This window comes from Erithacus rubecula (assembly GCF_903797595.1).
Source record: "Erithacus rubecula genome assembly, chromosome: 3".
Classification (NCBI taxonomy): Eukaryota; Metazoa; Chordata; class Aves; order Passeriformes; family Muscicapidae; genus Erithacus; species Erithacus rubecula.
Genome location: NC_136689.1, coordinates 9,958,365 through 10,015,374, shown reverse-complemented (window position 1 = coordinate 10,015,374; position 57,010 = coordinate 9,958,365). Strand labels below are relative to the sequence as shown.

Genomic DNA, 57,010 nt, shown 5'->3' with positions numbered 1-57,010 from the left:
AGAGCTGGAAATATTACATTTTCTTTTAATGTGCTTCCCAACTACAAGTCTGCTGGCAGTTCTCGTTTGTCTTTTTGTCCTTTCTACTCACTTCTGTGCAGTCATGTCTTAAAGCTGTATTAAACAGCAGCAAATATAGTGGTTTGCCTATTTACTAGCATATTTCTCATTACCTGAGGTCAAAACCACAGGCCTAACTGGTTGAGAACATCCCATAATTTTAGCCTATTCCCTTCTTCAAAACCACTAAATAGGTAAATGGCTTTAAGGAGTGGAAAAGAGGGGAAAGTGCACAGGCCAAAGGAGAGGGACAAGAGATGGAACATAGGTGCCCAGGAGGAAGGCTGAACACAACCTGACCAAATGCCCCAGTTCAATGCTTTGAATTCTCTTTAGAGCTGGTGCAGTTGTGGGTGGCTCAGCCATCTTAGCCAAGTGACAATTGGAGTTCTCAGCTGTTCAGTTTCTAAATAGACATTTTAAAGCTTCATAATCCCTACCAGAATTACTTTACCCTAATATAACACTACTGTACTGTAACAATTTTAGCAACATGTATGAAGGGAAAAAATGTCCAGGAGGTGTACAGAGATCCACATTTGAGATTTCCTGGGGAGAACACCTGGCAGCTTGCTTCTCTTCTGGAGAGGCACACTCCTGAGGAGCAGGATGCATTACAGAGATGAGCAATTTTTTTACCTGAAAAAAATGCAAAATACTGAAATGAGGAAAGATGGGCTTAAACAACATTTTTCTTGATTCAGGGTGCCCACCTGAAAATTAACAGGCCCTGTATGGATGCATTTGCTTTTTCATGAGAAGAGAATGCCAAGTGGCCTGTTGTCACTCTAGCTCTGCTATTGGTTTGTTTTTTTCATGGCACTGCAAGAGCAGCAGGCAGTGTGTAATGTATAGGAGCAAGCACAGAACAAAAGACTGACCTGCTTTTCACAAACTACCTGATACAAAACAAGAGACACAGAAAGCAATGCAGGAGCCTAGGGAAACGGGTCAACACTAGTCAGCATCTTTTCAACAGCTAAGAAGCTTTTTTAATGAACATACAGTAAACAAAGTGGTAAAATTTAGGTTGTTCTGGACAAATTTACTTCTGCATCCATGACTTGAAAAGACAGTATAGAAGGCTTGGAAAATCAGCAACAGAACAGAATAATAGGAACAGAATAATAGCTGAACCGCCCAAATTAACATCTTTCAAACCTATAAATGTAGCAGGAAAAGGCAAAGCTTTCTGTCCAGAGCTTAAAACAAAAGAAATAAAAGCAAAATCAAACCAACTAACAAAAAGATCTAGGGAGAAAAGGACCCAGGGGTTATTTTGCAATTCATATAGGAAACCTCTTAATAACTCCTTCCTAGAAAAGTGGTTTCCTGTACCATTATTCATTGACCTTATGCTGTATAAAACATTTGGAAGCCATCCATCATAGCACTCTATCAGCTTGAGATAGCAGAACAAAATACAAATACAACATCCTACTTATATATTTAGCATATATATATTACATTCTTACTACAAAGACATCTGTCTTCTCTGAAGTGAGCTGAAGCCAACCCACTTCCCTGAAAGAGGCCTTTCAAGAGTCACCAAGGGAACAGCAGATTAGTTAAGACTGGGAAGTATTTACCTCTCATTTCAGATAAAACCCAGGTTGTTTTTCCCTCAGCACATGAGTGGATCATTTAGACAAATATTTTCTGAAGAGCTGTGGCTCCAGGCAGGAAAGGACTCACAAGAGGAATTTTCTAGGGAGACCAGGAACAAGGATAGCTCTGTAGCTGAGAAAGATGAAGTAGAAGTCTTAAACATCAGAGCAAGTTAACAGGAGGCTGAAAAAGAAGAAGTTTGGATGTGAAGGAGCTAAAGAAACCCGTTAATTTTCCTTAGCAAATCTGAAAACTGAGGCCATGCATTTTTCAGGAGTTTATTCTAGGCTGGGGTCAGATCCCAGGTTTGTTCAGCAGTTATTTCATCTTGTAGCTTGTCATCATCTTGTTTAACTTGCTGGAGAACTAAAAATTGCATTTCCCTTTCTCTTAGTAGACACCAGAACTCTGTCAGTGATTTGCAGTTGACTGGATTTTCAGGTGAATGAAAGACTTCCCAGTTGTTACAATAAACTGCTTTTCCCTTGTTAGGTGAATGTTAGAAAACAGTCAGCAGACTTCAGGAGATGCAAAAATTGAGTTTCAAAAGCATCTATATGTCACCTCAGGCATTCTGTTTATGCAGGGTGGAGTAGAAGTTCTGAGGTTCCAAGGAAGTGCATACCATCACAAAAATTAGGATGCTTTTATTTTCAACACGAAGAACTTTGAAGGTGCAGAGCAAGTCTGGAGAGGAGCAAAAAAAAAAAAAAGATACAGGTGACATAAAATACCTGATCCTGAAAGTATCTGGTTAAAGGCTTTGGAAGTCTCTTCCTTGTTTGTTTTGTGAACATAGTTTGTTTTGTCATCCTTTGTCCCTGCTTCTTTGCCTCTCATTATCCACCAGGACTTGACACTTCTTGCTGCTCGAAAGTGTTTACTGAGGTGAAGTGCTTTATTTATCTGTGCAAGACAGGAACTGGAATTCTGACTCTCAGGTTCTAAAGTGCCTGCTTCCAGTAGTTATTACTAGGAAGAAAAGCCTCTTTTCTCTATCATCTTTGAGGACATTTTTCCAGATTTCCCTCTGCTCTGTCCCTGAAGGTCACTGTGTGCACCTGCTCATGTCCCATGCCAGCTGTGCCCCAGGCACAGACACAGCTCTGCCTCCCAGGGGAGTAGTTTCTATTCTAAAAGAGCTTCATTTGCAGGAGAGCTGCTTGTTAACTCTGTTATCACCATATGAAATGATAGTTTGCATTTCCATCTCAGTAGTTATTTTTTTGATAGGTCTCTGTAGCTTGTTTTGTTACTTTAGGAAAATGATAGTAGAAAAAATGAGACTTTTAGGGGGGTTTTTATCTGGAACAATGAAACAAGCAAGTGATCAATGTGGTGAAGAATGTTCTCAGTAGTTCTTCAAAGCTCAGTCTCCAGTTACTCTACTTTTATGCCGGTGACTCAGCAATAAGTAATCTGTAAAGTAATGAAAAGTAAACTCAATGAAAATAAATCTGTGTACATTTCCATCCTTTCTGAGAGTACATATTTATTGTCAACATTCTTGTGATAACAATAAATTTATAGCTTATAAATGAATAACACAATATTAACATTAATTCTAATATTTTTATGTTGTGTTTTATGTAGTTAAAAGGGTATGTAGCAGTCAACACATTGTTACAACCTTTTTTTTTTTTTTAATTTTGATGCTCTGCTGGTTTCAAGTGGTTTTCACTCAAATCACCTTCACTCTCAGCAAGCTCTGCACAGGGGATGCTGTAAGATAACCCCCTCCTCTTGTAAAATATTAACTGTTCATTTGAACATTTGTGCTGTTAGTGATATCACAAAGCAACAGCCATCTGTCCTGTTCACAGGAAAAATCAAGCAAACCACACTGAAATGCTGGAACTTGAGCTGAGAGGGAATCAAAGTGAGCCATGCCCCCAAGACATGTTAAATGTCATTTCCAGGCTTTTTATGGCATCCAGTCATAAACCCAAATGCAGAAGTCTTGCTGTGAAATATTTAGCTACGGTGGTGAGAAGTTTCTAGGGACCGGTATTGAAGTTTTTCTGGACTGTTATCCGTGCATATCTAAACTCCCCTATCTCACCTTGCCATTCTGCCCGTGTTCCATTCCTACCCAGAAGTGTTTCTTTCTCCGCCCTCGGGAGCTCTCTGGGTGAGGCAGTGTCAGAGCCCGGGGCACAGGAGCCGCTTCCCCGCAGCTGCAGCGGTCAGTGCGGGAGGGAGCCAGCGCTGCCCCGGGCCCGGCGCCGCAGCCTGGGATCTGTGCGGCACACGCCGAACCTCTCCAGCCCCAGGGATGCGGCTCCAAGGAAAATAGCCGGGATGAAATGTGCCCAAAGCCTTGTTATTCTGCAGTCCCGGGCTTATGGCCGCCACCAGAAACACTCCCAGAACCGAGCAAAAATTCGTGCTGGAACTGTTTGCCTCAAACACCAGCACGTTTGTAGGAGCCGGTACACTAAGCAGCGCTGAATGTTAGAAATGTTTCATCTTTAGACATTGGAATGTTCTGCCCAGGGATGTGATGGAGTCACGGTCCCTGGAGGTGTTTAAGCCAAGACTGGATGTGGCTGGCACTCAGTGCCATGGTCTGGTTGACATGGTCCGGTTATAGGTTGGACCTTTTACAGTCTCATTGGTTCTGTGATTCCCGGTCACCCTCAGAAGCAAAAGGCTTTTTCCTGCTCAGCGACCCCGGCCGCGATCCCGAGCCTCTCCCGCGCCTGCTGAGGGCACCGCCGCTCGCCCCGCCCGCATCGCGGCCCCGCTCCCATTGGCCAGCTCGCCGCCGCTCCCTGTTCCTATTGGCCAGCGCCGCGCCGGGGCTGTGTCGCGATTGGCCGCGCGCTCCGCCTGTCCCAGCTGTCAGTGCTGGCACCGCCCCCCGCGCCGCAGTGGGGCGATCGGGCGATGCGGTGACGTCAGCGCCGGGCGGCGGTGCCATTGGCGGGCGGGCTGTGACGAGCGATGTGGCGCGCGCTGCTCCGGGCCGGGAGCGCGGCCCCCCGGAGCGGCCCCGGCGTGAGGGGAGAGCGGCGGGTGCGGAGCGCGCGGACAGCGAGGTGAGCGGGGAGCGGGATCAGCCGGGAGCGGGATCAGCCGGGAGCGGGAACAGCCGGGAGCGGGATCAGCCGGGCGGGCCGAGGGACCGCGGGGAGCGGGATCAGCCGGGCGGGCCGAGGGACCGCCGGGAGCGGGATCAGCCGGGAGCGGGAACAGCCGGGCGGGCCGAGGGACCGCGGGGAGCGGGATCAGCAGGGAGCGGGATCAGCAGGGAGCGGGATCAGCAGGGAGCGGGATCAGCCGGGCGGGCCGAGCGCGGCCACCCTGCCCCTCAGCCCTGCCCGGAGCTCTGGGTCCAGTTCTGGGCTCCTCCGTACCGGAGAGACGGGAGCTCCTGGAGCGGGCCTGTCGGAAGGCAACAAAGGTCGTTAGAGGCAAAGGCTGAGGGACCTGGGTCTGTTCAGCCTCGAGGAGAGACAGCTGAGGGGAGGCATCATTAGTGTCTATAAATATCTGTGGGAGGGGGCGGTCCCCATTGCTGAGCGGTAAGACAGGAGGCCACGGCAGAAGGTGGTGCACAGAATTTGCAGCTGAGCTCCTTCACAGTGCGGGTGGCCGTGCACTGGAACAGGCTGTGGAGTCGGAGCGGAGCCTCCCGTGCCCGGGATACTCCAGAGCTGTCTGAATGCATCCTGTGCCACAGCTCTGGGATGAGCCAGTGGAGCGGGGAGGGCCCCCAGGTGACCCCTGAGGTCCCTTCCAGCCTGGCCCATCCAGGGATTCTTTGGAGCACGGGCTGGGGCAGGGCAGGTGTTGCTTTGGAGGTGCCTCGGGTTGAAACCCTGTTAGCGAGCCTTTAAAGAGGTGTGGAGAGGAGAAATCCTCGGGCACAGGATGCCCGGCGTTATAAATGTAGCCAGAGTTAGTGGTGCACAGCTTGAAATTTGGAACTGGAATTCCTGCCACTGACAGCCCATAAAATTCTAGGCTCAGCACGGCTGTCCTTCAGCAGCTGCTGCAAGGGCTTCCTGAGATGTAAAAATGTTTCAAGCACCTGCCAAGTGGTGCTATGTGATTTGCATTGTGTATAAGAAATGCATGTAAACCCTCTCAAAATAAAATTGGTGTGCGATTTATACCATGTCAGAGAAAACAAGCCATTAGGTGATTTCTCACAGTGCTCAGAACCTTATGGATGTTGTTTTTAGTGAATGACTCTTCATTGTCTGCCTTCAGTGGAACGTGTGCTACCATCACGATGCCTGAAGTAAACACGGATCACCTGGATGAGCAGCAGGTGCAGCTCTTGGCAGAGATGTGCATCCTTATCGATGAAAATGACAATAGGATTGGGGCAGAGACCAAGAAAAACTGTCACTTGAATGAAAACATTGACAAAGGTATGCCTTGCTTATCTTCTGATTGAACCATTAAGTTGATTAAATATTTTCAGAAGCATAGTCTTGATTAAACTAGAGCTTTGATCTCGGGTGAGTGTTGGATCTAACCAGAGCAAGTACCTTCCCACAGGCCCCTCCTCCTCAGCATAAAGTATTTACTGTTAAAATTCTGTAGAATGGAGGAACACTCAATTGGAGGCAATTGGAGAGAAATGTGTGATTGCACATGTAAGCTTGATAAATATTTTTAATCATTTGAAGTTAAAGTAGTATTTTTCCTATTATGGATACGTGATTCTATGTAGCTTTTCCTAAAGAATGCTGTTTGCTTCTTTGCTGAGTTCTTTTCATTTAGAAAAGGATTTAATTTTAAAGTATTTCTCCCCAGAGTTCTACTTCAAACACTGCTAATAGGAAAGGGTTAAACTGATTTTGGGTTTACTTGAGGTTGGTCACATTCAACAGTGTCTGTTGGTAGTGTGTGACCTCTTTTTATGTACTTGGGGAAAGCATCTTCTTGAAGAGCAAGGAATAACAGACTCTAAAGGTGAAGGAAACAGCAATTATACTGTTTTTAATGGAGCCTATTTTCCTTCTACTTTTGCAATTCTTGAAGGATCTTGAAATTCCATACAGTTTCTAAGGAATTTTTGAGTCATCTCTTTTTCATTGTAAGTTTGAGTGCCAAGCTGTCCTAGGAAGCTTGCCCAAATGTGCACATTCAGAATGGTGAACTGACTGAGTTTAGAACTCTGCTGTTGCATTTTTGTTCTAGGAACTCTTCTAATTTCATGGTTTGCATAAGCTGATCTAGAAACCTGAATGATAGCTCTTGAGCTATTTATCAAATCCCTGGTTTTTAACATATATTAATTTTAAATTGGATTATGTAAAAATGAGGCCATTATAAGCCTTTAACTGTCTTCATGGTTTTCTTTTCTATTAAATATCTCAGTTTTGTTGTTTGTTTGGGTTTTTTTATTTTTAGGTTTACTGCACCGAGCTTTCAGTGTTTTCTTATTTAATACGGAAAATAAACTGTTGCTGCAGCAGAGGTCAAATGCAAAAATTACATTTCCAGGTTAGTACTGCAACACTGTATTCATATAAATGTTTTGTTTAGGTCAACATTTAAAAAAATATGTCAATCCAATCCTGCAGTGAAGCTCATTCTGAGGTTTTAGAATTCAGTACTTTGGAGAGGACACATTTCCAATACTTTGGAGAGTTCAAGATAATGGCAATGCTTGTGTATTTCTATATCTATTATTGGGAAATGGTTGTTCCCTGGCATGTCTGATCCTGTTCATGCAAGGGCAGAGGGTGTGGTGTTTACACCCTCTGCTGCAAGACATTTATTGGAGTTGAAGAAATGGCTCTGTGGCTGTGGAGAGTGTCCCATTCCACTGGTAAAAGCTGGTGTGCAGTAGAGCCCTGGTGCCTGGCAGGTCTGTGGACTTTTGTCTGTGCTATCTTAACAAACACTTCTTTAACTCTGCCAGAAGTGAGACTGTGTGGCCAAACCGTGCAGTGCATGACGTTTGAACACTGCTGAATTACTGCCAAATGCAAATGGAGAGGCATAAAAATAAGGAGTGGAATAAAATAGAAATATCTTACATGAGGCGCTGGAGGAGCGTGGAGTTGTCTGTTGCAGAATTTTTAATGGAAAAGAAAATCAAGTGTTTCCAACTTGAGGAAGGAGATATTTTTTCTTTTTTCCAAGGGAATCTTTACTTTAGAGACTGTTCTTAGTTCTTTCCTTCTCTGCTAACCAGTCAAAATACTCAAGTGTGGTTTGTAGACATTCTCACTCTATTTTAGATGCTTTTGAGCTCAACTCTTATAGATGAAAGGTTGAAACAGAGTACGGATTGGTTGTTTGTTAAACATATCTATAAACATTGTATCTAATTCTACTTACTGCCAGCTGTTCTTGCAGCTCTGGGAATATTTTCATTATTCTGTTACATATAAACTCCCAAAAGTAATTTTAATTAGCATTTGAGAGATAAACAACGTCTTTATAGACTGGCTCTCTAAGTAATGTGTTGGGGATAAGAATGGCTGTCCTCATGTGTATCAAACAGTAGCCTGCAAAGTAGTGCTTGTCATAAGCAAATCCTGGTGCAAAATATGTAAAGGAAAATAAGGGATGTCAATGTCCTCTCTCTGTGACCCTTCTCTGCAAAAGAGAAATGAAGCTGTGATGTGTTAAATAACTGGCCTTTGTCTCTGGGGGATTTTGGTGTTGTGGTTTTTTTGGGGTTTTTTTCCCCCAGATCTTTGTGTCAAAAATGGACTGATCCAAACTTCTTGCAGATTGTTTCACCAACACTTGTTGCAGCCATCCTCTAAGCCATCCACAAGAACTGGAAGAAAATGATGCCATTGGTGTTCGGAGAGCAGCACAGAGACGCCTGAAAGCAGAGCTGGGAATTCCCATGGAGCAGGTAAAGGAAGGAAGGGGAAACAAGGAATTCTTGCCAGCATTTGCCAGTTTACAGACTGTATCTGACAGAGTCAGCCTCAGTCCTAAAAATGAACTTTGGACAAGCAGAGAGCTGAGTGAACTTCAGAGATCCCTGGAGAGCAGGGTTACACTTGGCCTGTCAGTACGTGGTCCTGCCCTTGGCTTCAAGTAGTTGTCTTTCCCTTGGGAGGTGAGGGGTAGGTGCAGGTGTTTCTGTTCACCAGTGCTCAGTGACTGTGCAATAAAGTCTGGTAAACAATATTTAAAACATAACATATAGGAGAAATATAGAAATACACTCCAGGTATCACAGGGTGAGTCTGGCTAGAGAAATGCTGTGCAATTCATCCCATCAAACTGCTTTAATATTTTTTTTCCCCTAGTAATTCTTTGTGAAAAAATGTATTGCAGTTGTACACTTGGGAACAAGTAATTTCTAAGGAAGAGGATAATAGCTGATAAATTGTACTGCAATGTCCAGCAGTGCAATTCTCCTGGTCTGGCAGCACTTCTTACAAGTGTTTTGGTTGTAGGTAACTCCAGAAGAAATCTCCTACCTGACACGAATTCACTACAAGGCCAAGTCTGATGGGATCTGGGGAGAGCATGAGATAGACTATATCTTATTTGTGCAGAAGGATGTGACACTGAATCCCGACCCCAACGAGATCCAAAGCTACTGCTACGTGACACAGAAAGAACTGAAACAGCTCTTGGACAGAGCTGCCAGGAATGAAGTGAAGATTACTCCATGGTTCAAACTGATAGCAGAGACCTTTCTTTTTAAGTGGTGGGATAACTTGAATAACTTGAACAAATTTGTTGAGCATGAAAAAATACACAGAATGTAAAAGCCTGGGATAAAAGGTGCTGAAGGCTAGCAATGATGTGTTGCCTCATTAACACTGCTAAATCATGACTTAAGTGCAGAAGATTGATCAACATGGAGCATGTTTAGTTTATACAGATGTTGTCATAGTCAATGTTTTTTCTTCTTTGTCACCTCTTCCCCCTCATCCTTGGTTCTCTTGGGCCTGTTATGATCTCATGTAAAATGGGTAACAGGAACAAGAAACCCCTGAGTTCCTCTTCTTCCAATGCCTGGTTAAAGATCCTCAGCCTGTGTGTACCCTGCACACCTGGGAGGGAGCCCAGGCATTTTCAGCTCAGAGGGACTGGGCATGACTGTGGGCTCTGCTGTGATATTGAGACCAATTGCCAGAAGAAAAGAACAATTCAAAGTAATCAGGATTATTTTTAATTGCAGAAAACAAATCTTTTCAGCTACTGTACTCTATAATTAACCAAACCCATAAAAACTTAAGTAATTGGATTGCCTGTGTGGAGTAAGTTTGACTTAGAAGTGCTGACATATGTGTTAAGGCTTTAGGTAATAAACAGTGTTTGGGGATTTTCTCCCCACCAGGCTTTTCTGATTAGTTGATGGCTGAGTACTGGACACCTCAAATTTTAAAAAAGGGTTAATTACAGCAAATGTAATTGGTATCTGTCTAATCTCAGTAGTCTGTCTTTGGAGACAGGATATGCACTAAATGGCTCTTTTCCATTTTCCACAGAACAAAAGGACCTTGATCCAAGGGCTTTTCTTTTTCTGTAATAGTCATTCCCAGACAGCTCAAACCCACTGAACACCAAAATTCAAGACTGGCAATCTGTGGGTTTACACAGGGTCTTGATGTCAGTTAATGAGAAATTGTACCAGAGCTAATCCATTTTGATCTTGCAGTCAATCAGTTGATAGTAACTTAGGAGGCTTTTTTCAGTAAGACAAATACTCAAGGGTGCTTCAATTTTATAAGTTCTCCCAGAGTCTGATGAAAAAGTGTTTGTCATACCACTTATCATTACAAGTAAACATGGTTATAATGATTCTGTGGCTGGATTTGGGGTAAAATTAACTTTTTCCAGTGGTCAGGGTTTCTCTTTCTCATCCCTGTTGTGACTGCAGCACTGAAGCTTCCATGTACCAGCACCTGCAGTGGTTCAACACTTGAAGGTTTTAGAGCCAAGTTTGTTTTGTATTGGCCAGAACTGATGTATTGTTTCAAAGCAAATAATATCAGGTGAGGGAACAGTGATGTGATGTAGCAGCTCTCCTGAATTCAGTGCAATTGGCCATGTTACCCAGTGAAGGCAATGGAGAAGTTCTCAAATATTTTTTAAATCTGACTTTACAATAAAAACACCTTGCCTAAACCCTTGGACTGTTGTTTTCTTTCCAGACATGAAGCCATAAGAATAATCTCTGTCATTACCACACTCTGAGCACCACCCTGCCCATAAAACACTACTGAAGCAGCATGATGAGGGCAGGGCAGCAGGGCACAGATCTACTGGAGAAAAAGTTCTGTTTTTCTAGTTCAGCTTGGAGCAAAAACTGGCAAAGCAGATCCTGAAGCTGAAAGAAGTTTTGCTTAACAGTTCCTCAAAGTCCCTCAAAAGTTTTTTTCTTGACATTGGTCTTTTCTGCAGCATTACAGTATGCTTCAATTCTGAATTTATTTCACAAAGCAGATGAAACTAGATTTGCACATGATGCAAAAACTGACATCTGAACAATTACTAGTTGTATTTCAAAAAGTAGTGACTTGAGGATTCTTTCTTTCCCCTTATTTTTTGGGGGGGTGTGTGTTTTTAAGGTGGATTTGAAGAACCACATTTACAATGCATAATTTTACAAACCTCTATGTAACCATTGACCAAATAGGGACAGAAAGGAAATATTTCACATTTGACAATATATTTTGCCTTGAGCAGATACAGAGTTTTGTCTATCGGGTCCTGAAGAGAAAATGTCTTGCTAAGCCAAGGATTACAGTAGCATGTGCTTGGCAGGAAATTTCAGTCTGATCCTCATTCTCTATGTATCTGAAATATTAATATTAATCTGAAATATTCAAAGTTGTAAGGTGTAACCTTTGCTGCCCCTGCTGTTTTAGGTTATTACAGGTGGCAGGTCAGTAGTGGAACAGTTTCTCCTCCAGTCACCCTGTATCTTAGTGAAGTGACAGCATTGCTCCTGTGCTTCAGTGCACAAACACAAACTTTGTGTAGTCCTTGATGCTCTCCTGTTACTTCCCCGCCCATTTCAGCCTTCACCAGGAACATAAACTCATCACAAAGGATTACTTGTATGCAGCAATCCAACCCTAACTGAACTCAGGCATTTTTAATTAATGGTAGTTTAACAAAGTGTTCACATTTCTAGATTTAACCTCATTTTAATTTAGTTTTGTATAGAAATATAAACACTTTACTGATACATGAAAGGCAGGAATAAGAATTTAGAATAAAGTTTCTTATAGCTGTTTATAAATGGTTTCTGCCACTAGAATTGAGAAATTTCTCAAGGTATTATTTGGAACTGCAACATCAAGGTACTGAAATACTGAACTTGAAGTATCTTTACCAGTAACATAAAATACACGTTTAAACACCAAGTATTACCAAAAATGATGACAGGGCTAAAAATTAGTTTTGATAAATTTGATTTTAAATTTAATTTTTTTGATTGTTGATTAGTTTTTAATTTTAATTCAGAAGACTGCTTATCTTCTCTGTGTTTTACCAGATTTTCTCTTCCCAGCCAGCAGATGTCTTGGCTTCAAGTTAAATATGTGCCTGTCTGCCTCTCCTTTCCTGCCCAGGCGATTCATTTTCTTTTGAGCTTTCTTTGCCATGATCTTGACCTTCTTCACCATCTATTTAAAAACAAACAAACAAAAAGCCATGCAGAGTAACTTCCTCAGTAACTCAGGTAACAAGCTTTACCTTCAAAAAAACCCACTAAGCTGGATGGTTTTATCAAGGACATTAACACAACTCTAGAGCAGCATCACTGTGACACTATCAAAGTGATACTAACCCCTCCTTAGCAAAACTTTCCAGAACACTAACACAGGATCATGCTATCCCTGGAATTCCTCACTTCTAAAGGTGGAACTCCATAGTTTACAGAATCCTTCCTTCAGACTTGCCTTTAGAGACAAGAATTATAATGACTTCCTCGGTCTGTGTTATTACATGTTGCTTGTAAGAAGGAAGTAGAAAAACAGAGTCCAAATGAAAAGGTGAAGCTGCAGGGACACCAAACACAAACTCTGGACAAACATAACCAGCCTACTCTCAAGTTTCCCAGGAGCTGGTCTAGGTACACTCATGCTGGTTGAGCTGCCAAACAGGTTAACTAGAGATAAGTAACAAACCTTTTCATCCCGAAGGCCGGACACGTCCCGCGGCGTGCGAGAGCAGCTGCGGCTGCGCGACACCGAGCGCGGCGTCTCCGACTGGTCGCGCTTGCGCTTCCTGGTGCTGCTGCGCGACCTTCTCACGTAATGCGCCTGAAATTGGCAACAGCGACAACCAGCTCAATTCCAGACAGCAGCAAGCACAGGAGGTGGGTTGCTGTGATCAATTGTATTAGCTGTTTCACAGTAACATAAAGATCTTGACAGCTGTTGGTCACTGCCTCTCAGTCCTACAGGAACACTCAAATTCACTGAATATCAGCTTTTTTTCCTCCACAATTAGTAATTATATTTTTCTTTTTTCTTTGGGTGGAGTAGACTCACAAGTAATCAATAAAAAATACAAATTAATGCGTTAACAAGCAATTTTGCATTGATGAAACCTACCCTGATTAGTATCCTGTGTACCAGGCAAAGCCCAAAAGAATTTCAGACATGAAGACTGATCATGTTATAACATAAGAATTACATTCTTATATTGCTCCTACATCAGCATGGAATGGCAGCTCTGAGAACCATAAATGCTTGTTTCAGATGTGCAATGTTGACAGTTCTTGTTTCCTAACTCCTTGTTTAGCTAAAGAATTAGAGATCTCAAGATCCAGGGAGCTGTAATACTGCTGGATTTGCTGTAGAGATGTTTTGGGGTTTTTAATTTCTGTTAAAAAAAAAATGTCTCCTAAAGGTCAGTCTCTGATGAAGTACTTTAGCTGCCTTTCATTTAAAGATGCCAGCTGCCCTCAAAAACTTCAATTACAGCTCATGGAATTAACGAATTATAAAAAGATAGACCTGATCTCTCACTATTACTATTTCTGACACAGTAGAGTCTCATCCAACAAAGCAGACTTGAAAATTAAGAAGTATGCTTAGCCTGTTCTTAAATCCTACAAAAATTCCAAGAAAGCAGTTCACATGTATATATGATTCTTGATAAATGTTAGTTTTTCAGCTTATCTAACCTGTTTTGATTTTATTACTCAAAAAATTCCACAACCAACTGCCTGATTTGCAGTTCCTAATTCATCCTTAATAGATCCCACCTGCCTCTTGTGCCAACTATAATAAGCATTTCAATTGTGCTCAAAGAAACTTAAGTCTCTTTTAGATAAATATTATGTTTAATTAGGAAAAACTTACATCATCTTTGTTAGTCATGTCAAGTCCAAGATCAGTCATTTCTTTCTCTAACACCTTCCTCTGGACCTGTAAAAAGACAGTTAAGAAAACATGTTTCTTTCAAAAAAAATCCTTCCACCTTACTTTTTGTCTCAATATACCACCACAAGTCCACTATATATTATATATATGTATTACATATATTATACTTACTATATATATTATATTCACTATATATTTCTGGCTTTATCACATCCACAAGCAGGTCATTGACATCCTACCCCCACATTCCATTTTTTGCAACTTTTTTTTTTTGCACCCATAAATTCTGCTTCAATGGACTGCAGTGGCCCAGAATTTCTTAAAGATCTTATAATTCATTTGCCTTTTTTGGGGGAAACTGACAAGGAGAGGTAGTTAGGTCAAAAATGTTTCCTTTTCTCCAAAAAGGCACACACTCTGGAGAAGGTAAGAGATCTTGGGGGCAATAGCTGCTGGATTCATTTTCTCCAAATGTTTAGTTATCAGTTTATTACTTTGCAATTGCTCTGGACTGGTCACAAGAGACTGCTATCAGAAAGAGTCATTCCTAGCTTCCAAAAAGACCCATCACCTTTTCCAGAACCCAGAACAGATTTAGCATTATCATGATTTTAAACTGAGTATTGTTAAAAACCTTTTCTGCAATAGACATGGAGTTTTACACAATACACACTTATGTGACCAAAAAAAAAAACCAAAAAAAAAAAACCACACAATTAAAGAAGGGGCTACTACCTCTCCTCAGCTAAGCACTGACCAGAACTGCTAGGAGAACAGAAGGAAGCAAGCAGTGAAGGGGCCAAGTATGAGCAAAAGCCATCACTACCTAACAATGATACAAGCTTTCAAGATGCTGTGATGTTGTTATATAGCAGCAAGATTTTTTTACAGAACTTGTTTTACAGAACATGTTCTACACTCACCTTTTTAGCTGTTCTAGGCATCCTTGGGCCATGAACATCTTTTTCCTTTGACTGCAGGATTTTCAGTTTCTTCTTTTCTCGGATCCGTCTTGCCAATTTTCTGATTTCCATCATTTCTTCATCTTCACTTTCTGATTCACTGTCATATTCTCCAGCAGCTTCTCTCAGCTCTTCTTCTTTCTCCAATTCTTCCAGTTTCTTAGATTTTGAAGAGGTAAAATGGAGATCAGATCCTTGAATTATGACCCTCAACATTACATTTGTACATAGTCCTGGACCATGACAGCACACAGGCCCTTCGAAGGAGGAACTAAATTACCTGATAATCACACTGAGCCAGACCTGTGGACACACTGCTAACTAACTCCATCACTCCACATTATCACCTGGCTAAATTTGTGTGGCTGCCCAAAGCTCCCAGTGTGTGAAAGCAGCTGTAGTCCTGTGAGCTGTGCTTGATGTGCCATTTCTGGAAACAGACTCTGAAAAATCCTTCTGACATTCAGCATGAGTCCAGAACCCAACTGCATAACTGGCAGGCTCCTAGAGCTGCACTCACCACTCCTCTTTGACAGCCAGCAGGAAATCCAAACAGTGATTATTAAATAAAACTGTTACAAATTGAGCATTCAGTCCATTTCCTCCATAGACATAAATCTGATGGATGACCTTCATATTATTAAAAATACATAAAGTTTGATTGCTACATTCCTGTAGCTGTAGTCAAAGAACAAAGAAATATAATTTCCAGTGCAAACCTCATATTTTAAAATGGAACAGATAAGATCACCATCATTCTGACAAGGTAAAGCAATTTTCCATTCTTCTGAAATTCCATCCTTGATCATTCAAAAATAGTATCTTTTCCCATGAACAGTGCAGACATTGCAAAAAAAGAACAAGTTTTCATGATACACTGTTTTTAATCTACAAATAGTAACTGACATTAAACAAATAAGAGATAAGGAGGAAAGAAAAGTGTAAAGTAAAAAATGGAAAACTCACTTTCATTATATCAGGATCAATGTAATCAAGTATATTATGGCCTTCCCATATCTCTGGAATCTTATCATATTTCTCAGATGAATTCATTAAGTCCCAGTTTTCTTGAAAATACAATAAAAGTTGGAGAGACAAAAATTAATTTCAAATAATGTTCCCTGACAAAAAACAACACTTAGAACACACACACAAAAGAAGTGCCCTATCCCTAAGAATTTGCAGCACCTCTTCTATATTCACAAATATTTTTGATCCCCATCCTACTGCCAAAGATTGCTCAGTTATGGTATGACCACTGCCCCAGACATGCCAGGTAGCAAATACCCAGCTGAAACACAATATATGCTGCTCTCTCTCATGCTGCTACTTTCTTAACAAAGAGCACATCAGAAATTAATGAAGTACTACAATACAGAATGGAAAGAAAAAAAATCACTTGAATCACCAGGCCAGCTGTTTTATCTCTGTGACTCCAAAATGGGGAACAACTGAGTGGCACCACAAAACACATCACTAAAGATCACCAGTTCTGGAACAGTAGGATAGTGTGCAATGAAATAGTGGCACTGGCAATTAGTTAAAAGGAGTCAGGTTCAGGTATTCCTCCTTAAGGCTGAAATAGCCACACTTTACTGTTTAGTAATAATAATGATAATACCAATTCTTATCCAATACTTACTCTGCAGATCCAAAATATAATCATCTCCCATTTCAAGTTCAATATCTCTCTCCTGCAAAGACATACATGGCTTTAGATACTATCTAATTTAGAAGCTATGGACTAACACAGCTCAAATTTAGGATCCAGGTGCTGATTTCCTGATTTAGAGATGCCACTTACCAATTTCCTCTTGGGAGTATCTACTTCCATGCGTTTCTTACGAGCTACTACTCCATCAGGTATGAAAGGCAGTCGCTCCTAGAATAAATCCACCCCAATAAAAAAGGGAAAAGAAGTTCACATCAATTTTTTCACACTGCTATAAATCACCAGCTTCAACATAATGTATTTCTGAAGAATACAAAATCCCAAGCTCCCACCAGGAAAGGCACTGACAGATAAATTAGAAAACTTCATCATACGAATCTGTTCACAGATTAACAATGACAGAATTCTTATCCTATTTAACAGTACTGGGAATATATTAAATAGTGTAAACATGTAGCCTACCTTGTTATCTCTTTTGGTTGGCATGGCCAAGTGTAATCTGTTCAGTACTTCATTCACTTTGTTTCCTTTCATTTTAGTATCAACACGATGGGCCAACAGTCTGTCACAGGCCTGAAAGTGCACAAGGCAAGGTAAGGTGAGGAACAAAGCCTTTCAGATACAGCAAATGACACTGCAGGCATTCAATCCCAAATATCTGGCTTCACATTTTATTCTCTTGCCTTATACCTCTAACTCTCAAGAAAGCATCAAATTACTTTATATTAAAAGCACCATGGGAAGATGCATACACAGATATGTATTTCTTTAACAGGACTCAGAAGAAAAATCACTATTAAAACCAAAAATCGTTACGACACTATTTTCTATTTCACCCAAGCTCACTGAGGTGCAACAAGGAAAACACGTTTAAAATTTCTCACTAAAATGCAGTTTAACTGAGATTAAACTCATCCCAGTGAAGCAAAATGTTATCTGTTCATTTGAGATGAAACTAAGAGAACACACCTACCTCTGTTTTAACTTGGATTACACCTTCTTCAGTTAGAGTACTTGTCTCTATTACGGAAAATCCCTCGGCTTCAAAAGCTTCAAATATTTTCTAAAATTGAAAAATTATTCCAAATAATGACATTTCTTAATATACTAATACATTAAGACCACTAATCTTAATCCAATATCAATACACACAATGTGTTACTATTTTATTAGAAGGTGTTTCTAAAGATGACAGAAAGTTTACAATTATAGTTCTATTTAATCTATTTCTTCTTTTATAAGCAAATAACTACTTTCAAAAAGACACCTACAAATGACCCATAAAGGGGAAAAAAGAGTGAGAGAAACACAAATTCTGTGTGCTTTACCCTGTAGATACAATTGAATTAAGCCTGCAGGATCTTTTATTGCAACTGTTCAGAGATGCCTCTAGTCTAGTGCTCATGGTGTCTAACTGTCACTGAAAGGATTATTGAGTAAAGCTATTGTGTAACTTCAATTACAGCAGTAATTGAAAGTTCTCAGTCCATCAGAGATTTCTGAAACCACTAAGAACCTACACTAGACAGTACTAAAGAAAGATAGGGTCAAGACCTGAAAAGCTACCTTCCACTGCACTATTAGAGCAGTTCAATAAAAAAAACTATCTTGTAAAAGTTTTTGCCCAATAAAAATTGTAACCATCCACAATATTTTTGTAAACACCAGAAAACAAAGAGGTGAGAGAAGTATCCCAACCTGACTCTCTTCAGGAAGTTCTGAAATCCTCTTCACATCACATTTGTTTGCAACGATTATAAGTGGCTGATAAAAAGGCAAAAAAAAAAATCTTAATTCAAGGTACCATATTATAAACCCTTGGGGTTTGTTAATAATATGAACAAAACTCACCTTGTTAGCAAACAATGGCTTAATATTTCTGAAGAGCTCCACCTGCTCCTCCAGGCTATGGCCACACTGCTCAGACACATCCATCACGTAGAGCACAGCAGCACGCAGATGTGCCAGGGCAGTGATAGCCTGCATCTCAATGGTGTTCCTGTCCTCCAGGGGATGATCCAAAATGCCAGGAGTGTCCACTACCTAAAATTAGCATCATTGAGCCAGGTGTTACTGATCAGCTATAGCAGAACATGTGTTTGATTGTTCATCAATATTGTCTATTTTAAAAAAGACAGCAACAGTTTTTCAGCTTTTTTCGTGTTTCAGTCACAAATAGGACTGTGAGCTCTGCCAAAAAGAGAATATAAAAATATGTAAATGGAAGAAGAATGAGGTTTTATAACCAACACTCAAAGTATTGCAGAGGAAGGGAAAATGCTGCCCCTACCCAGCCCAGAATGAGAAAGTGATAAAAAGTGATCTGGCTTTTAGTCAATAATTCCATTTCCCATCTTTCCTCCAACCAAAAACAGACCCATGCATGTACATTTTTAGAACAGGTTTTGACTGCTGTCCTCACTTGGCACACTGCACCCTGCACAGCAGCTGTCAGACACAGAATGTCTCATGAAGACACAAAAATGCAACTCCCATGGCAAAAAGGAAAATCAGGCTATAACCAGCTCACTCTTTCAAGAAAATGCAAAAGAAAAAGTTCTTACCTGCCAGCGTAGATACTTATAATCCATATGTCCCACAAAGAGAGATTTCGTGGTAAAGGCATAAGGCTGCACTTCTACATCTGCTCTTGTAACCTAAACAAAATTTAGTCACACACATTATTTAAAATCTCCTGAAAGTGCATGCAATATATTCTAATTATAATACACCTCCCTTGCTACAGGGGAAAAAAAAACCCCACACTAAAAATTGGTTATTCTAGCTTCTCTGCAAGCATTTGTCTGTCAAAAAATATGCTATTGGGATGCTATTTTGGAAAAGATAAGGATTTTTAAGTGTTAAATCTATTATAATTTTCCATTTATTCCTCCAAGAATTTCATTCAACCTCTACTCACACATTTGAACCTGCTACTGCTCACATCAGACCCTGCCACAACTATACCAAATAATTTAGAAGTTACCTTATTGTAATTAAATTGTACCTCAGTATTATTTATGGAAAAACCACTTACATACCTTATTTATAAAGCTGGATTTCCCAACATTTGGGTAGCCACACAGCAGAAGAGTTCGTGTATTGGGATCAATGGTTGGCAAACGAGACAAATGTTGTCGCACTGAAGTATTAAAAAGATTTTTTTAAGCTTCTCTGATAATTTAAGTTTTACTGAGATGGAATAACAATATATATTCTGAATTGTTTACATATAAATTAGTATATATTACATATATTGGTATATATTTCTGATATAATATGATAATTTATGAAAATATGTAATGGTTTGCGGACTCCACAAGTACCTATGACTTCTGAAACTGATGCACTGGATTTTGGCTTTTATATTTTTCATATTCTCTGCTGCCTGGTATGTAACTCTGAAACTTCACATTAGGTGTTAGTAATTTCTCATCCCAGGGTAGTTAGACAAAACAGCAACAGAATCAAGGACACCAGTACAAAATTTCATAAATATTTAAGAAATGAAGACCATTGTCTTACAGCTAGAACGACTCCACCAATGAAACTGAAGGACTAATAAGTCTGAAGCAATGAGTAATGTCTGCAAAATTTTTAGCAACATTTTTCACGTTACTGAAAAGAGCAGTAAGTAAAAGCATGCCTGCGACTTTTAAAAAAAGAAAAAAAGTTTTATCACTGTTAGCAATACAGTAAAATTTAAAAAATAATCAAAAAGAAAACTATTTTGTTGAAAAATAAACACTAGGTATTTGGGGATTGTATAACTGCTGCTGTGTTTCCTGGCTCTGTAACCTGTCCTAAAGGCATTCTTCTAACTGCCGCTGTGCACAATAAACCTTGTATCCAACTCCCGTGCCTTTTTCAGCCCAGGTGTGAGACCAACCTTGCTCCAGGTACTCGAGGCTCTGTTTCTGTCTCTTGATGATGGTGCACATGCGGCCCAGGGCGGCGCGTTTGAGCTGCTTGCAGCGGTACAGCGAGTCCCCGTACTTCATCAGCCGCACGTAGTCCTTGGCCACGCTGCGGGCACAGGACAGCAGAGCTCAGCCAACAGCCACCAGCCCCAGCAACAACACACAAATCAACCTCCCTTACTTGTCAATCAGGTTCTTGGCAATATTGATCTGACCCAAAGCCAGCTTGTAGTGATCTTTGTCGTACAGGACATTCATCAGATCCGCGTAAAAAGGATGAATATCCTAAAACAAAAGCACAACGTTAAGTCTCATATTTGCTCACTCTAAGATGACTACTTCTTGCACTCAGTGCAAGTTCTTTTCTTTCCTCCAGTAGAGCAACACTAATAGCCAAACAATTTTCACTACTATCTTATGTAGGAAAAATAATCTGTTTGGTCATTAAATGCATGAATCTTAATGCTCTGAATTTTTTCTGCAAGCACATCTTTGACTTATTCATAGAGAGTTTCCATTTGATCTTTTGCTTTCTAGAATACTACATATTACAACTTTGAAGCCTCTTTTCTTCAAGTAAAACACTGCAAGAAGTCAACAGAAATTGCCTCTAAAAGGAAATTCATATTATAGCAAAAACACCGCAACACCATAATTCTTTTCTTTTCTTTTCTTTTTTTTTTTTTTTTTTTTTTTTAGTGCTGCATTAAATTCTATACAAGACTGGACAAAAAGAGTTTTTAATACCCAAATAAATCCTAACCTTTTCAAAAAAGTGGCATTGCTAGTACAAATCTTTTAAGCAGAGTATTACAAATTTCCTCATGTGATATTAAAAAACCTTCAGAAGATATTTCTGGGAATACCCACTAGATATGAAATTATCAAGAAAAACAATTTAACAGGTGAATCATTTCAGTCTGAGCTGAAAACTGCCCACAAAAAAGTCCCACTGGGCACATGGGTCCAGTTGCATTTCTTGGAAGTTAATACTGTATTTTGAAACAACCCCTTATGGGGCTGAGGACAACATTTATGTTTTCAAATTAACTCCTGAAGATGGAAAGCAATATGATATATTTTATATGTATCATATTTATTTTATATATATATATATATATATAAAAATTGTATTTCTTGGTATCTCCTAGGGAAGACTAAACATAAGTACAACTTCCATATGCACACACAAAGAAGAAATAGGCAGACATATTTAAAAATCCCCACATTTTGTCTTCATTTAAAAGCAACTTCTGGCAAACATATATGATCAGCTAAAAGCTTGTAAAATCCAGCCTTTAATGACCATCCACAGGCACAACTTAGACTTCTGTTCTTCACAGGAACACACTACTGCAGTACAGGTTTTGCCAACTACTCACAGTAAAATCTACTTGAAATCAACCAAATTGTCTACATAGAGAAAACTGCAAATGAGAAAACACTTACATCTAATTTCGGGAAATCTGTTAAGATCTGAGTGAGTCTGTCATGGTAATTTTGTTGAGTATATTTGACTTTTCGCATATAAAAATGTCGAATCCGATGGATTTGATAATGTTTATGAATGACAGTTGGGGTCTTTCGCTGAGTCTTTGACAATGTCAGATCTATGAAGTCCTGCAATCGAGGAAACATGATTAATTACACCAAATGTCAAGTTCCTATAAAAGCAACAATTTTATTTTGGTGGCAGAGCACGCTGATGAGTTTAGTGCATGCACAGTTTGACACGTTTGTTTTAAGGCAGGCAGGAATGAGCAGTTTGCACATTGCCCAGTTTCTGTATCAATGAACGGCGGGCGCTCCAGGCCCAGCTGCCCGAGCCCTGCGGGGAGTTCCCCGCACCCTGCTTGATTTAAAACCCCTTCCTCCGACTGGCACAGGACTTTATCTTGAAGCACGACGCTGAGTTTCGGTATGAGCAGGTTTGGAAAACAGGAGGGACTTTTGTGGAGGCCACCCCGACACCGCCGCAGGGAGAAGCGCAGCCTCAAGATCCCTGCTGAGCTCCCTGTGACAGGAACCCCCCGACACTGTACATGGTACGGGCCGCGGGGCACAGCAGCACCAGCCCGGGCGAGTCCACGGCTCCCGCGGGAGGGGGCGGAGGCGAAGACCGACACCACGCCGGCACCGCGGAAGGGGCAGGAGGGCAGCGCGGTCCTTGGAAGCCGCCGAGCGGGAGGAACGGGAGAACGACCCGGTGCGGAGGCACTGAGGGCAGGAGCAGGGGCCGGCGAAGGAACGGAGGAGCGCGGCCGTACCTTGGCAGACGGAACCACCGTGATCTTCTTGAAGTTGTAGAGCGCCATGGCCACCGCCGCCACCGCCGCGCCACGCGCCGGAAAGGGAGCGCGCCCGGAGCTCTCGCGAGAGCTGCGCGCGTCCGGCCCGGGGACGGGAGAGGGCGGGAGAGAGGGCGGGGGAGAGGGAGGGAGGGAGAGAAGGAGAGAGAGGGATGGAGGGAGGGATGGAGGGAGGCAAGGGCTTGGGGTTGAGTGTGGGTCTGTTTCTTGCCAGAGAAGCACATGGAGAAGCGATGGCTCCCTGCTGTGATAGTTCGGGGCACACATGGCTTGTGCCCCGTAGGGCCGAGAAGGCTGATGAATTCCTAACCCCGAACACACACTCTTCCCTCTCTAATTTTTTTCCTTAATTTCTTTTTTTCATAGTCTCATACTTAATTATAAATCTTTTTAGATAAAGCATGAGTGAATTCTGGAGCAGTTTATGAGCTCGGCTTTGTGCTCTAGGTTTGTGTATCTTCAGCAAACAGATCCTGATATCTTGAGATAACCTGCATGTAGGCACGTCCTGCAGTCTGCATGTCTATCCCTGTTTTCCACTTCACAGTATTAGTAAAGTGGCATGCACATCAGTTTTAAATAAATTATAAATTACTTGATACACTTTAGGAGACAAATTAGATAAAAAATTAGGCATTCCCTTGGCTTCCACATTGGTTTGGGCTTTTTCTCTCCACACGAAAGATGACATTTTTCATTTGAGAGAATTTAGTTGTGTGTTAATTTGTGACTGCACATTTTTCTGCAGTACTGGAAATTTAAATGCATGACTCCTTTTACATTTCCTTTAATTAACCGTGCTCCTGGTTTTGCTGAAATGCTCCAAACAGCTGTCCAATGCAATGGAAATTTGTCAGGTATGTGAAAAGTAAGAATTCATTTTATCAGCCAGACTGCAGTTAATCCTTTCCAGTAATTAACTTCAGTAATGACTATATGAGCACTGTTGGACATGCTGTTAGAGCCATTCCTGTCTCTGCTCTCACAGTGGGGCTGCAGCTGCCCCATTCTGAAGCTTCCTAAACACTTTGATATGACCACTTCTCTCTGCCTCCTTGAAGTGTTCTTGACTTCACACTTCACACTTCATTTATATTGCATTTTGCCTGCAAATACATCATTTTATGGAGTAGGAGGAGCTTTTTTTTGTAAGTCTATCCCCACATTTCCCCAGTTTCTGAAATACCCTTCCAGAGGTAGCCTGCACACTCAGGCTGCCCAGCAGCTGGGACCAGCAGACCCAGCCTTCCCCAGCCCATGGCACCTTTCAGTGTGAGCCCCCAGGTGCCCACTGCAGGTACTCCAAACTCACATGCAGACATGCCCTGTGCACGACCATGAAAATGATCCTCAATGTTTGGATTATCCAGGAGCAGGCCCTGGCACCCCTGCTCTCACACTGACTGGACATTTTTACTGCTTTCTTGGACAGTTCTCAAGAGAACAAGTTCCAAGCCAAAATTTGGGCACTGTTCTAGGTATTGCATCCTCTTGTTTTGATGCCTGGAAAGGCAGACCTGGAACAGAGATTAGGCAGAGCAAAAGGGATAAAACAGGTGTTTATTGAAAGGCTGCACTTTGGACAGTGCAGGAGCCCAGCCAGGATTACACCCAAATCAAATCCAAGATGATCCCAGTCATGAGTCTTAACACTTTAATAAGTTTTGGTTCATATATTGGGGTCAATTATCCAACCCAGCCTTGGCTATGAATTCTCAGCCTCCTGCTCACCCCCTTTCCCTCACCATTGTTTCTGCCTTTTGGGTACTGGGTGTCCTTGATTCTGTAGCTGGAAAGGGATTGTTTTGTCTAACTACCCTATGAAGAGAAATTACTGACACCTAATGTGAAGTTTCAGAGTTACATACCAGGCAGCAGAGAATATGAAAAATATAAAAGCTAAAATCCAATGCATCAGTTTCAGAAGTCAGGAGAAGTAAGACCATGTCACCTTATGTTTCTTTTGGACCAGAAAATTTCTTATCCTTGCTGGTTTTCTACACTCAGATATTCTCATTCATATTTATGATAAATTTCTGGCATGTAACACTTATTCTCCATTTAATGTTTAAAACACCATTCTAGTAGACTGTAATTAATATGAATTTGAAATTGAACAGCACAAAATTATTGTTGTACGTTGTACAAGGGTAACTAATGGCACCAGCAAGGCTCAGACCATGTGCTGTGCCAATCAGCCAGAGAGGAACTTGCAAAAACAGTCACAAGAATGGACAAGGCCCAGGGAACCACCCAAGCATTCCTCTGTAAGAAATGCTTCTGCAGAACACATGCAGGAATTTGTTTTATGACTAGATGTGGCATTACAGAATCACAGAATCAGTTAGTTTGGAAAAGACCTCTGAGACCTCTGAATCCAACCCATGACCCAACATTGCCATGTCCAGTCTTCCTTAAACACTCCAGGGTCCCTGACTCCACCACCTCCTGGGCAGCACATTCCAATGTCTAATCACTCTTCCTGCAAAGAAATTCCTCCCAATATCCAACCTAAACCTCAATGGGCACAGTGTGTGACCATGCCCTCTTCTCCTGTTGCTGATTGTCTGGGAGAAGAGACTGACCTGGCTACATCTCCTTTCAGGCAGTTGTAGAGAGTGAGAAGGTCACTCCTGAGCCTCCTTTTGCTTAGACTAAACACCCCCAGCTCCCTCAGATATTGCCTATATGACTTGTGCTCCAGACCCTTCCCCAGCTTCCTTGCTCTCCTCCTCTTTCCATAACAGAAGAAAGCTTTTTTTTCTTTTTTTTTTAATAACCTGTTGGTCTGGCAGCAACACACAGTCCACCTCACCTTTTGATTTCAGCAACTTAAAAGCAACTAACAGACTAGTCAGAAAATGGTATTTCTAGAAGCAATTTTGCTTCAGTTTAATTTCTTGGGTTTGAAAATCTCCTCCATATCAGTAGCCAAGTTGGAGAAAATTAGTCAGTCCCACTCTGGTCATCACAATGAAAAGGCATGACCCCAAAGAGACCTGGCAGCTTCCCTAACCTTTTGCTCTATAAATTGGATGCAAGAGGTCAGGGCCAAGGGACACTGGTAGATGGCAGGTACAAAAAACTACTGCTTCTTCACTTCTGGCAACAGACTCTGAAAAACCCTTCTGACATTCAGCATTAGTCCAGAAGACCAGCAAAAACACTAGCAGCTCCTCCAGGCTTTATCAGAGAACATTGATCTCTAAACTACCAGCCCAGAAGTACCACATTAAATACAGAAAATAAAGCTATAAACAGGCAATACTACTTACACTTATCTGCAGTATCTGAAATATCAAGAGGACAATTTTATTTTGAAACGGTGCCATTTCATATCAGCACACAAAAGGCACATCACACACAAAGGGGAAATTCCAAAATTGAATTATTAAGTATCAGACTCTTTTACTAAATTATCATTACAAAGGGCATGCACGGTGATGGATCAAAGAGCTTGGGAGAGTGACAATACTGCCCCAGAAGAGTAATGCCATCTAATACATCTCAGAAAATGGCTGAGACACACTTGGGAACACACTCAGGAATGCAATATTAATAGTTGTAGTTACTGTGTAATCCTGGAAAAACTTTGAAGTTGTTTAAGGAAGTACAATAAAGACACACCATGTTGTGTATTTTCCAGCTGCTCCTCTTCATGGCTGTTGGGGGAGGAGACAGCTTTGCCAAAACAGAGGTGGGGAGTATGTCCATGATTTGCCATGGCAGCATTACAGAGAACAGAGTGGCAAGTGGAGAATTTGCTCAGTGTCTGGCAGCCCCAGCTGGAGTCTCAGGGTGGGCTTGTGGAGGGAGCCCCTCATGCCCAGGGCAGCATTAGAGGGGCACATGGTGCTGCTGGGGTAGCAGGAAAGGGCTCATGGAGAGCTGCCTTCTCCTCTTCCTCTGCAGGCATCCAGCCAAACACAGGCTGGGAGAGTTATCTAAAAGCCTTAAAGAGCCCCAAGTGGAGCTTTTGAAGCATCTTGTCTCACCCTCCCCTCCCCAAGGAGTTCACAAACTGAAAGAGTGGAGAGCCTCAGCAGATCATACTGACAGCTGCTACACTATACATTCCTATGCTAAAAAGAAAAAAAAATCCCCTGGAACCATCTGAAGTTTGGTGATTCTTATGGTCAGGAAAGGGTTGCTTTGCTATTATTTCTGAATATGGACACAGTCTTTGAGCTGGCAGGGTTTTGTCATGCTTTAAGGAATAGGTAATTCTTCTGCAAAAATAGTGCCTCATGTCAGCCTTGTCAATGCTCAGGCCCCGACACAGTGGCACCAGTGGGTTACATTTTCAAAATGAGCCATGTCCAGGCTTCCTTTACTGGAAGAAAATGCTCACAGTGTGCCCTGGGCAGCTCCCCAGCACACCTGAGGGGAATGGTGGGCTCTTGCCTAGCTCTCAGGTGCAAGAGAGTTATTTTAGTGTTCTACTAGCTCACTTCCTAATTTTCAATTGCCACCCTCATTTTAAATTACTTTACATCCTAGGCTGCTGACCCATTCCTGACTCATGGTAGCTCCATGGAAAAAGGAGTGTTGGCAGAGACCTCACTCAGACTCCTTGTGATCACAGGCTCTTGACATAGAGGCCCAGGGCTGGGAGTCATTGGCACTAAGGGTTAAACTGCACTCACAAAAGGATAACCACTTCTGTGAACCTTCCCTAAATAGTGACAGCATCAGGCATTGTTTACCATGTGAGAGAAAAAAGAAGAAAAAAGAACAAACAATGGCGGCAGTGTTGGAAAGTAACACAGAGTAGAATCATATTCAGATTTTATTTAATTATTATTTTATTTATTTTGTTAAAGGCTTTAAAGACTTTAATATCCAGAAATGTAAAAATCAGAAGAATTCAAGATTACTGAGTGGGTGTTTCTCCAAGGGGAGAAGCAGGATGTGCTTTGTACTCACAGTAGATATTCATGTCCTACTTTTTTCAAGCTTCACATGCTTGGAAATGATTTCAAGTGTTCTTAGATCTTTCCACTTGACATCTGCAGGTGTCATTTTTGCTGGCACATATAATTGCAAGCACATTTTATTGTACTTAGATGCCTATTTTGTTTTGTCTGGCAAATGAGCAGTTTGACATCTAAATGTGCCTGCAATCAGCAATGACATAAACTTTATCTACAGATGTATTTTTGACATAAAATTGGAAATGAAGCTGATGTCCTTTCCAAAAGTAATGCCTTCATCCTCACTTTGCTACACTGAAGATAGCAGGTTTCAGGTTTTATAAGAATACTAAATCTTTGTCAGCATGTAGTTAAAATGTATTAGCTATGACATTTTAAAAATATCACCCTGATATTGCTAAACCCATTGAAAAAGCCAAGGAGCTGCAAGTAGATAAAACAATATTTGATGAAGGTGGCAGCTGGGAAAGCTCTGTTCAGTGTGGGCTCAGCAGGTGGGGCTTTGGAGTCACAGTATGGTCATGCTGCCAAAAGTAACACTACAAATCTCGGGGTAGTTTCAGAGAAGATTTATGGTATTCTGCTGAATCTATTGGTTTCAGTGTAAGGCACAGTAATAATGGTTTTGCCAAGTGCTGTATTTTGAGCTACTGATATTGCTACCATTTGCCCTAATGACTCATTCTTTATGGACCTACCTTCTGTGTGTGGTCCCAGGACTCGTGTGCCTGGCACCTCACATTTCTGGGCTGCAATTGCTGGATATCCAAACACGGAACACAAGTCACTTGTGTTCCCTGGTGCAGATCCCACCAAAGGATCACCTGTCTGCCAGTATCACTGGGTTTTGGCTCTGCAAGTCACTCCACCATTTCAGGCCACCAGTGCTGCCCTAGAGCAGGTAAGGCTGGCTGCAGCCTGGTTTGTAGCCAGCCAACAATAGTTCTGCAGTTCCCTATTCTTGCAGCCACAGAGACAAGAGAAAAGACAGAACATTTCTCTTGATTCAAAACAGAGACTCCCTTGGGTGGTGGGAGCTTCCCTCCTCTGAACACAGGGCCACCAAAACCAAGCCCATGATCCACTATTTTAATTTTGTATTTTCATTACTTTCTAGTCACTGACCTCCCTCTGCCACAGCCCTTCAGCTGCCAGTCTCCCCACTCATCACAAACCCTTTCTTTTCACATCTTTCAGTCCTGCCTATACAGATCCATAAGTTATTCACACCAGCATTGTTCTTGTCAATCACATGAATGCTGCCTGGCATTATTTCTGAAAAAAAACCTAAAAATACCTGCTAATTACATGGGTGTAGAACCACTCATTATTTTCAGAATTAATTTCTTTTTTTCTTTTTAACCTTTCATTGATTCTTGCTCAATAAGGATGTCCTTGCAGTATTTTTTCTTAGCCATTAAATCAGCAAAACTCCCTGAGACATAAATGTGACTTGGTAGTGAGCATTTTGGGCTTTCCTTTGCTGTTGCTTCTCCTGTATTTGCATATAGCACACAAACACACATCTGTGAAAGGATTCCATTTGTATCACAGTGTGACAGAGGAAATTAAAACCCTTTCCTTGCCAGTTCCTGACTGGATCTTTATAAGGTCACCTTGTCACTGTGCTGATAGAGAACCTTTCAGCAGTACCTGTATGTCTACACAGTTCTTGAAATAATAGTGAGCTAAATCCAGGAGAGTCTTTGATAGCAGACTATGATGGCAACTGTTTTAATGTGTATAATTTACTATATAATCTTGTATTTGCTATGAATCATTGATACTAAGGCATTGTCAGAAACACAGATGTGAATTTAAAGGGACCTGTGTGTTATTTCTCAGAGTTATATTATCACACCATAATCTGTGAATATTAATCATATAATAATTTATCATATTGTCCCTATGCATGCATACATATATACTTACACAAATGTATATCTGTTTGTAATATATACTTATGTGGTAATGTCTATGTCCTATATGTTATGTAACAAATTGCATATTAAGATAGACATAATGAAAAAGCATTCGTAGCCTTTAGAATTTATTTCTCACGTGATTTGAGAATTACCATTTGATATGTGGTGTACTGAACTAGTATTGATAATTGAAACTTGTGTTGTACCAAGATAGGAAGTCAAATAAATACCTGGAAAAAACCTGAGTTTGTGAATCATTGTTCTATAATATATGATAAAACTTAGGAACACTTACACTGCATTTTTTATTTTCCCAACTTGAAAGAAACCCACCCTAATTAGTTAACCTTTGCAACATAGTAAGTGCTCAAAATATTCTCAAATAATAGCACATATCCAGAGAGCCCAACAGGAGATACAACAGAGGGCTCCAGAGACAAGGGGATTGTGGATGGAGCTGTAGGGGATGCAGTGCTCCTGTTTGCCTGTGGTCTGACCCAGAGCATGAGCTCCCACAGACTGCATGTGCAGACAGAACAGGAGCTGGTGTTCAGTCACTCCTCTTTTCACTGTATTAACACCAAGGATTGTGAAGGATCCTGTGCATGTGATGCAGAGAACTGATCCTGAGACACAGTCGCTGGTATTTTGTTGGAAGCGAGACAAGTTACTGATGGAGAGGAGCTCTTCCATGTAGTCTGGAGATGAGTCCCACATACACTACATGCTCCATATTATCTACATGCTTCACATTTAGAATTACACTGCAAAAAGCCACATCTGGCTGGCTAGGAACCAGCTGTGCCTGTGGTCAACATCTGCAAGGACCATGCTTGTACCCACAGCTTCTTTGGCAAGAAGATTTGCCAGCAGCAATATGAAGAAATAGCAGATACATAAAATATCAGCTACAGCTTTTTACAATGTTGTTTTGCATTAAAGGTGTTGGAAGCTGTATGCAGACATGGAAATTCAGAAACCAGTCCTTGGCTGCAGCCAGAAATGCCAGCTTTTTTGACAAAATGCACATAGTGCTTGGGAGACCTTGTTGGTACCTCACATGGTCTGCAGCCTTTTGTAGTTAGGGCTGCATGCCAGCCCTTTGCTAGTGACAGACATCTGCCTGTTCAGACTCTTCACTCACCATGGCAGCTGGAGAGAGAGGGGGAGGGAAAGAGAGGAAGGACCAGGCAGGTGTTGGCACCCAGAAACCTGGCAGTTTTGAGCTTTCTGTGCTTTCTGACTCTGACCCCCAGGACAACACTGGGGCCTTGGAGAAGGCTTCCAAATTTGAGTGATGGAGTTAGAATCACGGGTGTGTAGTTAAATAGAAGGATGTGATTTCACATGGCGAAGGGTTTTGAATTTGAGGTTTTTAGAATATACTAATAGGTATGGGAAAAGATGGAGGTTTCTGGGTGTTGTCTCTTTCTGTCTTCTTGTTCCTTCTTCTTCATGGTTTCAGGTAGTAGTTTTTGCAACCAAAATATTTTGATAGTGCTGCACTGTGGGTCACAGGAGTTTGGTTATTGGGTCAAAAGTATAAATAATAGCAGTGCTAGTTCTTTATTGGACTGTTTAGCTTTAAAAGACCTGTAACTAGCTAGATTCAGCTCCATTTTGCTTCCTTTTAGCTGGTAGCTAGCAGTGTTGCAGAACTCTCTGTACTTTAGATAAGATTTAATAAACAATCCAGTCTGAACACGAGAAATTCGTCCCCTTCGTGTTTTTAATCCTGACTCTGGGTGAAGGCAGAAGAAAAAGAAGACAAGCCACTAACTAGGTGGTGCAGTTACCCCATTTACAGGCAGGTTCTATCCTCCACCTCCCCACCATCTTTGGAAGCAGGCTTGGAAATATTGGCTAAGAGCACAGGTCCAGCTCACGGGGCAGCAGCCCTGGGGTTGGGCAAGCACTGCCTTGCACAGCTAAAGCCACACTTTGGGACACCCATCAGAAACGATGGAGGTGCAGTCCCTGGGTATGTTCCCTGGCACTGCTCACTGCACCAGCCTGCTGTGCCCAACATGTGCCACTCACAGGCCTGGGAGCAATGCCACAGCCACAGCCAGCTCCACACAGGGTCCAGCACTGGGCTGGGCACTGCAGGGTGCCTGTCAATATGGGCACAGCCAAGGGATTCCTCCTGCCAGCCCAGGCTCCGTGTACCGGCACAGAGGGAAACCAGGACACCAACTTGAACCCACAAAACCCTAATGGCTTTGGGTGTGGTAACCTGTGACATGCCCTCCCCTGTGCAAGTGGAACTGCTGTGCAAGGAAGGCAGTGCTGATGGGCTGTGCTGTCCTGGGGGCTGGGACACAGTGGTAGACTGTACCCATCCCCTCGGAGTTAACACACTCCAACTGTGTCCTTCCAGATCCTTCAGTGTTTCTTCCTTTACCCGTTCAAGCTAGAGAGTGGCTTTTTTATGACAGCCAGCACAGAAAGTGCCCCTGAGTAAACCATGCTCTCTTGCTAACCCCAGAGTCCATTTATTTGCCTGCACTCTTGCCTCCCCTCCTGGGAAGCTGCTGGGCAGGAGGTGTTTCTGTGCCAGCTGCTGCCCAGCTCAGCTTGGCCATGCCTTGAGCTGCTGCAGGAGCAGGTAAATACAGCTGGGAGAAGAGCTCCAGGCTCCAGGGTTGGGTGCCAGCTGCAGTGTCTGGGGACATAAATATAACAGCACTGCCTCAGGAAGCTGCAGACCATCCACCCCCCTGGAGTTTGTGATGGATCAGAGAGCGTTCCCAAGGTCTGCAGGGATGCCATCCATCCATCTCCTGGCAGCAGCAGCCCCAAGGCAGCCAGCATGGGCTGTCCCCAGGGATGATGAGCTCTGTTGTGTAACACAAAGATGGGCTCTGGAGAGGTACTCTAGCTGTAACTAACTGTGAGCAATTTTATTTTCCTTTAAATCAAGGCCCTTCAGAATTGCGCAAGTGCAGAGGAAACATCTGATGTTAATTCTTTCTTTGTATCCTCAAAATTGAGAAAGGAAATTAAGCTTTGCTAGCAAATAACTGAGATAGAGTCAAGATTATTGTATGTCAAATTACAACTTGCAGTAATCCTTCATCTCCACATTATGAATTCATAAAAGGAACTGCAGCATGTTTTTAATTATTAACTACCAGATAATGGAGTGGGCAATACAATATCCTAGAGGTTTTCTTTTTTTTCCATATGAGAGACCTCAATTTAAATTCTGGATATAGCTACAAGTTAAAGCAAATTCTTGAATTTCAGTGTCACTTTTCACTATTCTCACAACAAAAGCCCAATTAAAATGAGTTTGTGCAGGAACAATCATGACAGTGCTGATTTTGTCCATTTTCAAATGCAGATCAACATATTCCTATGAAGGGATCTTGCACAATAGATGCATCTTAATGCCAGGAATACCACATCCCTCATCCAGAAAAAAATAAAAGGAATTCTGATGACATCATTCATCTTCCCTGTCAAGTGACCTGCAATGCCTAAATAAATGGGTATTTCATAATACGCATTTATATTAAAAACAACTGGAGGATGAGTACATTATTTTCCAGTCAACAACACTGGATTCTAGAAGCTTTTTACTTTAAATTCTGTATGTGTTGAATACATCCCCTGCTCAATTACCTCTAAGTGAGATGGACATTGGATGAGTGTGAGTATCAGTTAAGCTAAAGTGCTTTTTATGAGTTGATTAATCTAAAAGAATCTGGAAGTGAATGGAAGTGAAGCTCTGCTCTGAGGAGATCTGGGCCATAGGTTTGTGCAGATAGGATGAGACCAGCTGTATGGACCATGACACCTTGAGTGGAATGCTCTGACTGCATGCAGCCAGTTCCAGAAGATTGTCTTCAACAGAAATGAAATAGTGACAAAACAACCTATGCTGATAACTAGATGAATATTCAGAAATATCATATCAGTGCTTCCACAGGAATCTGACAGACCCTAGAGGTTAACCAGCACCATTTGCTTTGTTTTTTGCACACTAGAAATAGGTTTTAGGAGGACATTTTCCACAGCTTCCCTATCCCATGGCCCTGACAAAACAAGCATGGTTAGGTGCTAAATTCTTAAGATTTAGGTAAAACATATATCAAGAGGAACTAAGAGAGCATTACAAATTAAAGAGAAATCCTGGTTTGACTGTGATTTCTCTTTGATATTTCTGAGGAAGGTGTCTGTGTACACTAAACTCTGTATTAGGTTTTCAGAGAACTGACACATCTCAAGGGCACAGGTGTGAATCCCTCCAGTCATTCTCACTGTAGTTTACCAAGAAAGAGTTTTTCTTAATGAAGTTTTGCTTGTGAACTTGTTCTGCTCTGATATAACTAGGGAATGATTATCATTCTTAATGCTAATTCCTGATGTTAAATTCTAAGAAATTATAGATTATGCCCGGGATCAATTTTTTGGAATGTTCTTTGGTATTACAGTGTGTTGCCACCTCTTTATTCCTATTTTCTTGTATATACTATGTTTTAGATGATTTCTGAAGCATTAGGACATGCTGTACAGTTTTTAACCTGCCCAAGGGTGTGCTGTAAGGCACAGGCTTTTTATATTGGGGCTTTTTATACAGAAAATGTATTTGTTACCTAAACAGCTGAAATCTTACCCTGTGTTTTAGAATTTAGCTAGATGGGAAGAGAAATCTCTCTGTACTCAACCTGAGCTCCTCAGACCTTCTTCAATAAGGTATTATCATGCTGCAAAGAGCACCACAGCAGGACCTAAGCCCGTGTACAATGGAAGATGTGGGATTACAGACTTCTTTCCCCTCCATATGTAATGGAATCCACCCTGCACACTGTTAGTTCAAACCAGAAACACATCCCAGTCCTTTCAGTATGAGAAATGTCTTGTATTCCCCTTGAAGGGACCAGTAGGGTCTGCACCTCCCATCACCAGGGCAGAGGTTAAAGGAGCAATGTGCTTCCTTTAAAATAGAGTCAAAACTCAAAATTGAATGCTAGAACCTAACACTGGGACAAGAGAAAAGGTGGCATTGTGGCACTCCTGTGCTCACTCAGAAGGACCATCTGCTGGGAAGGGCAAAGGGAAAGGGAAGCTCTTCCATGGCACCTTTTCTTGGCAGGAAAGTGGGGAGCCAGTGGCCACATCCCCCTTTGTCCCTTTTCTATGTCAAATGCTGCTTCCTTTGATACCACAGAAGAAGTGCAGAAACATTTCACTACACCTCCACTTCTGTCAGAGAAAAGCCTGGCAGCCAGGAGCAATTTCTACAGGAAATACAAACTGGGGCTTTCCTGATATAAAACATTCAAAGAAAGGAAGATACGCAGAGTGCAGGATTTATCAGCCAAGGCTGCTGTGCTTCAGAGCACCAGCCACTGCTGCCAAGCTCAGAGAGGAGCAGGATTAATAATAAAGAGTCTTCAGAGAGGGGAGATCCTTGGTAGAGTTTCTCTCCTCAACCCGAATGAATCAGCTGGGAGGTGTTTCTCACTGAGAGGAGACACCAGGCTCCCCTGGCAGCGCTAAGACCTCTCCCATCTCAGGGACAGCTGGGCTCACCAGGAGAGCTCACTGCAAGGGCAAAGAACTGGGTTTATGGCTTTCACTTTCCCACCTGGGCGTTCCATTTTCCCTGAGGCGGTGAAAACCAGAGATCAGAGCAATGGGAGTTCCTTTTCTTTTAAATTAAGCATTGTTTTAACGTTAGAGGGAGTGAGAGGCTCTGCCGCATTGCTGCAGGGAGAGGAGGATCTCTGAGCACACTGAGAAGTGGAGCTTGGTTTGATCCTGCCGGGGCCCAGACTTTTTGTTAACTGCCTTGATCTTCTTGTGATGGAAAAGGGTGTTTCTCCTGACACTGCTCTACAACTTCTCGTCTCTATTTCTGTTTGTTCCACATCCCTCCTTCTGCAACCCCTTCATGAAGGATGTGCTGAGAGCTGTGCCCAGCCAGATGAGTCCAACAAGGAGTAGCTGCTACCAGGGGTTTAACACAGACAGAAGCCGTGCTAACTTCACCAGTTGAATGCTGCAATGGTGCTTTCATGGATTGCTATTGGCAACCTGAGCCATATACCACAAACCCTGGCACAAAACCCAAATATCTTCGAGTCCAGTCTGATGAAGTTGATGAAAGTATTTAATCTTTCCAGTTTAGTACAAAATTCAACTTACTTTGCCTTGGCTCCTGATTTCTCTTGTAGAGTGATACTAAGAGTAGACAGAGCTGAGCTCTGCTGTGTACAAGCATGTACAGCTCCAGTGATGTCGACAATCACACGAGTCACATCAGCAGCTGCATCCCTGTGTGCCTCCAAGGAATGTCACCTCTCCATGCCCCAGCATTGGGCTTCACCCTCTGCAGACCCTGCCATCAGAAAGGAGCTGTTTAAACTCACGAGGTTGGCCAGCAGGAAAGCTCAAAAAGCAAGGCCAGGAGCTCTCCTCTGCCAGGCAATGTGAAGTGAAACTTCTGCCCGTCAATGATTTGAGCAGCTGGATTCCCACAGCGGCTCTGAGTGTTGGAATACTGCAAAGTACTGCAGGTGGACAAGTCTGTCTCAGTTTGCATTCTCATTTCATTCACTCAGTGCCTAGACACAACTGTGACAGAGAAGGAAATGATCTTCAGCATGAACCAAAAGTTAGGAGTGAGAAGAAATTACCCCATAGCACACAGGCACCCCTCTCTAAGGCTGATCTCCCTCCATTGACACTGTTAAATAAATCACTGCCTCAATTCCTCTCAGCTGTCCTTGTTCTGTGGCACTCGGGGTTATGGCCAGAACTTCACCAAGCTGAAATGTCCCCTCAGTTTGAGGGGTTTTGTATTTAAAAGCTGTTTTTTCCATCTCGGTTTGGCACCCAGCAGTGATAAATTCAGAAATGCTTCTGGGAAGGCAGCCAGTGCTGTCGAAACCCAAGAAAAATCAATCTTCAACAAAGAAATAAATTAAACTCTGTCACTATCTATCAATATTTGCCTCTGACTCCACACAACAATTATATGAAAAAGGACCATTTGCTTTAAATATGGAGAAGAAGGGAACTACACACAGATATGTTTTGAAGAAAAAGAGATCTTTTCAGCACAGAGTTATTCCCAACATACTGTATGATCTCCTCATAATGTGCACTGCAGGAACAAACACAGTCTTAAAGAAATATAGTACTGTCATCTTCAAAGTCATTCCACCTATAGAAATAATCTTCTCTATTTTTTTTTCCTGTGCTGCATTTTATACAAATTTCACACTGACTTTGTAGCCTAGATAAAGAGAAAATATAGCACATGCCACCTATCTAGGACAGCATCACCAGTGGGGCACTGCTTAGTGAGCTGGCAGAGCTGCACTCCCTGGACAGTGTGGATTCATGCTCTGGGAGACCAGACACACCAGGTGTCCATGAGCAACTGCTGAATGTGAAGACACTACCTCTGGCTCAGGAAGTCCCTGAGCTGCACAGCTGGGACACAGGATATTCAATCCAGGAAGGCAAAGCTGCACATTACCTTGTTCTCACAAGCTCTTCTGTAAATCTGCCATGAGACAGTAAAAGAGGCAGAGTGCAAGGCTGGACTGAGCTTTAGTCCAACCCAGGCTGCCCACACTCCTGTTCCTCACAGAGAGGAGGTGTTCCTCACAACTGAAGAGGTGTTCACTCCTCTATCATCCATGGGATGCTGTGCTTTACATATTCACCCAGATCCTGAGGGCAACCCTCTGGTTGTTCATATTTGCATGCTTAAATTTATCCCATTTAAATATATATCCAAATTATTTCATGCCTTCTTTCTTTTAGACTATTTGGTTTCATCCCTCACTTGATAACCAAACAGAGAAAAATACATGAGAAGATGTGTCACTACATATATATATTCTTCTCTCTGGTTTTTTGGGATTTTTGGGGTTTTTTTGCTTTACCTGGACCTTTTCTCATTCTTGATGGAAGAGAGGGGCCTTGTCCAAGTTTTTTTGTTGCAGTTGTTGTCTGGTTTTTTTACTTGCTGAAAACTCTGATGTCCTCTGGCTTCTCTTGTGCCATTGTGCTCCTCAGCTGTGTCTGTCCATGGAGATGATAAAGTGTTGGGGGTCAAAGGTGCCCATGAATGGATGTTTATTGGGGTTTAACACAAGAGGGTTGAGTCTGAAGCCCAAATGTGAGCTGTAGATAAGATCTGCTTCTATGGCCCTTACACTGCAGCTACAGGTGAACACTGAGAGGAAATGGGGGGCACAGATCCTTTTGTTTAACTATAAACTAAATAACTTTTCCTATTCCTGAATCAAATATAAATGCACCACTGGGCATTTATGTGATTTCGCCCTAGGAACCAGTTATTCCTTTGATACCATTCAACACTTCTGCTGTCAGGAAAGAGAGGGATGAAGAGGGAACCAGTAGAGGTCTCATATCTCACACCTGTTAAAGGTTCTGGCTTGTGTGAATTTCTTCCATACAGAATATCTGACAATACATAGCCTGAGGTAATCCTCATCCCTTTTCTGTATTTTGTGGCACCAGCATTTTCAGTATGATGGATTTCTGTAACACTGGTTAGCATTACAACCAGGGCTGCTCCCTGTTGAGTTGTATAGTCAGGGTAAGAGTGCCAGGTATATTACTCCTGCTCCTCCCAGCCTCCTGTTTACTGTATTAACATGGTTAAGTGGGAAGTCTGTATATAAAAATAAATAATTCCTCACTGTCCAAAAATAGGTCAAGAAAACCACTGGGTGTGCATAAGAGAGAGGCAGCTTTAAAGCACTGACTAAAAGTGATGAGGCTCCAAATTCATGTGGTTGTAATTCTTGATGCAAGTAATGGTGACAGTAATTATAACCACAATCCTTCAAGCGCAGCCAGGTCTCCAGGCTAGCCTGCCAGCACACTCAGTCACTGGGCATGTTTCCATGCAGAATATTTATTCAAATTTTACCATGAAAGTGCAGAGTGTCCTCTGACCTGCCCACACCCCTCCTGGGGCGACCTTCCCCCGGGGGGGACGCTGGTTCCTCTGTGCTGCTGAGGGAATTGTTCCGTTCAAAAATCAGTGCTGGGTAGGCTTAGGGAACACAAGCTGGCTCAATTCCTAATCCAGCTGCTTTCCTTTATGCTTGGACTGTGTGTGGTACCCCCTGCATCAGCTGCTTTTCAGCTGTGTTATTCCAGTTCTCCTGGAGCTGGCTGTGCAGTGAGTCCCAGCAGCACACACACACCAGGGAGTGCCCCTGGAGGAGCAGCCCCGTGCCAGCCCACAGCCATCGTCCCCCGGTGCTGGGGACACCGTGACCCCTGGCGATGGGGACACAGTGACCCCAGTGCCACTGTGACCCCCGGTGCCACTGTGACCCCTGGTGATGGGGACACAGTGACCCCCGGTGCCACTGTGACCCCTGGTGATGGGGACACCGTGACCCCGGTGCCACTGTGACCCCCGGTGCCACTGTGACCCCCGGTGCTGGGGACACCGTGACCCCGATGCCACTGTGACCCCTGGTGATGGGGACACCGTGACCCCAGATGCCACTGTGACCCCTGGTGATGGGGACACTGTAATCCCCGGGGCTGGGGACACCGTGACCCCGGTGCTGGGAACACACTGTGACCCCCGGCTCCACGGTGCACAGAGACCGCACATCCCCCGATCCGAGTCATCCCAAATACCCGCAGCCGTACGGGTGAGCCTGGCGGGAGCAGCCGCCAGGAGGAGCCAGTGTAATTCATTACCCGGCTAATTAAGGCATGAGCTTTGAGGCTCATCGTTAGTGTGAAGGGGTGGAGCAGGAGATGCTATCTGACTTGTGCCTCCTTTCCCCCCGAGCACCTTGCAGACAGGTTTTGTTTCGGATTCTCCGAGGGCAGCGCTTCCCAAAGCCGGTGCCGCAGTCCTTGGGTACAGACTCTGCTCCGGGCGCTCGGGAGGATTTGTCACACGCAGTGATGACCGTGCACAGCCACTTCAGAGCTCGGGGATGAATCAAAGCCAGTTAAATGAAGGTGTCCCAGCCTTTGCCTTTTTGTAGTCAAAGAAAAAAATGCGTGTCTAAATCCAGGGCTTGGCTTAACCTCTTTTCCTTCATGTACTCCCAAATGAAATTAATATGAAATTGTAGTATATAAGAACAGGATACTGTTATTTTTAACAATTCAAGCATTTTGGAGATGAGTCTTGTCATTTTAGGGGCTACCGAAAACTACCTGAGCAGCAGAATACGAACAACAGGGGCTTGCCTATTTGTAGATTCAGTCAACAGGGTATTTGGGGGTCCAGTCATTTCCATGTGTCTCCTTTAAACTGTTGGTTGAAGAGGAGAATAATATGGAGCACCAATTAAAACAGTTTCCCTGCCTCCTGCTCGTTGCCAGCCAGCTAGATTAAGTGGTTTTTTTGGCTGCAGGAGGATCGTTACAGCAGGGATGGCTCTGGTCCCCCAGCAGCACTTCTGCTGTTTGCTCTGAGCCCTGTGCTCCTGCACTGCTCCTCTGTGAGCACACATGGGACTTCCACCCAGATCTCAGCTTTGGAGAATAATCAGGTTTTTAGCAGTTCAATTGTTTTCAGGTTTTTGAGCTCACATGGAAAAACAACAGTGAGTAAGAGCATGATACAGGCTGAGTTGCACACTAGCTGGTGGGGTGCCCACAGCTCGGGCCATGTGTGGCCTCTGGGCACCAAGGAGTGGCCAGAACTTCCTCATCCAAAGCCTTCAGCCCTTTCTGAAACAACATGACTTAGGCATGTGCTTTACAGAGTGAGAGATTATGTTTATTTTTAAGTATTTCGCTCTAGGAAATTTTTGGATATTTTTCCTTCTCAAAATGTGTTTTGTGACACTGTGGAGTCAGCTGCAGTGATTCAAATGCTGAGGAACAAGAGAATGTATGACTCCATGGGATTATTTTTAGATGCTGTGTTACATTAATTTTTTTTAAGACAAATATGCCACTTGTGGCTTAAGGAGGCCTAAACTTCAGGCAGCTTAAAGTTGGGATACTGTGGAAATGCTGCTGTTGGGAAGCTCTTCCATATGTCTGTTACTGGAAAGCTCTCTTCTGTATATCTGCTATTGGCTGCTTTTAGGAAGGATACCAAAAAGCCACTAGTGACTATTTACATGCATTTGTGTATCAAGAAAATAATCCTATAAGGAACCTCCTGAATGACTGGACAGGCTGCTCCCCTAAAGCCTGTTTTTATTGCGCTCCAGTTCTCTTTAATGAGAGCTCTGCATTGGGAAATCACACAGAACCTGAATTCAAAACAGAAGTGACCAGCCACAGATCTCAAATGAGATGGCTTCCAGTAGCTGTGAGCCTAGAATGGTCATACCCTGGCTCACCATAGAGGGTGGAGGGCTTGAAGAGCAGAGAAGCCTCTGACCAGAAATCTGCCTAAATCCAGAATTGAATCTAATAATATTTTCCTGGGTCTTGATTTGTGAGGAGGTGGAAAAAGAAGTTCTGTGATTAAATGCAAGCAGAAGACAGATTTTTGCAGAAATTGCACATTCAGCTCTGTGTGGTACCTCAGAACCCTGGGAGGAAGCAGGACTGGGAGAGGAGCAGGGACAGCCCAGCCCTGGGCACTGGACACCTCCCTGGGGATGGGGTCACACTGAGGGCAGACCAGGACATCAGCCCTAACACATGCAGGCTCTCACTGCTGCTGTGGCTCAGGCTGGCATCCCCCATCTTTTCATAGCTGCCAGGATTTTATTAATAAAGTTGGTACATCTACTCTATTTCACAGTGGCAACTAACATTAAAATATAGATACATGTATATAATTATTTGTATAAATGCAATTAGATGCCTTCTAAACTATAGCAGAGGTGATCTGAATTATCAATATCATATCCCTTAAAAATACTTCTCTGGGGACATGTAGGTAAACAGCTGGGGTCATTCTGTGCTGTGCAGGGCTTATCCCCAAAGCACCACTTTGCAGAGTGTCCAAGAGACAGGGAAACCTGGTGCCTGGAGCTCCATCCTGGCCCAGCCAAAGAACAAGATTCCCTCAACTCAGCTGAAAGAAACCCTTGCCCTGCCCTAATCACACTATCTAAATCATATTGCCCTCTTCACCTTCTCCAGTGCTGCAGAGGTTTTAATGAACTAAAGTGGTGCCAAGTGAATAGTAAATTAAATGTTTAGCTTGCTCAGGTTTAAAATATGTTAGTGCCTATTATTTGAAAGCTTTGTGCTGGAATAATCATTAAATGAAACATGGTGTGGTTTCGGTTTATTGTGCTGAGTTGCAAAAGTAGGTTTGTCCCTCTGCAAACAGTGTGTCACTCACTCAGGGTCACTTCCCTGTACTAAAGATACCCTTATGATGGTACACCTATAGGATAAGAGAGAAATGCTCCTGGCTTTACAGTGAATGGGGAAAGGAGTCTTTTAGACTGAGTCATCTTTGCAAGCCCTGCTGCTGGCCCTGATAGGAATCTCCAAGAGAAGCAGGACAAAGCACTCTGAGATGCAAAGTGACACCATTTGCTCCAGGAATATTCCTGTGTGACTGTGGCCACATTGCACACTCACAATTTAGGAAGTTCCTGTTGCAGTGCCTGTTGCATACACATATTCCCCTGGGAATGCAGGGTGCTCCAGCACAGCTGCAGCTGGATGCCAGTTTTGGATATTTCTGGTAAATGCTCTGGGTGTGGTGGTGGCCCCAGGATCAGTGCTGGGCTCCACACACTGTCCCAGAAGAGATTCCCATGATCTGTTTCCTCCTACATGAATGCCATGATGTCCAATTCTTGGCTGGGCTTTGTGAGGCAAAGGCTCAGCAGGTGTCCAGTGCTTGGCTGAGTTGTGCTTTACTAAGAACCGTTCTCTGTTTTCTCTTACACCACAACTTTAAAAAAGGCCCTTATCTGGATAATATTTTGTTTGTGACCCAAGAGGTTTTGGTGGTGCAGTATGATCCCAGCACAGAGGGGACAGGTGTGGAGCCACTGTGTCTTTGACCCAGACACTTTCTTCTGTGCTGGTCCATCACTCAGGTTCCCTCAGATTTCTCATATATATGGATATTTTTGCCATTTCTTTACCACCTAATAGAGGAGCCTGGTCTGCCTGGTCTCAACTCCCAATGCCTTTGAGAAAGTGACACACAGCTTTGAGAGCTCTGCAGCAGAGTTCTGACATTCTTAAAAATATAATAAAAATGATATAATAATTAAAATGCAATAATCTTAAACAGTCCTTTTCAACAAATTAACATTCTTTTGTCAATGGAAGATAGTTATCTTAAGTAATTACCCTGCTATCCTAGTGACAGACTGCTGGTGACCTTTATACTGCAAGTGAATTATGCAAATTGGTATTTTCATTAAACATTAAATAACTCCCTTGGGAGGAAAAAATGTTACTTACTGTATATTGGCTATTAAAGTCTAATGATATGATTTACCACAACTTTGTTTTCTACCTCCAAGGGCTCCAGAGGAGAAGGGATTAAATCGTGGTTTGGAATTTGAGGCTTAGACATGTGTAGACAGGACAAATGAGGTAAAAACACAAAAGAGAAACAAATACCAGTTACTTCATCCTGTGTTCCAAGTTTATTTTGTCTCTAGCAGAGCATCAGTATGACAGCACAATAAATGCCCCCAGTCCCACACTTTGCAGCTCCCTGTGCACCTTGGAACCACCATGTCCCTTCCCATTAACACAACCTACTTCTCATCAATCCGTGCTCCAAACCAACTCATCAGCATCCCTCAAACTCAAACCTTGCCTTGCTCTCCTGCTTTCAGCCTTTCACATGAACCACACATGTTCCCAAAGCCAGCCTTGTGCCACTGGGGCTGCATCAGGCCCAGGGACAACAAAATGTGGGTAAGTAAAGCCTACAGGAAAATCAAATTCACCTGATGCACAGAGGTGCTGGAGAGCACAGTTCCTGCACAGTGGAAGTGGTGAAAGTTTATGGCATTATGTCCAAAGTCATTAGGAATGAGGACAGCAAGACAGCCCTATGAATAAGAATTCCTCTGATTATTTTCAGTGATACAAAATGGCCCTTTTTAACAGCTCAAGCTATGTAGAAAGGGAAGCACTTTGTTAGTGGCACAGTAGAAAGGTTTAGTCCTTAAGTATTGCTACTCCCACAGATTTCTACAGCTTAAATGTCTTTTTGGAAACTTCCACCATTGCATTAAAAGTGATCTCAGTAGGAGTGCACTTTATTAAAGATAACTCAACATCCATTCTAAGAAAAGCAAGAATGTGCAGGCTTCTGGGGAGCCATGAACCACACACAGCAAGGGAGGTACATCCTGCAAGAGCTGGCTCACTCCTCTCAGCACCAATCTTGGAATGAGTGGGACTGTACTGCAGTGCTTCATGTGAAAAATCAAAACATTAGCTCCTTATTATTTGGTGTTTTGTGCTGGAGATAAACCAGTGAATACATTTCTCTGAAATGTCTCTGTTTCTACAGTCATGGCCTCCAAAATGAGCAAACTGGGGTGCCCATGTGTATGTGCAATGTACATTAATACTGGACAGTTAATTTAACTTGCTTTTTTATTATATCATATATTATATATATAACATTAATATTTAATATTAGAATATCAAAGTATTAAGTCTGAACAGCAAGTGCCAATGCAACAGCTTTAGAAAGCATGTTCAACAGTTATGCACTTTTATTTTGAAACAGCAAAGTTTCCTGGTCCATTAAACTACAATTAACATGTCCTTTATAAATAAATAAACAAACACACCATGCATTATTTTAATGGTTTAACACCTCTCTAGTGGGCTATAGGAAAATGCAACTTTTAAAAATTCTGTGACAGTTACAACAACCCACCAATAACAAAGTTTATTTTAAATGTACCAGGCTGCCAGTCCAGAGGTGCTATTATGTGCAGCCCCTTTGGAAGACTGAATTCAAGGGAGAAATACTAAAGCCTTGGTCATGAAGAAGAGTGTTTATATCACAGCAGGATCCAGACTGCTTAATTTAGGGAAACTCTTGTGGACTGTACATCTCTGAATAATCATTAACCATTTAAGTTAATCTACATTATCACTTGTTTTCCTTTTAGAGCTAAGGGAAAGGGATAATTACTCAATGGTGATTAGGGAATTGTGTTAGGGGAAGAGAAAAATTTAATGTTTTGATCTTTTCCCCCAGGGCAGGTTTCGTCAGGTCTTCCTCAGTCTCACGGAGTGGTCCAGAGACAAGACTATTGCAGGAGAGCTCACCATCCCCTTGACATTCAAGTGCCTGTTTGAAGACAAAAACTAATGGAGAAGACACCATTTTCACTGGGTAATCTGTTGTGATCTCATCTGCATGTGCTGTTTAAATAGCACTCATTGCTAATAATAAGTTTTAATTTTTTCCTGTGTTGTTCTTGTCTCTGTTAAACAGCTCTTTGTTTATAGTGTTTTGTTCCTCTGATAATGTTTAGGTGCTATAATCAAACTGACTCTCAAAGCAAGGATAAACCAAACAGATCCCTGTAAATCTCAGTATATTGAAGCAGTTTGTAAGACAGGATTGAATAATGCATCAGAAACTTGTGTACATGTCATAAAAAAGATGACAAAATATAAAATTGAGTTTTTCCACATTTTTAATTTATTCAGAATTAAGTTTGATTTATTATTATTATTCTTACTACCATTCTTACTGTTGTTGTTTCCCTTGTTCTTGGTGTATAACATATACAGTCAGTTCATTGATTGATTCTATCACTCAAACCTGCAAAAGCTCATTCCAGAATAAATATATTCTAGAAAGTATTATTCAGTTTAGAAATGCTAAAAAGTAGTAGTGAAATACAAAAAAAAAAAGAATGAAATAATTATCTAGATAAATGTTAATTCCTTATATTTTCATATAATGAAATAGTATTTCAAAGAAATTAGATTGCTTTTTCCTAAATAACCTCATTTAAATTCTGCTTTCAAGCAAAGCTATATTAATCCTTTGTTGTTATTATGTGTCCAAAATTCTTACTGGAGACAGAAGGTTCCCATCAGTGCTTGGCACTTTGTCACAACACAGAGTTGGTGTAAATTTAAATATGCAGAGAGGACCTTGGCAGTGGCTGCAGTGTTGTGATAGCACAGCCAAGTTTCAGGTGGTTGGATTTCCAGGGAAACAGGCTGGCTCTACCTACAGGACTCCCTCCATCTCCAGTGTGTGGAGCACATCTCTATCCTTCCACAACATGTTGTGGGAAGCTCTCTTAAGAACTTTTATTCCAAGATCAGGGCAATTGATCGCTCAGATTCAAACCAGAGAATTCATTTTTAATCTAAGTATTGACTTAAATTTCTACAGTTCGAGCATCTTTCTGGAAACTTCTGACATTGCATTAAAAAAAATGTCAATAGGAATATATTTTATTTAAGATATTCCACTGTCTGTACTGAGAAAGGCAAAGGTGTTCAGGCTTCTGGGAAATACCACAAGGAAGCTACAGCAATTGCACTTGAGTAACAATTGATTTAAGTCATTTTAACTTTAGAGACCACCTTACTGTCCCTAGGGCTCATCCTTCTGTGCTTGGCCTTGTGACAGCCTTTCAGCACTGAGGGTCCCCTTGGTGTCTAAAACATCAGTGGGGGTGGGATGCAGGCTGTGTCACCCTGTCCTGCCACCGTGGGAGCTGCTCAAGGGTGGCTGCTCCCGAAAAGCGGCAGGCGCCCACGCCCGGCTCCACTCCGAGTGACAGCACAAAGAGCAAGGCAAAACCCAAACGTGTCAGTGAGCCACTGTGCCCATGAGCCTGACCTGTGGCCCTGGTTAGGCAACTGCAGTTGTTGAACAAATGAAATCTGACAGCAGGGCTTTATCTTAGATCATCATTTGTGCACTGGAGCGCTTGGGCGTTGTTTTGACCTGTGCTGGGATTCTGCAAGCCAAAGCCACCAACCACAGCCTTGCAGAGAATGATTATTTAAGGTGAGCAGGCCACTGAGGATATCCTGACACCTTCTGTGCTGCAGGTGGAAAAGCAAAATTGTTTCTATTCACCCCAGGAGACATCCAGGGCTTGATTCAGTTTCCTAAAAACAAGCGTGTCCTGTCATTGGAGATGATCTCTGGACACATGAGATACTCACAGAATCATAGAATGACAGGGGCTTGAAATGGACCTTAAGGACCATCTGGTCCCAAGCCCCCCTGCCACGGGCAGGGACACCTCCCACTAGAGCAGGTGTTCAAGGCCTTATCCAACCCTACCTTGAACACTGGGTTGGGACATCCACAACCTCCCTGGGCAGCCCCTTCATTCCATTGTCTAACCACATTTAATATCTAACTTAAATTTCTCCTCTTTCAATTTGTACTCACTATTTGTCCTGTTGCTGCAGTTCCTGGTCAAGAGTCCCTCTCCACCTTCCCAGTAGATCCTCTTTAGATACTGGAAGGTCTCCATGAAACCTTCTTTTCTCCAGGCTGAACAGCCCCACCTTTGTCAGCCTGTCTTCCCAGGGGAGGTGTTCCAGTACTCTTATCAACTCCATGACCCTCCTCTGGATTTATTCTAGCAGTTCCAGGTCCTTCTGATGTTGGGGATGATGCCTTGGGTTTTGGCTTTCATATTTTTCAGAATCTCAGCTGCTTAGTGTACAACTCTGAAACTTCGTATTCGGTGTTAGTAATTTCTTTAGTTAGTTAGTTAGACAAAACAATCCCTTCCCAGCTTCAGAATCAAGGACACCAGTACCCAAAAAGCAGAAACAACAGCGAGGGAAAGGGGGTGAGCAGGAGGCTGAGAATTCATAGCCAAGGCTGTGGTTGGATAATTGACCCCAATATATAAATGAACTAAAACTTATAAAAGTGTAGACTCATTACTGGGATCATCTTGGATTTGATTTGGGTGTAGCCCTGGCTGGGCTCTTGCACTGTCCAAAGTGTATTCTTTCAAGAAATACCTATTTTATCCCTTTTGCTCTGCCGAGTCTCTGTTCCAGGTCTGCCTTTCCAGGCAACAGGGACACCAGAACTGCTCACAATACTCCAGCTGGGATCTCACAAAAGCAGAGTAGAAGGGACAGAATCACCCCTTTCAAAATGACACAGAATCTGTAATAGACACAGGTTCTTCTGAAATGACATCTGAAGAGCAGGTTAGATATGCCAGATTATCCCAAAGGGTGTGGATTATATCCACCTGTTTAGCTGGTGGATTGTCAAACAGCAAGTTCAGCTGCATCACTCTCTCTTAATTTTGCTGATGAGGGGGCACGATGCAGCTGCATCACATCAATGTGTGAAGCCATTTGAGATGCTCTGGAACAGCAGCCTTCTGTGGACTCCAGAAATGTTGATTGGAAGGCATTTCAAGAGATCACACAGGTCTGAACATCCCAAACCACAACTCGTGGCCACTGTCTCCCATTTCATTAGCTGATGCCAGTGAAGCTGAGAGGAAAAGCAATTAATCTCCTCCAACACCACTTCTCCCTGGAGCAATGGCACGACAGCACAACCTGCAGCAGACAGACTGTGAAGTGCTACCTCATTCTTTTAGAACAGAGAACATTATATGTTGTCTAAACTTTTATTTGATGTGGTAAAAGACACTTAGCTGAGGCATAACACATACAACTATTTAAGCTATGCTTAAAAACTGCACCTACAATAACCATAAACCTCACAAACTGCTGCACTCCCTTCAGCTTGGCCAGAAAGCTTAAGGATTTATTCTGATATTTTCCTTCTGTACCTATTACTATCCCCTGGAGACCAATGACATGAACTCCCAATGCTGCTGGGAATCACACAGACTGTCACAAAGAGTCAGTGCTTCACAGGCCTAAGAACATAAAACTGGCCACAGAGACCAGGTCAAGATCCATTTGGTGCAGCATTTCACCTCTGAGACGTAGCCAAAAGTGGATGCCTGGGGAAAAAATTGCTGAGTGCAGAAAAATAATAAATAGCAGTATTTTCTCAAAATAAACACTCAGTCTGCCATCACTCCTGGCCCAGGAACTCCCTGAGCCAGAGAAGATAATTTTGGATTTAACACTAGCACATTATTCTCTCTGGACAGTTTACACTTAAATCCATGCACATGTAAATACCTTTGATGCAGGCTGGTCTGAGCTGGAAAGTGTGATCTTGCCAGTCCCTGCCAAACCACTCCAAGTAATCTCTTGATCATTCCAGATGAACATTGAACCAGGGAGCACACACAGATGTTACAGTTCAAAGCTCTAGGAAAAATGCAATAAGTAGCACATTCTTTGAACCCTGCCTCATATCTACTCAATGTACATTTGTAGATATTGAGGCCAAAATTAATCTGTATATCTGACTTGCACTATAAAATCTAGCTGTATCCAATTATTGCTCCCATTATTTGCAGTGTGGAGTCAGCTTGCAGATTACAACCCTTTAAAACAGGTTTTTATATCTGAGCTCAGTACCTAAATGTGTGCCCTAGTCATTTCCAATGTCACACTGCCAGGAGTTTGGCAGCTCTTCTGGCTCACTTTGATAGGGAGACTGACCTCTGCATGGATGACATTGCCACTGCCAGGAACATGAACCTGAAAATCAGCCCAACTTTTGGGGGTTTTGACCTGTGCAGTGAACTCCATGTGACTGATACAATCAGCTCCCAGAATGAAATCTGAAACTGCCTGAAGTTCATGTGTTTTTATGACTGGGTATTACGTCAGCATAAAGTTTCAAACTCTATGGTTATTAACTTTTGAAAGACTGCTTTCCAAAGGGTTAATGAGTCATGTCACTAGCTGATAGAAATGCCAATTAACAGGGATCAGCTGTGGAATAATTGGATGTAGAATGTGAGCATTAGGTATGCACAGAAGTTACAAAACTCAAGAGGATAGTGTACAATTGCAGCTTCTAGGGAGCTGAATCTCTAGAAACCCTTAGTCAAATTTCCCATATTTGGAACCCTTTCCTCCACTTACACAACAAATAAGAGTTTTCAATATAATTCAGATTACATTATATATTTTAAAATAGTTAGGTCCTCAATAAGGCATTCAATTTCATTGTACCACAGAATCACTCAACAGAAATTGATTTAATGAATACATCTGGAAAATGCATGTATTTTAGAGGCTGATAACATCTGCAGTCACCTAGCAACATATTTGTGACAGTGACCTGGCAAATTGTTGAATGACATTTTTAACTGCTTAGCCACTGTGCTGAATAGGTTTTCTCATTTCAGTCATATTTAGTTTAGATTGCAAATATGAGAAAAAAAAAGAATTTGGTATATAAATGTAGTGAGAGTGAATATTAGAAAAGGAATTGTGATTCCAGAAAAGTATTCTTGTGGTTCCAACAAAGCAATGCTGAGAAGTTTTTCATTCTCCTTTGCCTTGGTTGCTTAAACTGTGTCAGGTATGTAGATTATCTAACTTTAAATCTATCAAGGACACAAGAAATCTATTAAAACATAGACTAATTTTGAATGTGTTTCCTGTGCCTTAGAGAACAGTATTTATTGCTTGTATTTTAGCTAAATAATATTAGCATCAAGCATATTTGCACGTAACATAATCTATTAATAGGTAACTATTAATATATCTGGATAGAGAGTGTGGCTTTTTGCATGTCTTTATGCTGCATCTCTTTAACCTCTTCATAAATACATATATAATAAATTAAGTGATGCACTAATCCTGGAAATAGGCATATGAAAAATTCACAAGTTACCATTCCTCCCAAGAATTAGCTATAGCAGGTCTGTGACTTTCATCCCAAACACAGGCAAATGACCTTGCATTTACATACAACACAATTTTCAGCTTTTCATGGCCTGTGAGTTTGTTCCTTCACTGCCTCTCTACAGTGAGCTCAGCAGCAGCAGAGATAAAACTTCCATAAGCACATTGTTTCTCTGACCTGCTGACAATACACAACTCCTAATGCAGTTTCATTTCAGCTCACAGGCAGCTCTACCACTGAACACGTATGTCCACCAGCTTACTGGGGAGGAGGGGATTCAGCTCCTCCCAGACCAGACACCAGCACTGGTCAGCCAACAAGGGCTTTGAGGTCCACTGCCAGTAGTGATTGAGCTTCCATTGACTAGAGTGAGTTCAGACACTTGTGCAGTCTTTAACAAAGGGGAAAGAATAATGGGTGCTGAATAATGCATGAATAATGAATTCATATCCCTCCCTCGGTCTCTTTTAAGTTTTATACAACATACAGAAGGCAAATGGCCCTTCCTAGTTAATGTCTTAAGGGATTATTAAACCACAAGTTCCAGGCTGGCTGGATGCACGTTTCAACCTACTGCCATTTGTGCATGAACATTCCTTCCTTATTGGAAAAAACCTCACCCCTGGAAAATAATGTATGGACAGGGAGAGACTGCAAAGTGGAAAACTACTCACAGGACCTACTTGCTGCTCAGTGGCAGTGAATGTAAAGCAGAGGTGAGTAGCTGGATGTTCCAGAAACCATTGTGAGAAATTTGGGTGGACTCCCCCCAGAAGTATATGGATTTAAAACAAGTTGTATGTGAATAGGAGGTAATTCCAATGGTTAACATTCTCCCCTAACAATGTTGTTGATTCTATGCCTTTACTTTCTGGACCTACAAAGACCAAATTTTGATTCACTTTTGTACTTCATGTAGAAAAGGTATAAATGGGGATAATTATACTGAGTAGGTGCACAGGAATCAGGGCCTAACTAAGGCACTAGGTGAGCATTAGATGGGAGATTGCAGTGCTCAATGAACAGGCAGCACACATTTTGGGTATATCCCAATTAATTGCTGTTACTCTATACTTTATTTCATAAACCTGCATTCATGAGTGGAAAAAGCCTGTCCTGAGAGTAGTCACTGCTTAATACCCCTATTATTTCTCTTTACAGCCATGCTGTTGCTGTAATGCCCATAAAATGACCTGAACAATGGTTAGGCAGCTGGTGTCATCTGATTGATCCTCATTAGACTAATTATAAGTGTCTCACCAGTGTCTTCTACTTCTCTGTTGTCAGCTGGGCAACAGTCTTCTTTTGTCTCTGGAACTTCTTCAGGGCAGGAACTAACTTCTGGGGAAAATATCCTGCCTTGCACAACAGGACCTTGACCTTTGACTGAAATCTCTGGATATTGCAGCTTATTGTCTGAGAACACAAAGAGCATGGGTATGCCTGGACAAAACCTTCTGGTAAGAGAAGAGAAGAGAAAAGGTAGAAAAGAGGTCCTTCCTATATGTCTGAAACCAGCCATGGTAAAAACAAACTGTAAAGGATCTATGAACATGCAAGACTGTGCTGCTGTTGTTCAGTGACATTTTTGGCTGAATTTATCAAAAATACAGGAAATCTTTACCCAATAAAGTTAAAATTCACCTAGAAGATAGGCTTATTGTCCTTCTACAAAATGAAGAAATTGATGAGGAGGATATTCCAGAAAACTCCTCTCCAATTTTGGAGTTTTCCATCCACATATCTGGACCTCTTGCCTACTTCCCCCTCAATGCCACCCCTTCCCCCTGTAGCACTGCTCATATACTACCAGGTGTATAGTGGCCATGGCAGCTTTCTCCCTCCATGTACAGAAATCACCACAAGGATTCCTTGGCATCCTCTTGCAACAACTCAATGATTTCCAGCATTCCATCCCCCATGGCAGGCCTGAGCTGCAGCTCCTCAGGAGTGCAATATCCCAGTATGATCCTCAAAAGGATGCTGTGGTGTGCTGCCACGAGCAAGGGAGTGAGGAGGAGCAGGCAGCTGCACGCCAGGTTAGCCACAGAGCACAACCTGCCTGCACATCAGAGGCTTGGAGAGTGACAGGTGACACCCTGCAGGGCTGTGACTGAAGGACACAGCACCAAACAACACCACAGCTAATAGGCACTAACAGTACCTGTAGCACCAGTAGTACGACCTGCAATACCAGTCACATGTCCCAGCCAGCAGTGCTGAGTGTGGCTGCACTCTGAGCCACTGTGAGGGCATGGCTCCTCCCTCCTGTGCTTCTCTGGGGGACACAAACTGTCCTTCCCTCCAATTCTTCTTATTTCCTTACCAGCAGCATTACCAGGAGGAATCAGAGGAGCCCAAAATGGTTCTAGGTCAGGACTGAGTCCCCACACAAGGAAGTGGAGGGGGACAGATGGTGAGCAGTTCCTCCTGTCCCCATGGCATCCTGTAGTGTGGCTTCCCATGGTGAAACCTCCAAGAAATAAACTGTGTGACTCAGCAACATGAGATTAGCTGATGAGTGCAGAGTTTGGTGAGGAGAGCTTTCCATCTATGCCTCCAGCCCCAAAAGCTTACTAGCCTTCACCATGATTAGTGTCTCTATAGTTATAGATGCATGAACTATACCTGCAATGCTAGCAGCAACTGTGTGGTGCTACCACATTCAACAAAAAGCAGGATGAGCACAGGCACAGTGTCAATGGAACAATGTCCTGGCTCTTCAGAGCTGGTGCATGACAACACAAAACACACATGCCTCAAATCTGCTCTTGGTTCTGTTCTGCAGAGGATTTTACACACCTGTCTCAGTCTGGAGCAAAACTGGAGACAAAAAAAACCCCAAAGAACTAAACATTACCAACATCTGAGAGATCCAGATGAATTTTCCCAGCCCAGAAAAACCCAAATCCAACCTTTTGTGAATTTTGGATCTGGAGCTCACGTCAGAGCTGTACTTCATGGGCTTGGTCTCATTTCTAATATAGAGAAAAATATTTCAGCCCTTAAAGCAATTCTTTTTTGTCTTGCATGACTGCCTTTCTGATTTCAGGATTTCAGGGATGACTAAAGACATGGTTGTTACTGACTTGACCTCTCCCAGCGGAGGCATCTTCTTACCTACGTGTTTCTTTGGGAGGCAATTATTTTCTTCCTGCTTCTGAGGTTTGCAATTTTGGAGCTAGTGCTTTCTTTCAAGCTCCCACAACCCTCTCAAGAACTTCTCCAGGTAAAAGCAAATATTATCTCAAAGGGGTAGTGAGGCTTTTATTACATCCCGGCTTCAGTTCTGCAGTTGGTTATTGGCTGATCTGCCTGCCATATCCCTGAGGCATTTGCAGCTCACGTTGAACTTCACTGTTGAAACCTGGATTTCTGAGCATTTTGCTTATTTCCTGAGAGAACTTCTCTGATTTCATCCTAGTAAAGTGGCAGTTTCAGGTTGAAATTAATTTTCTACTTGCCAGCTTTCAGAGGTGCTTTCCTCTCCTCACCATTTTATTTTCCTGTTACTTCATTTGCTGCTTTGTCCCTTTGAGTTGCTTTTCATCTCCTTCTGTCAGAGCCAGTTTCACTGGCGAACCTCCAGAAAACTGCCAGAGCACCACACTCTGTGCAGGCTTCAGAGTGAAGTGCCTTCACCTGCCAGTTCAGCCCACCCAAAATAAAACTTTGTGAAGGGGGACTGACCAGGACTGACTCTAGCTTCCCCTTCAATTCTTCTGACAGGCTCTTCTTGCCTTTTCCCTCGTTTCCCTTTTTGTCTGTGATGGACACCTGTACAAAAGCCAAGCACGGGGTTTACTTGCCACATGGCTAGTAAGATAGACAAATTCAGCTTCAGTTGTCTCCAAAGACAAAGACACATAAAACACCATGAAAGATATAAATGCTAAGTCCATCTAGCAACAGCTGGAGAACCTAAGAAGGCTCACTTGAGAAGAGAATATTTGCCTAAGAATAGCTCTGTGGTTGCACACATAGATTTTCCACAAGCTAATGAGCAAAGTTTAAAAATCCCTTTAACACTGTAGGTTTCTGTGTAAGCTACATACATAATAAGATCAAGCCCTGCTTCCAATCCCATCTTCTCCATACAGGTCCTCTCAAACTGCAAAAGGAAAAGAGTGTATATTTTGGCTGCTCTAGAAGAATAGTCAGGTGCCACAAAACTTGTGTTGCTTGTCTCAGCCCTCAGCCACACTGGGAAGGTGGATGCATTTGATCCCTTGGCTGGGAGATCCTCCCAGTCAGACCAAGGCTGCTCTGAGACATCTCTTACTCTGCTACTGTAAGTGAATGGTGATGGAAAATCAGCTGTGCCCTAGTTTTTGTGCTTGTTGAGTTCATTGCAGCAGTGCTCACGGATGATTTATCTTCTGGAAGGCATTCAAACAGTCCAGCTATGTCTGCTCTCACACGTCTCCACCTGAGAAGCAGAGAAACTCCTCTGGCTGGGAGCCACACCCATCCCACCCCTGCTGAACAACCTGGGGTACATGGGACTGCCAGGGCAGCTCAGGGGGAGTGTTCCCAGACTGTGGCACATGTTCCAGAGTGCTGAGCATGCCACAAAACCTAGACAGAGACAGTGGATGGGAGCAGGAAATCCCAGGATGCCATTCCTTAAGCAGGCATACCCACACCATTCCTCAAAGAGGCTTGAAGGATTTGCAGCCACTGCCCAGAAATGGGGCCCAGGGTAGTCAGACCTGCCATCTGCTCCAACTTGCTAGAATGCTACATATGAGCATTTGGAAACCACAATAGTTTGCTTCTGACCCTACCAGCATCTGCTTCCCTAGCGCAGATCAAACCAGAGGGCAGTGCCTGTGCCTCCCCAGTGCAGCCCCATGTGCACCTGGCTGGCTCTGCTGTCACACCCTGCCCTCCCCTGCCCCTCTGCCTGCTTTGCTTTGCCTCCACCTCCTGATAAACCCTGCCTGCCTCTCCCTTGCAGAACCCCAGACATCTGATTTTATTCCTCCTGTCTAGTGCCTGTTGCCAGCACTGCTGAGCTCTGCCTTTTCCCATACTTGCTACTCAAGTAAAAGGGCAGCCTGTCCATGGAGACACACTGGGCACAGACCTAAAGAACAGTGAGGACCACAAACACCTACCCTGGCAAGCCCTGACACACAAGAGAAGCCGGGCAAAATAATAATTCTGCACCAGCAGGATTCCTTAGCTGCTTTTCCAGAATTTGTAACGTTTGGTTGGTTTAGGGTAGACAGTGAAAGTCTTGATTTCAAAAGCTGCCTGGATTTCACTTTAAAAGGAAAACACTTTGCAAATTAGGTCTTTTGAACCGTGCTTTCACATTTCAATGGCTGCTGTATTGGTAGCAGCTGGAGTTAGCACCTAACTCTTGACTTGGTTTGAATAAACCAAATGCTTTTTCATGAGTCTGCTTCCAGGCTGACATGGAAGCAAAATATGACAATGAAGGGTAAATGGTAGATACAAAAGCTTTGGAGGCTTCTGAGGGCCTGCATGACAGCAAGGAGAGATTCCATTTTTATTAATATTTTCCATTTTTAGCCCTTAGGTATAACCTTTTAAAAATGTATAGGTCAGACCTGTGTCTCAAAGTCAGGAAAAGCTTTCCCACTGCTTTTGATGGAATTCAATGCATTAACACTGGTGTATCAATATCTTACAATTTGTATCAGCCATTAGCATTGCTAATAATTTTACAGTGAATGTCATGATCTATAAGAGGATTTTACATTCAACTTACTGCAGAATATAACACTTTTAAATGATACATGACACTTACTAGCTGATAAGATCTGAAAAGTGTGAACCCTCAGTATTTTAATGCAGAATACAAATAACAGCCCAAGGGTAATATTTTTGCATTTAACTCCTTAATCCAATTTTGGCTTATTCAAGTTATAGGGGACTATTTTTCAAAGCTTGTATTTGGCAAGACAGCTGATCTTTGTTACCATCAATTGTAATAATTATTCCAGCACCAGGAAGTCATCATTCATTAGCTAAGACTTCTTTAGATGATTTTTACTTTCATTTCATAGATCCCTCATATAAATAGCATTGATGCCATACCAGTAGTATCTTGAATTTTAGGCAGGTCTGCCATTCTCCCCAAAAAATAAGTGGTTCAAGAAGTCCAGCAACCTTGTCCCCAGCTCCTCTTTTCCTTTTGCAGCTAGAGGCCACTTGCACAGCAGACATCTGCACTGGTTCCTACAGCACCAGGCCATCTTTGTGTGCTCTGAGCAGGGCAAGACCCTGGAGGGGTCTGCTCCAGGCTTGGCTAGCATAGAGCAGACTACTGCTCCCTTCTACCAACACTGAAAGAGGAAAGCAAACAAGAAATGCAGCCTGGCAAGGAAGCCCCTTGTGATGCTGCAGTTTTTACACCTATTTATGTACCATCTGTTGGTCAGGGCTGTGCCTGCAAGTACAGAATACATTTAATTGGAATGGGCCGAGAAAAGCAGTGTGAAGGGACAGTAAAGCAGTGGTGGAGAATACAGGCATCATGTTTTGCATGGTGATGCACCAGACACTTGATATCTTGTTGCATTTCTTCAGTCATTCATTGCAAGAGGAATTTTTCAGATGCCTTTTCCTCCCTGCCTGCAGTGTGAACCACACTACTGCTCCACAGCCATCTACTGAGA

At 42.6% G+C, this 57,010-nt stretch overlaps 2 protein-coding genes across 3 annotated transcripts; one reads left to right on the top strand and one right to left on the bottom strand.

Moving 5' to 3' along the window:
* Window positions 1-4,555: 4,555 nt before the first annotated feature.
* Window positions 4,556-9,856, top strand: IDI1 (isopentenyl-diphosphate delta isomerase 1). 2 transcript variants are annotated; one of them, XM_079300613.1, is made up of 5 exons: window positions 4,556-4,709; window positions 5,887-6,050; window positions 7,039-7,131; window positions 8,373-8,503; window positions 9,057-9,856. In XM_079300613.1, the coding sequence occupies exons 1-5, from the start codon at window positions 4,615-4,617 to the stop codon at window positions 9,372-9,374; spliced, it is 801 nt and encodes a 266-aa protein (XP_079156739.1). In that variant the 5' UTR covers window positions 4,556-4,614; the 3' UTR covers window positions 9,375-9,856. The 2 variants fall into 2 exon arrangements, with proteins under 2 accessions (XP_079156739.1, XP_079156740.1); XM_079300614.1 differs by lacking the exon at window positions 4,556-4,709 and adding an exon at window positions 4,944-5,074.
* Window positions 9,857-12,020: 2,164 nt separating this feature from the next.
* GTPBP4 (GTP binding protein 4) lies at window positions 12,021-22,964 on the bottom strand. Its single transcript, XM_079300612.1, has 17 exons — window positions 22,774-22,964; window positions 21,956-22,126; window positions 20,688-20,791; window positions 20,476-20,612; window positions 19,628-19,728; window positions 19,151-19,243; window positions 18,438-18,629; window positions 18,285-18,350; window positions 17,560-17,649; window positions 17,049-17,159; window positions 16,719-16,796; window positions 16,557-16,608; window positions 15,881-15,981; window positions 14,876-15,073; window positions 13,932-13,997; window positions 12,750-12,884; window positions 12,021-12,245 (listed from the first exon to the last, which is right to left on the bottom strand). The coding sequence occupies exons 1-17, from the start codon at window positions 22,819-22,821 to the stop codon at window positions 12,093-12,095; spliced, it is 1,896 nt and encodes a 631-aa protein (XP_079156738.1). The 5' UTR covers window positions 22,822-22,964; the 3' UTR covers window positions 12,021-12,092.
* Between the last annotated feature and the right edge of the window lie 34,046 nt (window positions 22,965-57,010).

Bases quoted from the DNA above. Each gene is read 5' to 3' on its own strand.
- IDI1 (XM_079300613.1), top strand. From the start codon at position 4,615: ATGTGGCGCGCGCTGCTCCGGGCCGGGAGCGCGGCCCCCCGGAGCGGC. The intron at 4,710-5,886 runs GTGAGCGGGGAG...GTCTGCCTTCAG, and splicing joins CGGAGCGCGCGGACAGCGAG to TGGAACGTGTGCTACCATCA. The intron at 6,051-7,038 runs GTATGCCTTGCT...TTTTATTTTTAG, and splicing joins GAATGAAAACATTGACAAAG to GTTTACTGCACCGAGCTTTC.
- GTPBP4 (XM_079300612.1), bottom strand. From the start codon at position 22,821: ATGGCGCTCTACAACTTCAAGAAGATCACGGTGGTTCCGTCTGCCAAG. The intron at 22,127-22,773 runs GTACGGCCGCGC...CCTCGATTGCAG, and splicing joins CGGTGGTTCCGTCTGCCAAG to GACTTCATAGATCTGACATT. The intron at 20,792-21,955 runs GTAAGTGTTTTC...CTTTTGTTTTAG, and splicing joins CAGATTTCCCGAAATTAGAT to GATATTCATCCTTTTTACGC.